This window comes from Zingiber officinale, chromosome 10B (genome assembly GCF_018446385.1).
Source record: "Zingiber officinale cultivar Zhangliang chromosome 10B, Zo_v1.1, whole genome shotgun sequence".
In the NCBI taxonomy this organism is placed as follows: Eukaryota; Viridiplantae; Streptophyta; class Magnoliopsida; order Zingiberales; family Zingiberaceae; genus Zingiber; species Zingiber officinale.
The window spans coordinates 13,784,019-13,856,107 of record NC_056005.1 but is presented as its reverse complement, the minus strand read 5'-3'; the positions used below and the strand labels follow the sequence as shown (position 1 = coordinate 13,856,107).

Below are 72,089 nucleotides of genomic sequence, written 5' to 3'. Positions count from 1 at the left end.
GGCAGGCTTTCCCTCAGGATCTGAGCCGAGAAGGGTACCTTGTCATCCGGATCTTCAGGCAGATCTCTGGCAGGGATTATAGATTTTCCCTTTCCTGAATCCCAAGGTGGATGTAGAGAGCTTTCCGCCACCGATGCCAGCGGCTCCTCTTTCTTCGGACTATGCTCACGAGGTCCGGCTCGATGATAGTTGCGGCGAGGCTCTCGGAAAGAGGTACGGGGGGGGGGGTTCTTCCTGCTGCTTCCTCTTCGAGCCCCTATCGGAGGCAGGAGCTGGTTCTTTGGACGCTTCAGGTGCTAGGCGAGGCCGTGAAACTGTTCCTTGCTTTTCAGAGGCGGCTTGCTTTCTGACCTCCTTGAAGAGCTCGTACTCCCCCGCGGTCATGGTCACGTTGATCCTCCTGCTAGAGCTTCGACCAGAGTCCTCCATCTTCACGCTCCGGATCAGGCTGTTGTGCTTCCCACAGACGACGCCAAATTTGATCCCGTCCGAAGGCTGAGTCGGACGGAGGCTGGTCGTGGTGGCCTGGTCGTTGATGGAAAGTCGTGGGCGATTCGACTCCCACGGGCGGCTGACGATGCTGCAGGACCCTGCACACACTCAGACGATCTCCCTCCCTCACATTAGAGACCAGAACCCAGGGAAAAAGTCCCCGGATCAGGCCCTCCGACGCTCAAGTCAGGTCCTTTTTCCCCAGAAAAAACAGAGAGACTCAAAATGAAAAGTTGTGGAAAAAATGACGAGAGAGCGCGTACCCGCGCACGAGGAATCTCCTCCTTTTTATGCACCCGCCTTGCTTCCAGAACCTGCCATCCTGTCAGAAAACGTTAGACGCTGGGCTTTGTCGTATATCCCCGACACCTGTCGTGCTGCTATTGGTCGTGAAGACATCTTCTTGTTTAGGAACCTCCGCCTTTACACAGGGGTTTTGTCTTGTAGTGAAGGACATCTGTCAGGCTGCCATTGGTTATGAGAGCATCTTTTCGCTTAGGAACCTCCGCCTCCGCACATGTCCCTGGTATGCAATGATTACCCTTGACGGACAGTTGTGATCCTCTGACTCCTGCCAGTCGGGCTGACTCCGACCAGCTCTGCTGCTTCCGACCTATGAGTCGTGACTTGCACTTCCGGGCCTTCGAATCGCAGGCCTATAAATCGGGCTGCCTCTACCCAGCTCTGCCGCTCCTGACCCATGAGTACTTGCTGGCCCTCGACCATAAGCCCGTAGATCGGGCTGTCTTTGCATAGCTCTGACGCTTCCGATCTATGATTTGTGACTTGCGCTTCCGGGCCTTCGAATCGCAGGCCTGTAAATCGGGCTGCCTCTACCCAGCTCTGTCGCTCCTGACCCATGAGTACTTGCTGGCCCTCGACCATAAGCCCGTAGATCGGGCTGTCTTTGCACAGCTCTGACGCTTCCGATCTATGATTTGTGACTTGCGCTTCCGGGCCTAAGAATCGCAAGCTTGTAAATCGGGCTGCCTCTACCCAGCTCAGCCGCTCCCGACCTATACCTGGTGTTCCGCCTGTCGTCTCCCCTTGTCTTTCAACTACTTTGCCTCCTTGATCAACAAGTCTACCTGGCCTCTGACTACCCCACATGCTTGCCTCTGACTGCCTAATCAGCCTGACCATTGACTGCTGAATCACCCTGACTATTGACCGCCACGTTCTCTTGACTTTTGACCGCTATATGGTCTTGACCTTTCTAACCCTTTCCTCTTGGGCCCCTCCATTGCCAACCGTATCAATCACTCATAGACTCTCCACGGCGCAAGTAGGAAAGGAGTTCTATGATGGAAACTTGACCATGTGGCAAAAATTTTAAAAATAAAGATGGAAACTTGACAATGGCACTTTGGAGAAGTGGTTACATGTTGATGTTGGACCAATTCCACTAACTTGGGATATCAAAATGAAAATTGCCATTGGAACAAAAAAAGGGTTTGTACTTCCGTTCTTTGTTCATTTAACCATAGAGTTAAAAGAACTGATTCTGGTTATTTAATTAAAGAAACTAAATCCACTAGCTTTTTAACGTGCAAGTTGTCCAAATTCTAAGCTTTTTTATGGTCTTCCTATTATGGTTATTGAATTGTAGCATACCATACTTGCATGAAGGGTTGGAGCCTAAAGTTGTGCACCAAGATATCAAATAAAGTAAATTCTTCTAAACAAGCAATGGTATCCGAAAGTGCCAAACTTTTGATTGGTGAAGGTCTTGAGCTCTGGTTCAAGCTATGTAATAACCCGAGTAATGGGAACATTTGGGTAAGTTATATCCATTGACACTTTAAAGTTCAAACATGCATGTTTCTCTTATTTCTAATCCTCAATTTGCTGTTACCTCAAGTAAACATATCTCATATTATCTCATATCTACACACACCTCAAGTAAAAATACAATTACTGCTTTTTTTTTTTAAAATACTATTAAACTTATCTTGGTCTGGAATAAATAAGCTTATCTCAATGAATTGCTTAACTTTATACTTTCAAATGAACCAATGGTTCCCTTTTTATGTTTTCAAGTTTGCCAATAGCAATTATGCTTGTAAAACAAGTCAACAACCATTCAAGTACTAAACAACTTGTATTTTCAAAAATTCGTGCTAGTTTTCAAGTTGTCAATCTATAACTGAGTCTGAATATCTAACTGAACTCATGCATACTCAACAAGGACACAGGTCGGCAAGAGAGGAGGCTTTAAGTTCACGCATGTCAGCCAAGGTGACACCACGAGCTAATTCTGAAAGGTTAATGTGGTGACCATCTGATGGGGAGCTCTGTAATCAACTTGCTTTAGTTAGTTTTTGATTTTACCTAATTGTTTTCTTTTGTTTCAAATTGTGTTGATAGAGGAACATAGTTTTGTCAGGTTTTTTGTTTGTGAATAAATGTTGCATTAACTTTGAATGTAAAAGACTTATCATTAATATTTCATTTGTAAAATTGACTCAATGTCATTTACTGTCATTTTGATTTTACCTAATCCCATAATGTCATTTACTGTCTTTACCTGCCTCTATGTGCTAGTTTTTTTTTTTCTTTTTTTTTTGAAGCCTTTGCAGTCAATTGTGTTTGCAAATATGACTATGGCTTAACTTATATATCAGGAAGTTACTTCCTAGTGTTGGAGCTTTTTGTGAGACAAGCTTGTTAAACAACAAATTTTATAGTGAATGGATCATTACTTGCTGGCTTTAGTAGGAACACTCCATGTTATTAAAAAAGTACCAATTGTAATATTCTGGTATTGGAGTCTGACTAAAAGATATACATGCTCAAATTTGGTGATTCTATGAATGAAACCTCTCTATTCCCGAACAAAGGATGAACTTGAACTTTGGAAGGTGATTGCTTCTAAGGATTTTATGACAGCAGAGCTTGTAAGCTGCCAAGTTCTTGATCTTTGCCAATTCATAGAGTTATTTTAGACTAAATGCAATCTTTTGTCTGATCTTCATAACAGGACATCTGGAGTTTTGTCAAAAGAAGGCATGATTTTCTACAATCCACAATGGGATCACGTTTGAAACCTGATGGATCTTATACTGATCAAGTAATTACAACTTTTTTTTCCTTATTCTAGTAGCATTGGCGTTTGATTCAAAGGTAGCTGCATTACAATGTAAGTGTAAACCTCTAATTGATAAATATTGTGACAAAAGGTGAATACGCTCGTCTCCAGCGTTCCCGTCAATCCGTCCCAGGACCAACACAGAGGAGGTAAACCACGGGCAGCTACTAGCCTTTGGAATACTGACTAACACATAAGGGAAGTATTTACCTCGATTTTATAGAGATTCAAACCCCAGATCTCATTGTGACAACGATATATACAAACATGTTGCTTGTGAAACATGTCTCCATGGGTGTTGAATTAATTAGAGGGTGACATATTTACTATCGGCACATATTTTAGGAGAAAAATTTCTCTTATCATTTATCTCATAATTTATCTTTCTTCATATAATTTAGGGATAATACGTTAGAGATGTTTAAAATGAGCATAATTACTTTTGTGGAACATCAATTCCTTTGAACTAACAAAGGCGAGATACTTCTAACGATTCTGTGTCTTTGTTTTGGAAGCAAACGATAGCTCATCAAGATCTCAAGGATTTTATTTTGTGAAAATAATTTTTTTTTTTGCATATGTTTTTTTAACTCTAGATTTATTTTCTGTGAGAAAAAAAACTTGTATATCAGATAAAAAGATGATTATAATTGTGGAATCCAAAAGTAAATAGCAACATTGATATTCATGTTTTTGGAAGGGACTAGAGAGTGGTGTTAACCAGTGTTAATAGGCTATTGGTGAAAACTTCAAAAGGTGAATTAGACAAATTAAATATATCAAAGAATTATGGGCAAAAATTAAACAGCCACCCAAGTTAACCGAAATATGAGATTGACAATTTTTTCTTTAAAAAAAAAGTCAAATGTACGCCCTTTAAAAAACCGAGCACCCTAATTTCTATAATATCCCTACATTCGGTGTCTAACTTTTGCAATACTTAGAACTTATCAACTAGTTTCTACAATAGCTAGAAATTAGCTGATAACTATTATATTTTATAAAATTATATGTTAGTTTTTTACATGTTCGATTATTATTAAATTATGTTCATTTGAATGTAATAAGCGTCGTAGAGTGTTCATCGTTTGGTTTTTTAATTGAAATATTATTTTAATCAAAGTATTATTTAGAAAATTAAAATAGTATAAAATCATCATTGTAGAAGTTAAATGTTAACTTCTACGATAGGTAAAAGCTAATTACTAGCAATCTAATTTCTGCACAGTTAAATGATTAGATAATGTATTATAAAAGTTAGTTACTAGTTTTTATATATTATAAGAGTTGGATGTTAATTTTTATAATTATAAAAAGTTAGTTGTTAATTTTTACATAGCTAAATAATCAAATAATGTAAGGGTATTTTATGTAAGTCACTTTAAAAAGGATGCTCACTTGACTTTAATAAAAACAATTAAAATTAGGTGTTGATATGAAGAAAACATAAATGATGGGTGTCTATTTAATTTTTACCCAAAATTATACTTAGAGTTGTCAAACGGGTCAATCCGTAGTGGGACAGGTCGGCCCGTGGCGAGCTGATCATTTGACGGGGCAAGGCGTGGCGGGCCAATCCGCCAACTTGGCGGGTTGGGAAATTTCCAACCCAACCCATTCTAAAGCGGGTTACGGGTTTGGCGGACCAACCCGCGGGCCCATCAAAATTTTTTAAAAAAATTAAAAAATATTTCATATTTTCAATATTTTACTTCAAAAAATTTTCTGCAATTAAATGTATACATAAACATATATTTTAAATATAAATGAACACAAACGAGTACTTATGTTGGATGAAAAGTACTATTTTTATTTCAAAATTATAACAAAAAAAGATAATAAATTGGCCCAAAACTTAATTTACATGTATTTTTCAACCCGCGGGCCGACCCGCGCGGATCGCGGGCCTAGGCGGGTCAGCCCACGATGGACTTGGGTTGATAAAATTCCAACCTAACCTGTTTAAATTGTTTGACGGGGCGGGTCAACCCGACGGGTCCAATCCAAATTGACGCTCTAATTATACTCATGTTTTAAATTTTCATAAAAGACCTTTAAAGTTTAAAATTTTATTAGAGCAATCTAACCATTTGTTTGGCAAAACAATGAGACGGGCGGTCGCAATTATACGATTGAAATGGAAAAAAATAAATTATGATGTAATGTTGGAGGTGGGAAAGAAAATATTCTTGGGAAGAAGAATGATTATTTTGATGTTTTTCATATTTCTTTTTTAGCCCTTTCTTATTTTACCGTGAAAAAATGGAATTAACTAAAAAAATACTAATAATAAGTTGTTGAAGATTCTTTGAGCTAGGGTTTTGACATGTTCCGTCGTACCCCTAACGACTGAGTTTCTACTGCCTTCGACGACGATGCTGCTCCACCCGACCATCCGCCGCCATGCTCTTCTTCCCTTGCCCCAACTCCGCATTTTCTTCGCCACCTCCACGTCCTCCCCTTGTCATGCGGCAGCACCTCTTCTCGCGATCCTCACTTCATGGTCAAGTACCTCTTGAACTCGTGCGGTTTCTCCGAGGAGGAGGCGTCGAAGGCCTCCAAGCACCTCGCGCATCTCCGATCGACCGAGAATCCCGACGCTGTTCTTGCTTTCTTCAGATCTCAGGGCATTGATGGCGCTAATCTCAGGAAGATGATATCCAGCAGACCAACATTCCTCTGCTGTAATGTGGAATCAAACCTCACCCCGAAGTTTCAATTTTTACGCGACCTGGGGTCGTCACAATCCGACCTCGTTCATGTTATCGTGAGGCACCCCGTCGTGTCCTTCAACGTCCAGCGTACTCTTCTCCTCAAATTGAATGTATGGGAAAATCTCTTTGGATCAAGGGAGCTGCTCCTCAAGAATGTTAGGAAGTGGAGTTGGTTTTTGTGATCAAAAAACGACCATGTTTCTTAAATGTTTCCACAGATATCTTACGGATAAAGATGGAATTTTTGATCAAGGACATTGCTCAACGGCCGAGGTTTTTAGTATTCAGTTTGAAGAAGAGGATGATACCTCGGTTTCAGGTCATGAAGATACTAAAATCAGAAGGGTTGTGGACTTCAAACGACATGCTACTTATGTTTTTTATAATATCGGATCTAAAATTTCTGAACAAATTCATTCTCCCTTACAAAAATGAATTCCCTGAACTTCTTGAGATCTCTCGCTGTAGCTGAATGATGGTTGGATAATTGGAACTGCAAAAGAGAACAAGGATGTTGAACCAATCTTGTAGTTTTCTTATGTGTTTGTTATTCCTAAAAGTGTTCATCTAGACAGTAAAATGCCAAGTTTTCTAAAATTGCATCATATATCCTGATTGAGTTATAGAAAGGATGGGGAGTGTTATGCTCCCTGACTCGCGTCCATGATGTATTTCGATGACAGAGATGACTCGGGGCGCCTCAAATGATTCCAGGCGCCCCATCTTGTCTCGGTCGCGGAAATGCGGTGTGGATGATGAGTTGGGGAGCAGATCAACCCCTAAGAAAGGATTATCTTAGAAAATTGAGGATTGCACTCTGTGCAAATTATTCCAGCAACTGAAGGAACAGTAAATATTCATATTTTTTATTGATAAAAGTTGAATTTTGTTTTTCCTGAGATAGGTATGTTGTGGTATGTGACCAATTGCCAAGATGACCGAGGCACTGTTCTCTGTACATGTAGGGCATGAAATTTTTCACAAGCTTTTCTCATTAAAAACAAGCTAGCTTTATGGAAGGCGTTTCTTGTCCGTAGAAGGTAGGATTCCTAGGTTCAAATCTTTCAAATAGGACATGTAGAAAATGCTAAAATTGTAGATCTGATTTCTAACTCTGTATATGTTATTCATATTTTTTTGATTATGTGGTATGAAGTGATTCTGATCTATTTTGTTGTACTGCTGTGTCGGTTGCTCAAATAAATTTCTAGTTCGTTTAGTATAGAAAATTTTCCGTTATTGTTTCCATTTGGACAGAATTTTCTACAAACTGCTTAGTAGTCAAATTGGCCTGGTGCAATGGAGATCAGTCTCAGAAACCTGTGAATTTTCCAAATTATTTCCTAATTGTTATGTAGATGTCAATGCCTAATTGTTATGTAGATGTGAAAGAGATGCCAGAGAGGATTTTTATTGAGATGATATATCTTGAAAATATGAACTAGTAGGAATAAATGATTAATAAATACCTCACCCAAAATATGTAGAACACCAAAGTGTTGATTTTAAAATTGGCTGCAATCTGATTCATTATTTGGATCACTCTGCAGATTTGTTTCAACAACTATCCTTCTTAAATATGTTATCCTTTCTCATTTAGTTGCATTCAAGGTGAAATAATTGAACCAGGCATAGCCGGCGGTTCAATTTTTTTTTTTTTTAATTTTATATTATTTTTCATTTATTTTTAAAATTTTAATATATATGGTATATTTTTATTGATAGAAATTTGTTAAAAATAATGATATTGGAGAGATTTGAACCTAAATCTATTGGTGAAAGCCAAACGGTCTTATCCATATGACTTATAGTATATTAATATAGTCAATTATATTTTTAAATAACTATTTTTTGTTTTTTCATAAAAAGAAGAGTAAATAATAATAATTTATAAATTATTAATAAATTAAGAGAATTTTATTAGTCAATTTATAAAATTTTAATTTTTAAAATATAATAATAATTTTGAACTATGATAAATTATGTACGAATCATGAACTGTCGGTTCTGAATAGTAGTCAGGTCCAATTGAATGTTGATCGTGATTCAGCCTTTTTATAATTTTGATTGAGAGTAAGTTCACAAACTTCAACACAATTTAATGTAGAAGATCTAGACAAAATTCTATTGCATTGGTTTGTTATTCAATCGATGAGATCTTAGAGAATGATGATGGAGAATCCAGATGATATCTCAATCTACATCCTTGCAACATTCCGTAGAATTTACTACTGGATGCTAAAACGGTTTACTTGGGTTGGAAGGTTGTAATTATTAGTGATGAATAATTGAAGAATGATTAGATGCGATGATGACAAAGGCTGAAACAAAAATCATAGTCGACTATTCCTGCAAGTTCGTTTTTCTAAAAATCAGTTTATGACTACTTTAAAAGAACGTAGTATTTGGTATTTAGGAATCAGACAGTTGGAATATATAGCTTCTTTGATCAATGATCAGAAAATGGACAATTCTTCTTTATCATGCTTGCTTCTTTATTTGAAGGAACTATAGTTTACCGACCAACAAACAGATCAGACTGAGAATGCACATCAAACTTTATCATTTGTTCCTGCACGCTACTTGAAAGCAAACAAAAAAGCAAGAGCGTGGCTCTTGACTACACCATCTGCACGAACTATTGTTTTTAGAATATTCTCGTGATTGAACTTTTCGCTGGGAAATGGACAGACACTCGATCCACCTGCAGTTAAATTCATTTCGGCAATCAACATAACGGAGACAAAGCATGCCAATGGTTCGACAACGATCAGTACGGGAAAAAGGAAAATGTTTGAGTGAGCCTCGATGATATTGTGTTAGAAACCAGAAAAATAAAACTCCCTCTCGTTACGGAGATTCTTCGATTTCTCTCTTTGTATGGTTAGAAATATGGATTGAAAACAAGAGGGGAAGGAGACTTACGGATTTTTAGTCTCACACGACAAGTTTCATGATTTTAGTATTAGTTTATATTGTTTCACATGTATATATAATGTGAACAAATATATCAGGAGAAATTGTTTCTCACGCGTGAATGCGCGGGGTACAAATTTAGAGTATGATTTACGTGCGTCAAATGTCGAACCAGTCAAGATAAAATAACAACAAAGCATTAATCATTGGTAATGCCGATTTTGTAATCTCCCAAAATAATAGTAATTGTCAACCATTGAGGGTCGACGGTACGGAGATCATGGTCTTGAGCAGGAGAATGACGTAGAAGCAAAAGACATAGCAAAGAAGAAAATCTCCATCCACCTTTGTTTCCTAAATCTCCATTGTGTATTTTCACATCGGAGAATGATAAATTTATTTTAAGGAAACTATTTGAAAGTAGGTCTCAACATCTTTTTTTCTGTACTCGGGAGTCGATAATCTATACTCGGGCATACAAGGTAATCTAGTTTTTCTAACCAACTTAGTCATCCCAAGCAACTCTTCTTTTTCTATTTGACAATCTAAGATTATCAACTCAGTTCAATCCAACGGATAAATTTAAATTTTTTTTATTATAAATTTAGATTTTTTTTCTTACTACAAAATTATCCAACAGTAGAAAGTATTGTTAGACTCCTGACTTAATGTTGCTCCGAAAGAGTTTAGGACTTCTATTTCTTGTTTTGTAAGAGAATTTTTCATTCTTCTTTTTATCTGTTTAACTTGCTGAAAGTCTCTCTTTAGTTAGTATTAAGTATTTAAGTTTTGGGTCACTAATTCTGCTATCACTGATTCAGTTTTATAAAAATTTGTCATCAATTACCAAGATAAATCGATGAAGCACACGTGAAGACTCATTCTGACCATCAATATTCTCGAATTAGCTATCTATTTTAAAAAAAATCTTTCATGATACACCACAATTATATCTCAAATTTTAGATGCTTAATCAAGGACTTAACCATAGCAACTGTCGGTTTCAAGTGTTTCACTTTAAATAGATCCTAAACTAAATAATTGTTACTCTTTGCCATATTCTACTCGTGCATTAAGGCGTGTTCCTTTGGGATGAGCTTAAGATGGTGGCTGGTTACTTAGGCAAGTGCTTTCTCATGGCTATGCCGATGTTTCTAAATCTTAGCATATTTTTTTCGATAATTCAGTGTCGAAATTTCACTACCGAATAAATTCAAAGTACAATTTATAATATACCTTCAAAATTCGTCAATCTGAATGAACCTCAATACTATTTCATTGAACGAAGTTTTAATTTGAATAAAAATTTTAATTTTAAATTAGTAATTAAGTTTTAATTAGATTTATTCAATTTACGTCTAGTTAAAATTTAATTTAGATTTAATTAAGTCTAGTTGAAGTGTAATTTAAGTTTAAGAAGCTTCAATTTAAGTTTAGTTAAGGTATAAGTTTAGTTAGATTGAATTAACTTAATTTAAGTTTATTTTTAGTTAAGTTTATAAATTTTAATTAAGTTTTAGGTTTAAATTAATTAGGTGTAAAAAAAACTTAGTTTATAAATAATCATCTAAAATAATGTCCTTAAATGAATGTCTAACTTTTTCTGATCGGAATGATATAAGGTGAACAAATTATTAGCCACATGTGGTTGATTTTTGTAAAAAAAAAAAAAAAAAAACTCCTTTTTAGTTCATGTTGATGTATTATATCTACATCTCAAACTTGGTCCAATTTAAATCTATTTTGAAAATTTAAATTGAGATCAAAACTATGTCATAATTTTGGTATAACAAGATCTAATTCATACGTTTATGTGTACTAACTATGTTTTACATGTATTCTTTGTTAATTTACATATATTCTTTGTTAATTTTGGACTAACATGTCTCGCAGGAGTTAAAGCAAAAATAAGTCTTGGATGAACAGTATTCGAGGCGTTTCAACTGAATAGAGGATGCCCTGGATGGATGGAGGTGCTGTAAGGAACTAGAGCGCAAAACACGTAAAAAGCGTAGTGGAAAAACTAGTTCCTTTCCAGCTGAAGATCCATGCGTAGGAAAATCATATACTAATTTTTATAAAAGGGAGTTATCTTAGTTGCGTAAACACGAACTCCAAACTGCAAGGATCTCAACACGATCAAGTGTTCGCGCCTCTTTTAGTATCCACACAAATAAGCCTTCCATTTGTCTTACGAGCTCACGAAGTGGAGAAGAAAATCAACCAAAGTTGTGCTAGTAACCCTAATGGAGGTTTCGACCAAATGAAGAGAGGAGGGAAGAAGAAGAGCAAGAACACAAAATCTCATCATGAAAATGAATCAAAACCCCTTTTGTACTCATTCATGAAATTGTCTTAATGTCAATTGTCTTGATTGACATTAATATTTGTCTTCATCCAATGCATGATCATTTCAAAATTGATCACCTTTTGCTCTTCATCTAATACATGATCAATTTTAAATTGAACACTTCAATCTCTTCCTTGATGAATTCAAATTCATTAGGTCACTCAATGAGTCTAACTCATTAATCATCATAAATCTGAATTGACTCAATGAGTCTAATTCAAATTAGACTCAATCCAATAGTTGAATCCAATTGAGTTTAACTAATGAGTCTAATTCAAATTAGATTTAATCTAATGATCCATCATATGAACTCATCTCCAAATCAACTTCTTCTTTGTGTGTGACCCAATAGGTTCACGTAACGTTGACAATATCTCTAAAACTATTTTAGATACATAAACAATGAGTGACATCTAGTAAGCTATCATTGCTACTCAAGTGTGTTGAGATTCAACCTAACCTTTCCGTTTCTATTATCTTATATAACTCAATTCTTCTATCCTTGATATCTAGATTAATCAATGAAGCATAGACCGTGTCATCCTCTTATCAATCTTTGTGTTTCTTGATCTTTAAGTAGACATAATCAAATAAGCTCAATATCGTATGTTGACTCATTTGAGAATGGTTATGCTTTCTTATGTCCTACTAATCAAGGGATCCATAGATATCGCTTCCGTCATATGGAAGAGATATATCTCATCTACGTCACTCACATCCCTCCACATAACTTATTATATACCCAGTGATCAACTTTATAACTCACCTTGTTACAAGTGATGTTTGTCGATATCAAAGTACACAACTCTTTATGTAGAGAACTGTAGTGACTTCAGGTCTAAGGACTATTTGTACTAATAGTCACTGTGAGAATGTTTATGACACTCATATAGCGATCTATGAAACATCTCATGGCGGGTCATTCAGTACATATTCTCTAATATATATTTATTTGTCAATATGATATCTCATATCCATGACTTGTGAGATTAAGTGATTCGTTGACCTACATGTTAGTCTCAATGTATTAATATTATCCTTGTATATTAATACTTAACTAGAAGCAGTTAAGAGCAACATTCTATATATACACAATATTCCATTATCAATTCAATCAATTAATATGTTATAAACTAAAGTCTTCTACTCTAGAACATTATTATACTTATTCATTCAGCACTGAACTGAAGTAAATATAATAACTAACTTTGCATTTTATTAATAAGTGAAATATGATACAAAAAGTGCTCTTATCAATCATCTCATAATTGGTACTAGCGTTAATACTAACAGGTGTCTTCGCACAGATAAACTTCGCGGATGAAATTTCAGTCATTAGAGGGGCCTTGGGTTGATTGGAGGTGCCTCGAATGGGATTCAAGGTGCTTTCAAGTGGATAAACAACCAAGTTCATGGAGAGGATCAACTCAAATGGAGGTGCCCTGAAAACATTAGAAGCTCCTCCAATACTCTTTAAAAGGAGGATTTGACCAGTACATTCAACACTGTTAGAATTTTTCGGGCCACGAAAACCGCTTTTCGCGTCGCGGAAACCCCGAAACACCCTAGCCAAGGATCTCGTGCAAAGAAAAATCCGATTCGAAAAATTTCACGTATTTATATCATGCTTAATACCCGAATATGTTAGATCTACTCCTAGATCTATAGTTTAAAGAAAAACTACCTTTGATGCGTGCCCTTCGCTTATCCCGCTCGATTAAGGTTGAAGTTGGATCTAGAGGGCACAAAGTAGAGCCCCTCTATATGTGTCCACACAAGCAATTAGGTGGAGAAGATGACCGAAACAAGGTGTGCTAGCACCTATGTGGTTTTCGGCCAAGAAGAGGAGGAAGAGAGGGAGAAGTTGCCGAGAGCACCAAGGAAGAAGAAGAATCAAAAATTGAATTCAAAAATTCAATCAATCCACCATATCATGTGGCCGGCCACATAAATGTCATTAAGTGGGCAATTAATGCTCTTAATTGCCCCTTAATGTGGCCGGCCACTCATGGGTAACCTCCCATGAGGTGGCAAGCATGAGGTGGCATGGTGATGTGTAGCATCCCCATTGGTTCTCCCATGCCACCTCATCAAATGTGGTGGCATCCAAGTCAAGTCAATATTGACTTTCAACCTTCCTAATTTGGCCAAAGTCAAACATGACCAAATTAACTCCCTTAATTGATTTATCCAACATTTGGATCATACTTGAGTCTAACTCATAGTCAAGTCAAACTTGTGGATTTAGGTCAAGTCAAACTTGCCTTTTATAGACTTTCCATATTTAGCCAAGTCAAACTTGACTTCATCTTTCCTCTTGGTTCATCATATGAACTAGTCTCCATCTATTGCTCTATGTGTGTGACCCTATAGGTTCTTGTCAACGTTGGCAATGTCCCTAAATCCAATTAGGGACATAAGCAATGAGAGGTATCTAGCAACACATCATTGCTACCCAAGTTACAAGAATGTTGAGATCCAACATCACCAATATGACTAATAATTGTGACTCTCACAATATGTGACATTGTCCTTCTATCCTTGATATCTAGATTGATCTTATATGAGGCATAGACCGTGTCATCCTCCAATCAATCTAAGTGTCTTGAACTCCAAGTAGACTCACTATAATCAAATAAGCACAATATCACATATTGCCTTATTTGGGCATGGCCATGCACTTAGTGATCTCACTCTATCAAGACTATGATATCACTCCTGTAATATAGGAGGGATAGATCCCATCTACATCACTCACATCCCTCCGCATAATTTGTTACATACCCAGTAATCGCCTTTATAGTCCACCCAGTTACGGGTGACGTTTGACGAAACCAAAGTACATAACTCCTTATGTAGGGAACCATGGTGACTTCAGGTCTAAGGACTAAAGTCATACTAATAGTCACTTGAGAAAGTATATGACACTCATATAACGATCCATGATACTTTCTCATGGCGGGTCATTCAGTATACATTCTCCAATGTATACCCATGTGTCAACTTGATATCTCATATCCATGACTTGTGAGATCAAGTCATCATGTTGACCTACATGCTAGTCTCAATGCATTAACATTGTCCTTCTATGTTAATACTTGACTAGGAATAATTAAGTGTAGTGTTCTCTATATCATCTCACTATCGATTTAACTAATCGATTGATATAGATATGAACCTACTACCCTAGGACATTATTATACTTATTTATATAGCACAAATACACACAAGTATAATAATCACAATGCCTTTATTTATATATCAGAAATATATGTACAAGAATATGATACAAAGAGTCCAAAAAGTAACCATCACATGATTGGCTCTAGGGCTCTCACTAATAATCTCCCACTAGCACTAGTGCCAATGTAGTATCTAATACCCAATGACCTAGTGTGACCATCATGCTTAGTCCGTGCCAAAGCCTTGGTCAAGGGATCCGCGACGTTAGCCTCTGTGGGTACTCTAATCTTCACATCTCCTCGATCGATGATCTCGAATGAGATGGAAGCGCCGTAGTATATGCTTTGTCCGCTGGTGTGAGCGAGGTTCCTTAGCTGCGCAATAGCTCCATTGTTGTCGCAGTAGAGCTCTACGGGATCGATATGCTAGGAACCACCCCAAGCTCAGAAATGAACTTGCGGATCCAAACGCCTCCTTTGCTGATGCGGCAATATACTCAACCTCCGTTGTAGAATCTGCAATGTGTCCTGCTTCGAACTCTTCCAGCTCACAGCTCCACCATTCAAGCAGAACACGAACCCTGACTGCGATCTGTAATCATCCTGGTCAGTTTGGAAGCTAGCATCAGTGTAACCCTTTACAACTAGATGCTCATCACCTCCAAATATCAAGAAATAATCCTTAGTCCTTCTCAAGTACTTAAGGATATTCTTGACCGTAATCCAGTGATGCTCACCTGGATCTGACTGGTATCTGCTCGTCATGCTCAAAGCATACGAGACATCAGGACGAGTACATAACATGGCGTACATGATAGATCTTATGGCCGAGGCATAGGGGATCTTATCCATGCGGTCCCTCTCCTCTCTAGAAGAGGGACTTTGAGTCTTCGAAAGACTCACACCATGTGACATCGGCAGATTTCCCTTCTTGGAATTCTGCATGGCAAATCGAAGTAATACCGTGTCAATGTATGTATTCTGACTTAGGCCAAGCAATCTCTTAGATCTATCTCTATAGATCTTAATGCCTAGAATGCAGGCTGCTTCACCTAAGTCCTTCATTGAGAAACAATTCCCTAGCCAAGTCTTCACAGACTGTAGCGAGGAAATGTCGTTCCCAATGAGAAGTATGTCATCCACATACAATACGAGGAAGACAACTGTGCTCCCACTAACCCTCTTGTAGACAGGTTCATCTTCGTTCTTGATGAAACCAAACTGCTTGATTGCATCATCGAATCAAGATTCCAGCCCGAGAGGCTTGCTTCGCACATAAATGGCCCTATGCAGCCTTGCATACCGCTAGTATCGTGGATCTACAAAACCCTCAGTGTGTCATGTACACATCCTCGAGGAGGTTTCCATTCGTAAACTGTCTTGACATCCATCCGCCAATCTCATAATCATGGTAGGTGCAATAGCAAGCATAATCCGAATGGACTTAAACATCGCTATTGGAGAGAAGGTTTCATCATAGTCAATACCATGAATCGCTTGAAACCTTTAGCTACCGATCTACCTTTATAGGTATGAGTAAGTCCGTCCATGTTAGTCTTTCTCTTAAAGACCCACTTACACCCAATAGGTTTGACCCTTTCAGGTGGATCAACCAAGGTCCAAACTTGGTTGGTGTACATGGAATCCATTTCAGATCTCATGGCTTCTAGCCATGACTCAGAATCTGGGCTCATCACAGCTTCCTGATAGGTGGTAGGCTCATTCTCAATGAGCATAACGTCATCCTGGTCAGGCAAGAGAAATGAGTATCTCTCAGGCTGACGATGTACCCTATCAGACCTGCGAAGAGGTAGGTCTACATGAACAGGTTGTTGTTCCACAACTTCTTGTGCAACAATCTTATCATCCACAACTCTTTGTGGTTCCTGTTCAGTATCCATCAATGGCTCAGTGTTTTGGTCGTTGTCTTGAACTTCTTCAAGATCAAACGAACTTCCACTAGCCTTTCTAGAAACAAAGTCCCTTTCTAGAAAGACCCCAGTCTTAGCAACAAACACTTTGTGCTGACTAGGAATGTAGAAGTAATATCCCTTAGTTTCCTTGGGATATCCTATAAAATAACACTTATCAGATTTGGGTCCCAGTTTGTCTGAGACTTGACGTCTAACGTAAGCCTCACAACCCCAAACCCTCATGAAAGACATCTTGGGACTCCTCCCAGTCCATATCGTATATGGTGTCTTCATGACCGCCTTTGATGGAACACGGTTAAGTGTGAACGCTGCGTGTCCAGAGCATATCCCCAAAAGGATATAGGAAGATCTGCGTGACTCATCATAGATCGTACCATATCTAATAAGGTACGATTCCTCCTTTCAGATACACCATTCCACTGTGGTGTTCCAGGAGGAGTGAGTTGGGATAGAATCCCACACTCTGCTAGATAGTCACTAAACTCATGGCTTAAGTATTCTCCACCTCGATCTGATCGAAGTATCTTAATACTTTTGCCGAGCTGGTTTTGTACTTCATTTCTGAATTCCTTGAACTTTTCAAAGGATTCGGACTTATGTGTCATCAAGTACACATAACCATATCTACTGAAGTCGTCAGTAAATGTGATAAAGTACCTATAACCACCCCGAGCAGCGATATTGAAAGGGCCACATACATCACTATGTATGAGTCCTAGCAAGTCTGTCGCTCTCTCGCTATGTCCACTAAAGGGAGTCTTGGTCATCTTGCCTAGAAGGCATGACTCACATGTCTCATATGATTCAAAATCAAATGAGTCCAGCAAACCATCCTTATGGAGCTGGGACAAGCGACTCTCGTTTATGTGGCCTAGGCGGCAATGCCAGAGATAGGTTGGGTTCAACTCATTTGATCTCAACCTCTTGGTACTCACGTTATAGATAGGGCTCTCTAAATCTAGAATATAGAGGCCATTCATCAGATGTGCACTACAATAGAACATATCTTTCAAATAAACAGAACAACATTTGTCCTTTATTATGAATGAAAAACCTTTATTATCTAAACAGGAAACTGAAATAATATTCTTTGTTAGTGCAGGGACATAACAACAATTATCTAGTTCCAATACAAGCCCAGCGGGCAGAGATAGAAAATATGTTCCTACAGCAACAGCAGCAACCCTTGCTCCATTGCCTACTCGTAGGTCCACCTCGCCCTTTGCCAATGCCCTGCTACTTCTCAGTGCCTGCACATTAGTACAAATGTGAGATGCACATCCAGTATCTAATACCCATGATGTAGAAATAGAAAGGTTGACTTCTATAACATTTATACCTGAAGTAGAAGCCTCGCTTCTTTTCTTCTTAAGATCCTCCAGGTAGATCTTGCAGTTCCTCTTCCAGTGCCCTGTCTGACCACAGTGGAAGCAGGTAGCATCCTTTTGCACCCCGCCCTTGGGTTTGAGTGCTGAAGAGCTGGCTTTGCCCTTGGTCTGGGTCTTACCCTTACCCTTGGGCTTCCACTTGCCCTTACCCTTGCCCTTCTGTACCATCAGGACGGTACTGGTCTTGGTAGTGGTGAGATTGGGCTCAGCAGTTCTCAACATATTGAGCATCTCGGGCAGTGGTTTGTCTAATTCGTTCATGTTATAGTTCATGACGAATTGACGGTAACTTGCCGGCAACGATTGCAGGATCAAGTCAGTGGCCAGCTCTTGGCCCAATGGGAACCCCAACCTCTCTAGGTTCTCGACGTACCCAATCATCTTGAGTACGTGAGTTCCTACAGGGGTTCCCTCTTTCATCTTACATGAAAAGAGGGCCTGAGTCACTTCAAACCTCTCATGCCTGGCTTGCCCTTGATATAATTGCTTAAGATGGCCAATCATATCAAAGGCATTCATGTTCTCGTGTTGCTTCTGAAGCTCAGAGGACATGCAGCATAGCATTAGGCACGACACGTCTAACGCATCGTCTTGATGCTTCTGATGAGCATCCTTAATGCTACGAGCGGCAGAGGCTGGTGGTGCTTCAGGAACTGCTTGCTCCAGAACATACAGCTTACGTTCCTGCATGAGGACTATCCTCAGGTTCCTGTACCAGTCCAGGAAGTTAGCTCCTGTGAGCTTGTCCTTCTCAAGGACAGATCGTAGGGAGAGAGTGTTCGTGTTTGGTGACATGGCAATCTACAACATATTAAACATGCAGAGAATCAATATCATATTCTATCATCTAATTAGGCCTTTAATTAAATGATGCTCCCACTGAATTTTGTGGGACAAGATCCACATCATACTACATCTTGAGTCAGCTTTGGCTGAATCGCCCAAGACCTAGTATGATCGGTAGGTAGCTAATTACCAATTACATCTCCATGCAACTCTTGTTTATAGGATCAAGATTTAACTTTTACAAATAATCTTGAGTTAGCTTTGGCTAAATCGCCCAAGATTATTTATAAACGTGATCTTGTCCTACCTTTCCAACTATTGGAATACGCCTATAGCTTCACTCGATCCAATTGAGCTTTGCTAGCTACTCAATCTAATTGAGCTCAATCTAACCCGAGCGTGATAGGCGGGACTAAGGTTGTCCCTCCGCATCCTACCAAGATTAAATGCGTTGCTCTGCTTTGGCAGATACGACAATCGCATATGATCGAGGTAGTGATGGGTATCATGGCCCGGTAGGCGTTTACGAGTTGATTTCGATTTAGATCTAATCTAATCGACGATGTGCATCATATTTAGGCGTAAATTAAATCTAATTTAAATCCTAAATGTGTATTGTGCACATCAAGATGTGGTTCCCACATCACATGTGCATCACATACACTCATGCATATTCTATTCTACACAAACATGCATCACATACACATAAGCAAAAATAAAATATATACATTCAAATTATGTGATTGGTCATGGCCCTACTAGGATCCTCTCTAGCCAAAGAGAAGATCCAATGGTCATCCTAGGGTCTAGGTGGCAGCTTCTCCAAGCTCCTCCTTCCGATCCCCATGTGTTGCCGGCATGCTCCCGCGAGTCCGTCTTCTCCGGAATTTCGTCATCTTCAAATTTTGTACATTACAAAATTTATACTCGAGTTACATTCGAGTCTTAAAACTAATTTTTACAGAAATAAAATAATGGAAAAAGGCAACACGCAGGTCGCATCCACAATACAGCACACACAACACATGACGGCACGCAGGCCGTATTATGAATTACACGCATAATTTTTCATAAAAATTCTGGGACTTGGGCCATGACCAACACATACTGTACATAATTCAGAATTGTGTATTTTTTTTTTATTTAAAATTTTTCTACTGATTTTTCTGAATTTTTGAGTCCCTTCTCCACGGCGGTCCCGCTAAGCGGGTTTCGGGCATAATCGCGGGACAAGGCCCCTTGCGGGGTTAGGGGCAGCGCCCCTATTCGCGAAATAACCTTCGCGAGTGTCCTCTTGCGATTATACAGCGCCCTTACCCGCTGTCCCAAAATCTATTTGGGTGAAACTTGCCGTTTCGGAGAAATTTTTCTCGGTGACAAAAGTGTACAAGTGCTTCGCACTCGTTCTTTCGCCTCTACGAGAAAAATACCCAAAAATTCCTAAAATTTAGAAAAATCACAGAAACTTAAAAGCATCTAAATTTTGTATCTAATACAGAAAAAATAAATAAATACGTGCTTCGCACGATGGCTCTGATACCACTGTTAGAATTTTTCGGGCCACGAAAACCGCTTTTCGCGTCGCGGAAACCCCGAAACACCCTAGCCAAGGATCTCGTGCAAAGAAAAATCCGATTCGAAAAATTTCACGTATTTATATCATGCTTAATACCCGAATATGTTAGATCTACTCCTAGATCTATAGTTTAAAGAAAAACTACCTTTGATGCGTGCCCTTCGCTTATCCCGCTCGACTAAGGTTGAAGTTGGATCTAGAGGGCACAAAGTAGAGCCCCTCTATATGTGTCCACACAAGCAATTAGGTGGAGAAGATGACCGAAACAAGGTGTGCTAGCACCTATGTGGTTTTCGGCCAAGAAGAGGAGGAAGAGAGGGAGAGGTTGCCGAGAGCACCAAGGAAGAAGAAGAATAAAAAAAATTGAATTCAAAATTCAATCAATCCACCATATCATGTGGCCGGCCACATAAATGTCATTAAGTGGGCAATTAATGCTCTTAATTGCCCCCTTAATGTGGCCGGCCACTCATGGGTAACCTCCCATGAGGTGGCAAGCATGAGGTGGCATGGTGATGTGTAGCATCCCCATTGGTTCTCCCATGCCACCTCATCAAATGTGGTGGCATCCAAGTCAAGTCAATATTGACTTTCAACCTTCCTAATTTGGCCAAAGTCAAACATGACCAAATTAACTCCCTTAATTGATTTATCCAACATTTGGATCATACTTGAGTCTAACTCATAGTCAAGTCAAACTTGTGGATTTAGGTCAAGTCAAACTTGCCTTTTATAGACTTTCCATATTTAGCCAAGTCAAACTTGACTTCATCTTTCCTCTTGGTTCATCATATGAACTAGTCTCCATCTATTGCTCTATGTGTGTGACCCTATAGGTTCTTGTCAACGTTGGCAATGTCCCTAAATCCAATTAGGGACATAAGCAATGAGAGGTATCTAGCAACACATCATTGCTACCCAAGTTACAAGAATGTTGAGATCCAACATCACCAATATGACTAATAATTGTGACTCTCACAATATGTGACATTGTCCTTCTATCCTTGATATCTAGATTGATCTTATATGAGGCATAGACCGTGTCATCCTCCAATCAATCTAAGTGTCTTGAACTCCAAGTAGACTCACTATAATCAAATAAGCACAATATCACATATTGCCTTATTTGGGCATGGCCATGCACTTAGTGATCTCACTCTATCAAGACTATGATATCACTCCTGTAATATAGGAGGATAGATCCCATCTACATCACTCACATCCCTCCGCATAATTTGTTACATACCCAGTAATCGCCTTTATAGTCCACCCAGTTACGGGTGACGTTTGACGAAACCAAAGTACATAACTCCTTATGTAGGGAACCATGGTGACTTCAGGTCTAAGGACTAAAGTCATACTAATAGTCACTTGAGAAAGTATATGACACTCATATAACGATCCATGATACTTTCTCATGGCGGGTCATTCAGTATACATTCTCCAATGTATACCCATGTGTCAACTTGATATCTCATATCCATGACTTGTGAGATCAAGTCATCATGTTGACCTACATGCTAGTCTCAATGCATTAACATTGTCCTTCTATGTTAATACTTGACTAGGAATAATTAAGTGTAGTGTTCTCTATATCATCTCACTATCGATTTAACTAATCGATTGATATAGATATGAACCTACTACCCTAGGACATTATTATACTTATTTATATAGCACAAATACACACAAGTATAATAATCACAATGCCTTTATTTATATATCAGAAATATATGTACAAGAATATGATACAAAGAGTCCAAAAAGTAACCATCACATGATTGGCTCTAGGGCTCTCACTAACAAACACAACTTTTGTACGAGCTTCTTCAATCATTCTGCTGCACCATCCTCTTGCTACTCTTATGCTACGACTCTACTATATCCAATCATTGCAGTCAGAGCGACACTAACCTCGAGCTACAATATTCAATTTACTAAAGTGTTGGTAACAATTTAAAGTTATTTTTATTGCATTAGGAAGTGTAATTTGTTACATTTTTCTTCTTTTTTGTAACTGAGATTTGATTATTTAGTAGATTGCCCATCGGATATGTCCCGAAAGGGCGTCGGCCTTGGAGTAGGAGTCATTGAAGACTCTGAACCAAGTAAAATTAATTATGATACCAATTATAGGATCGACGAAAAGTGCTAGAGGGGGTGAATAACACTCATCATTTTTTTCATAGTTTTCAAAAATACATAGCAGAATAAAATAAAGACAAACACAAAAAGATAAGTTTCTTTTTACTTGGTTCACAACCCAACGACTGATAATCTAAGACCCATGATCGTTGATCCCTTCAATGGATAATCCACTGTCAATTCATCATTTACAAAAAATTAGAACCGGTAGCAAGTTTTTACCATCCTTATAAAACACGTACAAAAAAGATAAATGCAATAATAAAATTATTGTTAGTATTAGCGCTTAGTGCCAATTATGAGATGATTGACAAGGAAACTTTTGTATCATATTTATTAATAAAAGGTAAATTTTATAGTTATTATATTTACTTCATATCTTTGTCAGATGAATAAGTATAATAAAATCCTATGATAATAGGTTCTAGTTTACAACATATGAATTGTTCAAATTGATAGTGGGAGACTGTAAATATATATAGACACTACTCTTAACTATTCCTACTTAAACATTAATATACAAGGACAATATTAATATTTTAAGACTAGCATGTAAGTCAATTGATGACTTAATCTCACAAGTCATGAATATAAGTTATTAAGTTGACATATGTGTATATATTAGAGAATATGTATTGAATTGACTAGCCATGAGAATGTTTCATGGATCGTTATATGAGTGTCATAAACATTCTCATAGTAATTATTTGTATGAATAGTCTTTAGATCTGAAGTTATTACTACTCCCTACATAAGGAGTTGTGTACTTTGGTATCGGCAAATCTCACCTGTAATAAGGTGAACTATAAAGTCGATCTCTATATATGCAATAAATTATGCGGAGGGATGTGAGTGATGTAGATAAAATCTATTCCTTCCATTTGACGGAAATGATATCTGTGGGTCCCTTGATTAAGTAGGACTATTAAAATCCATGTTATGCTCAAATGAATTAATATGAGATAATGAGCTCATTTAGTTAAGTGAGCTAATTTGGATTAGACTCATTGAGTTAGATTCAAATGAATCCAACCATTAAATTGTTGGATTGAGTCTAATCTGAATTAGATTCATTGGATTGGACTCAACCACTAAAGAGAATTAATGTCCATTAATATAAGTTAATGGATCATTAATCAAAAGAAAACCAAAAGGCAAAAGACCTTTTGTATTCCTGGGATAAGTACAAAAAGCTTCTTGGAATTCATTTTTGTGTGATGAATTCTTCTTCCTCCTCTTCATCTTGTCTTGGTCGAACCTCCTTTGTTGCAAGCACAACATAGTTGGTGCTGCCCCCACGGGCTGGATCAGCTGGTTAGGTGCCTGCAGCTTGCCACTGAAGTCGTTGGGTCGAAGGTCGCTAGTTGCACTCGGGGATAAAACCCTGGTCTGCTGCGCCAAAAATTCCTTCGACCCCCAGTCACCTATCCTGCCCAGCATTAACCGTGATTTACTCCCTCTGGAATCTTGTAGGGCCGGGGCCAGGGGGCCGCTAGGGTGGCGGTTCCACCTTTTTGCCACAACATAGTTGGTGCTTCTCTGAATACTAAGTTCATGCGATGAACGAAGGCCTTGTTCATGTGGATACCGTAGAGGTTCGGACGTTCTGATCACGCTGAGGTCTACATCCGAATCAAAGTTACTATCGGGAGTACCGTTCATGGAACAAAGGTAACTATTTTATTTGATACAATAGCAAGAACGAATATACCGTATTCATAAGGATCTTTGGAGGGATCATTTTCTGCTGCTTTTATGTATTATTTTATGCATAAGATCCCTATAATTATATCGACACGAAGACAAGATCCATAGCAGAGTGTCGATGTAGGAGCAACATTTCGGTATCATAGTCAAATTTTAGAGCAGCGCGAAGATCGTTTGAGTGTAGAATGATGAGTGAATTATGTGATTGCTTTGGTTAAACTTATATAAGGTATCTGGGGTGCCTCGTATCGACCCAGGGCACCTTCAATGAAGCTTATTCGATTAACTTGATAATTTTCTAGTTTCAAGGCACCCTAGATGTTCCGGGATACTTCCAAGAATCTGAGGCACCTCCAACCATCCGAGACGCCTCCAGTCATCCTGGGGTGCCTCTAATCTACTGTTCGACACAACAATATTCCGAAAGTCATACCTTTAGACTCGGAACTCAGAATCAAGATCTGTCGATGGTTATGCGTACAGAATTTGAACATCTATATATGTCTCTAAAACATAGAGTTAGCACACAAGCATATAAAATAGATATAAAAAGTTTTGACTTATGGATTTTGTTGAAACCCTATGCCGAATCGACGTCTACTATTCCCTTCAAGAGAACTCGTCCTCGCTTCTCTCTCGAGAGATTACTTGTTTACTAAACATCCAGTCCTTCAGATCTGTTTGGACTTTTGCTCAGCATCCGATCTTAACCTTTAGGACTTCCTGCTAGACGTTTAGTACCTGACCCGCCTAGACTTCTTCGACCCGCCTAGACTTCTGCTTAGTGTCTGCACCCCAAGGGCTTTCCACCTAGTGTCCTTGACTCCTAGAATTTCTACCTGATGCCCTCAATCTGCCAACACTTCTGCCCAGTCCACTCAACTAGGACTTCTTGCCCAATCCACTTGACCAAAACTTCTTGTATAATTCATTCGACCAGGACTTCTTTGCCTAGCCTCAACTAAAACTTTCCTACACACTAAGGTAAGCTCATCAGATAAAAATTAACCTTAACTTTGAATCTTTGGCAACATCAAAACTATGTTCAATTTTTAGTACTCTCAGAACCAGTAATCTCCCCTTTTTTTATTATTATAACTAATTCAAAGTTAAGTAATTATAAAGCATATATAAAACAAATAAACTAAATAGAAGAAATATTCCCTCTTAACTTAATTTCTCCTCCTAAAATTAATGTCTTAGGAACCTTAACTTTTAATATTATTCTTTCTCCTTTTGACATGCATCGAAACTAACTTGGAGTGAGAAACATACAAAAAAAAATGTTTATGCAATTAGAAGTGTGTGGAACTATTTTTAAATAATACTTAGAATTTTAAATACATAGAATAGTTAAATATATATATTATTTTTTATAATAAAACATTTTGAAGTTTAACTGCTAAGTTTTTTACATGAACTTCTAAAAATAAAAAATAAGTGAAGTTATGAATTTTCTCAAAAAGAAATTGTTAAATTATTTTAAAATTCGAAAACTAGAGTTTCAAGAAAATTTTTGAATATATTAGAATTTAAAAAGCACTAGAGTGTAAATCGAGGATCACTAAATCGGTCGTATAAAAATTTTCTATTAACTATCAGGGTAAATCAAGAAAGTATATATGGAGACCCATCCTAATTGCAAATATTCTTGGATTCGCTATATAATGAAAGAAAAATCTTCTATAATATACTATAATTGAATTTCGATTTCAGATACCTAATTTATCATTGAAGGACTTAACCACAGCACTCCGTCGGAACAAGTGTTTCACTTTAAATAGATCCCAAACTAAATAATTGTACTCTTTACCATATTCTACTCATGTATTAATTAAGAAGGTGTGTTAGTGTTCCTTTGGGATGAACTTAAGATGGTGGCTGGTTACTTAAGCAAGTGCTTTCTCATGGCTACGTCGTTGTTTCTAAACCTTAGCATTACTTTTTTTGATAATTCAGTGTCAAAATTTCAGTACTTTATTCAAAATACAATTTATATACCTTCAAAAATTGTCATTTCATTGAACGAAGATTTGTTCAATTTCAAAGTGCATTATGTTGTTTAACGATGCTTTAAGTGATGTTTTTTAAATATTTAGTATGAATTTGTTTTAATAGGCCGTTGACTTAATAATATTAAATTGATAAGTCATTATTATAAGTATTTTTTATTATCCTTAATGAAAATTTTTCATAAGTCAAATAGGTACTATTAAAATTAATCGATATAAATTTAAGATATATAGTGAGTGGTACGATTTTTTTTATTTCTTCTTCTACTTATTGAATCAGTGCATATGGAAAAAATTAAAAATAATAATAATTTGACTATTTGCTTCTTGGCCTGTTATATTTCAGGTTGTCAATGCATGCATTACTAAGACATGCATTACTAAGACATGCATTATATTTCAGGCCTTCCCTCTACTAACCGGCTCTTCTCCATTATTTTAGCATAAGAAATATATAGGTTAAAGCTTAAACGGACATCTTGTTTTTCTTTCAAATCCTAAATAAAAAATTAAAAAATATATTCCACTTGATTTTTTTTTAATAAAAGACGCACATGTCCTTTAAAATAACACAATTATTCTTGAGTACTATCAATCTCTTGGAGATGAGATCCTCTGTTTCAAAAATGATGTCTTTATGTCCCAGCGTCGATGGGACGACTATGATATTTTCATGTACACTGCATCCTTGAAATATGATTTAGTTCGTTCAATCGGCGCTGGGACATGAGGACACATCATTTTCGGGACAGAGGATCTCATCTCAATCTCTTATCTAAATTCTAAACTAATCAGGGCGTTATGGCAGCTTTAGATTTATAGCTGTTATAATAAGAAAAAAATAAGACTAAAATTGTTTAAACCAGGGGCGGAGCTAGGCCCCTTATAACAGGTGGGGCAATGAATGCCATTATTGATTATGAAGTTGGTGAACTTTTGATCCTCAATGATTTGATACAGAGGATCAAAATTCAAAAGTCCTAGTTCAACAAAAACAATAACAGTATAACACAAATTACACAATTGTTCAAGCAGAGTAGATTAGTAGAGCAGAAAAATAGATAACTTTCGTCCTGTACAATAAGGAGACAATCACAAAACACAGAAGTCAGTGAAGATTTCTATTTTCTAGTGACGACACTTATCAAGGAGAAGAATGCAAGAGGAAAATAGATGATTTGTATACAAAAAGATGAAGCATTATTCACCAGGTCATAGTACAATTCTGCAACTTAATTGATTAAGCAACTAAACCCACATGAAAAAATGTGTTATTTTACTGCAATGTGATTTGTGAGTTAACTAGTAAATTAGTAATGTAACTTATGTAAAGTCAATAATATTTAATCAACCAAAACTAGTAAATAATAAGAGAAATCATGGAATGGATATGGATTCCAACTTGCAAGCAGTAATAAGTGAAATTGGGGAAGATACCAGTTGTCCTCGAAGTCTTGAATCCGACGGACAAAGCAGTGGAAATTAGGGAAATCTGGGAATGATGTCCATTGTCCAACACAGGTCATAGGGTGGATGGTGGAGGTAAGCACAGTAGCGTGACTAGCGTCGTCGAATCCAACGAGTGGCGGCGAGGACAACTTGACAAGGCGGAGGGAAGCCGGCTGTCGACACCGTAAAAGAGAGCCTCGTCGAGTCGTCGATGAGGTTCTGCTTGGAGTCTGGAGAAGCTATGCTGCTATGGACTATGAAGGCGGCGGAGGAGGAAAAGGAGAGCGGAGAAAAATGAAAATCTCAGACTCAGAGTCGTCGTCGCACAGGGAGAGGGCAGCCGTCGCGCAGGGAGAGGGCAGCGACAGCGAGGAAGGAATTTCAGGACGAGCCCTAGTTTTATTTTTTTTTTTACTGGGGCAATTACTGGGGCAAAATTGTAATTTTATAATATCTATGGGCATTTGTACAAAATATTGAGGTGGGGCAGTTGCCCCACCAATCATCAACGTGGCTCCGCCCCTGGTTTAAACCCTCTTAAAAGGATTGAAATTATATTTTTTTTAATTTGAAATCTGGCTATTACGGGTTCTATCATATAATCAGCTGTAGATAAACAATCTTCAATTTGATATATTGTGTGTCTTGTTATTTAACTCAAGTCAGAAGTTATAATCTCTCAAAGTTTAGGATTTAATATTTACGTTGAAACAACTACGAAATCATAGTTGCTACGGCTTTTTACCAAAAGAAGCGACCACGTTTCTTTATTTATCCAAAAGAGCACCCTAGTTTTAAAACTACTAAAAAAACACCAAAAATAGTATTTTTCCCTTCCTACCCCTCCCGCCAACCTCCTATATCCCCTCTCTCTCGCTATTTTCCAATGCATCCCTTCTCTCTAGGATTAAAAAGGATTTGATATGTTCTCATATCAGGCCCATCATATCGTTGGGCTTGATATGTTCCTATATCAAACCCACCGTTAGACCTAATATGATCACATATCAAGCATACTCTAAGCATGATATGGTCCGATATCAGGCCCAGCTTGGGCCTGATATTTTTCATATTAGGCCCAACCTGGGCCTGATATTTTCCATATTAGGCTCACACTAAGCCTAATATTTTCCCATATCATGCATGTTGAGTCTGATATGGAAAATATCAGGTACACGCTAAGCCTGATATGGACCAATATCGAACAACGTAGGTCTAATATTTTCCCATATCAGACTCATGCATTGAAAAATAGCATGGGATTTAAGAGGTTGGCAGGAGAGGCAAGAAGGGAATAACACTATTTTTTGTGCTCTTTTTGGTAGTTTTGAAACTAGGTGCTTCTTTTGATAAATAAGAAAACGTGATCGCTCCTTTTGGTAAAAAGTCATAGTTGTTATAACTGTGTAATAGTTATGAAACCGTAGCTACTACAACATATAAATTTTGAGATGTCATACTTTTTTACTCAGGTTGAACACGGGATATACAATATATTAATTCGAAGCTCATTCAGAAATCTACAAGTAGTTATAAGGTAAAACTTGTGACAATCTAGTTTCAAACTCAAAAAATATCGTTCAAGGCTCTGAACAATTTTAGTCTTAAAATTTTTTTAACAAAAGTCAAAAGGGCACCCCTTTTGTACTAATCATCAAAGGGGCATCCTATGTTGATTTTTTATTAAAATGGCATCTCACCCCCTGCAAAATGATACAATTATCTTTCAGTATCATTTTTATCATTATCCTGCTTATTCCGGCCTAAATTGGGTATGTTGTATTAGCTACGAAATCGTATCTATTACACAGTTATAATAGCTATGATTGCTTAACTACTACAATTGAGCTGTCATACAGTCGTAGCAAATACAATTTAGTAACTATTATGGTTTTGTAGTTGTTATAACATGAAAAAAATTAAAACTAAAAATATTCAGAGCCTCCAAAAAGGATTTAAATGATATTTTTTAAGATTGAAACCTGTCCATTACGGGTTCCATTTCGTAACTAGTTGTAGATCTCTAAATGAGTTTCGATTTAATATATTATGTGTCCTGTGATTAAACCCGAGTCAAAAGTTATGGCCTATCAAAATTTAGGATTTAACATTCATGTTATAGCAACTATGAAACCGTAGCTACTATAAATATATGATAGTTTAATTATATTTCATAGCTGCTACAACATGAATGTTAAATCCTAAATTTGAGAGACCATAACTTTTGACTTAGGCTGAACCATATAACGCACAATATATCAAATTGAAACTCATTCAAAGATCTATAACTAGCTATGAGATGGAAATCGTAACAACTAGATTTTAGGTTCAAAAATATCGTTTAAACCCTTTTCAGAGGCTCTGAACAATTTTAATCTTAAAACAATCATATTATAATAACTTTGGAACTATAACTACTACAACTATGTGACAGCTCAGTTATAGCAGCTATGAAGTTGTAGCTACTATACCTATGTTGATTTTTTTATTAAAATGGCATCTCACCCCCTGTAAAATGATACAACTATCTTTCAGTATCATTTTTATCATTATCCTGCTTATTCCTACCTAAATTGGGCATATTGTATTAGCTACGAAATCGTATATGTTACACAGTTGTAATAGCTATGATTTCATAACTACTACAACTGAGCTGTCACATAGTCATAGCAACTATAATTTAGTAACTACTATAGTTTTGTAGTTGCTATAACATAAAAAAATATTAAAAACTAAAAATATTCAAAACTAAAAATATTCAAAGCCTCCAAAAAGGATTTAAATGATGTTTTTTAAGATTGAAACCTGACCATTATGGGTTCTACCTCATAACTAATTGTAGATCTCTAAATAAGCTTCGATTTGATATATTATTTATCTTGTGATTCAACTCGAGTCAAAAGTTATGACCTCTCAAAATTTAGGGTTTAACATTCATGTTATAGCAACTATGAAATCGTAGCTACTATAAATACATTATTGGTGTAATATCCCTGGGTGGTATAATATCCCCGGGTCAAGGTTGACCAAGTTGACTAAGCTTGAGTTGACTCAAGCTTGAGTCTTGATGTTGAGTTTCGATGTTTGATAATATATGGAGATTGCAAGTGCAATTGTCCGATTGGGGAGATTGTGTCGTGCAATTCTCCTCTGGTCAATATTTGACCAGTTTGATGTAAAGAAAAGTTAAGTAGATCAAGACTGATCGGATACTTGACTAGGAAAGTCCTAACTAGAGTTTAGGAAAAGGTAAGTCCAACAGGAAGGTTGGCAAACGTGAAAATCCAAATGGACCAGTATTAACCAGACACTTAGTGGTGAAAGTCCTGGTGAGTGAAACTAGGCAGGTGAAAGTCTCGGTGAGTGAAGTCGTGCAGTGGGAAAATCCTGATGAGTGAAGCCAGGTGAAAATCCTAGTGAGTGAAGCTAGGTAAAAGTCCTGATGAATGAAGCCAGGTAGATGGAAAAACCTGGTGAGTGAAGCCAGGCATGTGGAAATCCAGGTGGGTCAAGGTTGACCGAAAACTTGGTGTTGGGAAATCCAAGTAGGTCAAAGAAGTGACCGGATACTTGGCACAAGGAAACCCAGATGGGTCAAGGGTGACCGGACATTTGGTGAAAGGAAGTCCAAGTGTGTCATGGATTACCGGTCACTTGACACGAGGAAAAAAATCCAAGTGGGTCAAAGGATTGACTGGACACTTAGTGAAGAAGTCCCAGCAAGTCAAGGTTGACCAGATGCTAGGCATGATGAGTTCCAACATGTCACAGTTGATCGAATATGGGATTTGGGAACCCTTGAGCTTAAGTTAAGCAAGTCAAGGGTGGTCAATCGATCAGTCGATCGATTGAACCAAAGCTTAATCGATCAGCTAATCAATTGAGAGAGTGATGAGATAAACATCAACCCAATCCATCGGCCGATCGATTGGGAACCTGAATCGCGAGCATAGTAGCATCCCCAATTGATCAGCCGATCAATTGGGCATCGCCAATCGATCAGGCAATCGATTGGGGCTGGAAATCTCGCGCGACGTGATGCGAGGATGGCTGAATCAATCAAGCGATCGATTCAAGCCTTTTCCAGCGAAGCACAGAGGCACTCTGAATCGATCAGTTGATCGATTTAAGCCTCCCCAATCGATTGGGATATGACCGTTGCAAAGGAAGCGCACAGTTTAAAGCCATGGTGAGCCTTCTTCCTTCGCACCTCTCCACTTCATCTTCTCACGATTCTCTCAGGTGATCTTGCTAGTTCTTGAAACTTCTTGGAGCAAAGTGTTGATGCACTTCCAAGGTCAAAAGGTGTTCCACACAAGAAGAAGAAGCTAGCTAGGGTTTTATTTGTATAAATCTTGTAAGATTTTCTTTGTATTCGCTTCTTCTTTTCTTCTTGTTGTACTGAGAGTTTGTACAAGGCTTCTCCGCCTTCGGTAGTTATCGAGAAGGAGTATTTTTCATAGTGGAGAGTGTGTCGTGTGTGAATCCTTAAATTAGTCACCTCTTCTTGATATGGATACCAAGTAAATCCTTTGTGTTAACGTTGTGAGTGTTGCTTCGAGTTCTATCCGCTGCATATAATCTTATGAAGCAAGCAAACGAAGTGCGACAAGCTATTCCCCCCCCCCCCCCCCCCCCCTTCTAGCTACGAATCGACCCTAACATACATGACAGTTCAATTGTATTCCATAGCTGCTACAACATGAATATTAAATCCTAAATTTGAGAGATAATAACTTTTGACTTAGGTTGAACCATATAATGCATAATATATCAAATTGAAGTTCGTTCAGAGATCTACAACTAGCTATGAGATAGAACTCGTAACAGCCAAATTTTAGGTTCAAAAATATCAATTAAATCCTTTTCAGAGGCTCTAAACAATTTTAATCTTAAAAAAACATATTATAGCAACTTTGGAACTATAACTACTATAACTATGTGACAGCTCAGTTGTAGCAGCTATGAAGTCGTAACTACTATAACTGTGTGACAACTCAGTTGTAACAACTATAAAGTCGTAGCTACTACAATTGTATGACAACTCAATTGTAATAGCTATGAGATCGTAACAATTACAACTAACTATTACAACTATGTAGCAATCACAAGTTCGTAGCTATTATAATACCCCGATTTAGATAAGGAAGAAATATGAGAGAGATAATAATGATAATAAGCTACTGCTATGTAGTGGAGGGTAGTTGGGTAATTGTATATGGAGGTGGGACACCCTTTTGATAAAAAAACAACATAGGATATTGATACGAGTTATGGTAAGTGAGTCCTTCAGGTAACGTGGAAGTCAAAGTCAAGAGGATGAGGTGGCACCCAAACTTGGTCGAGTATAAAGCTCTTAGCATACGCTCGGATGAGAAAGACCGACCAGACCAGAGATGTTTAGCCTTATTTAGTCTATAACGTATGATCAGCCAGGCAATGGCTGACCGAATATAAGGCTCTCTACATAGGCTCGAATGGGAAAGACCGGTCGGGCCCAAAGATGCTTAGCCTTATCTAGTCTATAATGTATGATCGATCGGGTGATGACCGACTAAATACAAGACTCTCTGCATAGGCCCGGACGGGAAAGACCGGTCGGGCCCAAAGATGCTTAGCCTTATCAAGTCTACATCATACAAAGGGCCACATAAAGGCCGACCGACCAAGGGACTCTGTGCATGCGCCCGGACGGACATAAGTCTTGCCGGGACAAAAGGCATCCAGCCTTGTAAATTCTTTAATATATGAATGGCTGAAGGGAGACCGGTCAAAATGTAGGGCTCTCTATGTACGCCCAGCCGAGAAAGGTCGACCTAGCTTAAAGACGCTTAACTTGGTCAGGTTCCTAAGATATGAGCGGTTAGATAAGGACCGATTAAACGTAAGATTCTTTGTGAACACTCGGTCGAGCATAGCCCGGGCGGGCCCAGAGATACATAATCTTCTATAGTTCTTGATACGCATTTGACTGGGTAAAGGCTAGACGAACGTAAGATTCTCTGTGAGCACCCGGTCGAGTATAGCCCGGACGGGCCTAGAGATCTTAATCTTATGTAGTTCTTGATACGCGTTCGACCGAGTAAAGGCTGAACGAACATAAGATTCTCTGTAAACATCTGGTTGGGCATAGCCCGAGCGAGCCCAGAGATACTTAATCTTCTATAGTTCTTGATACGTATTCGACGGAGTAAAGATTGAATGAACCTAAGATTCTTTGTGAACACCAGGCCGGGCATAGGTCGGACAAGCCCAGAGAGACTTAACCTTTTATAGTTCTTGATACGCGTTCGACCGGATAAAGGCTGAATGAACCTAAGATTCTTTGTGAACACCCGGCCGGGCATAGCCCGGACGGGCCCAGAGATACTTAACCATATATAGTTCTCGATACACGTTCGACCGTGCAAAGGCTGAACGAATGTAAGATTCTCTGTGAACACCCAGTCGGGCATAGCTCGGGTGGGCCTAGAGATACTTAACTTCATAAGATTCTTAACATACAAACAGTCGGATGAAGCCCAATTGAATATAAAGCTTCCTATGTGTGCTCAATCGAGCAAAACCCATACGAGCTTAAGGGTACTCAATCCTATAAAACTCTCAACATATGACCGACTTAACGACCGACCAAGATATATTCAACAAAAGGTATGCTCAATATACGACCAACTTAATAATCAGCCAGAATATATTCAACAGAAGGTATTCTCAACATACGGCTGGCTTAACGATCGGTCAGGATATATTCCCAGTAGAAGGTATGCTCAATGTACGACTGGCCTAATAAGCGGTCGGAATATATATTCAATAGAAGGTATTTTTAATATACGACATGCTTAATGACCGGTCGGGATATATTCAACAGAACGTATTTTCAATATACAATCGACTTAATGACTGGTCAAAATACATTTATCAGACAAGTAGTCGACAACCTTATGACAGTCTAGCGAACTTGTCGGAAAATATTCTCTCGAAGCTTTTTCAGTTACAGCAATATATCCCTTTGAATATTTTATCAAGGGTCCAAGTTATAAACGACAAAGGAGTTATATCTGGGGTAGAAAAAAGATTCCTCGAAAGATTATTACACGATGTCTAGGTTGTACTTCTCTCATCTTCTAATAAACTCTAATAAACCGGGGGCCACCTCACGATCGCGGAGGTTATGTGAGGTGGTATAAAAAAGGAAATCCTCTCCGCTTGCGAGGTACGCAAATACAAGCATTTGTATCTGAAACCCTATTTTCCTGCATTTTTTGTTACTGTTCTTCTTCACTTTCCAAGAGAGGAGATTGACTTGAGCGTCGAAGGGTCTAGCCAGGGATTTCCACCCCGGACTTATGTCACTAACGCTTTATTGGCTTGTCTAACTGTGCGCAGAATCGTTGAGGAGTTCTCTTCAAATCTAAAGAAGTTTATTATTCATTGAGCAATCATCAATCGGAGCCAGAAAACCGTCTCATCACCTTTAGATAGGATCAGATATCATCTTGATGATTCGAAAAAAAGATGTGCTCTTTTGACTTTTGCTAAAAAAATAGTATTATAGCATCTACGTTTTCGTAGCTACTATAACGCATCCAACCACCAATTTAGTATTTAGGTAGAAGATGAACCGTACTAAAGGTTAGTTGTATCATTTTACACGGGATTAGATATCCTTTTTGATAAAAAAAATTCAAAATGGACGGATGATTATAAAAAAAAAAGGCACCCTGTTTAAGTTTTGCCCAAATACGTCTCAATATTTGATATGTGATTTTCATATTCGTCTATTTGAACTATTTATTTGTCATATGTACCTTCTTTTTTGTCTTTTTGAAATAACATTTTTTTTGGCAATGAAAATTATGATTGTCTAATGTTAAATCACATTGAACTAACTAATCCAATAAATAAATTTGAAATGTCAAGTGAGTCGTTTTTTATTAGTAGATGATTAAATTAAATATTAGAACCATTCAATTGAATGAAGCCTTGAATTTATAGTCTTTCTATTACATTTCCTCATCTGATTTTTATTGTGTCAATCATAATGCCATTGTGAATTATTCTTGACACATTATATGCACACTCAAAAAAAAAACCACTATTTTCAAAACATAAATCACTAAAACGATACAAACAATTAGATGAGACATGGAAGTTATTGATCATCCAATCTGGTCCAACATAGTGCCACCAAAATGCCAAATGAGTCAACAGTACCAATTTTGTAGACAAGCTAATGTGACAAATTTTGCAATGAATTGAGACATCTATGCTTTGATTTCACTAGGAAATTACAAAAATATTCTTTACCGATACCTCTCAAAGTTATTAAGCTTCCAACCAAACTCTTAATAAAAAGGGTTGGATCAATCACTTTGCCTCTATCTTCTTTAGAATCTTCCATGCTTGTCTGAGGTTGTATCTCTTCTTTATGTCTTTCAAGAAATCCTTTTGGTTCACTTGATGAAATTTTATCTTCAAACAAGTTAAATTGATACTTCATCATTCTGTTCTAACACGAGCCTCACTACAGGAATAAGTTGAAATGGTCGTCGAACAGCTAGGCAATTCCAACTGCACGCAAAGGAGTTCAAACTTACAGTAGAGTAACTGGAGCTTTTATCCCACAGTTCAGCGCGGTAAAAGAGAAAAGAGAGGAAAAGAAGAAGAAAGCAGCAGAATTAAACTCGAAACTTAGGAAGAAGGCACAGTGATGCGTCAGGTGGCCCCCCACTGTCTTCACTCTCAGAATCTTTCCCTCTGTTTGCAGCATTAATTGGACTGAACTTTAACTGAATCCTTACCTCCTTAGCTTTCCTCCCCTTCTCTCTCTCTCTCTCTCTTCCTCCAACCTGCAGTTTTGGTTCTTTTGACCACCCTTTCAGAGTTCCAAATCATATGTAGCAGCTTCATCTAATGCCTCCTATCTCTCACTCTAATTTCCTTTCCCTCTTTCTTTTCTTCCTGTATTTTACTCCCCAACAAACAGGTTTGGAAGGCATGCATCCATTGACCATTGCCTCCTTTACACTTCTCCCAAGCACACTGTTTCACTGTTCCTCCTCTCAATACTTGTTAGGCCATTATTTGAACTCATCCGCTTGATTTGAGAGCAGAATTCAGGCAGGGAACGTCAGCTTATCTAGTGTAGACAGCAGTGTCAGTGTGGTATTTGTCAGCAGTTCTTTTAATTGCGAAGGTTTAATTCAGTAATTAATAAAATTAATTGTCTAATTTAAAACTTAATTATACTTTTTCTTTCCACCTCAGTAACCTGCAAACTCACAAAGTTCAGCAGGAACACCAGAAACTTTCCTTCTCTTTTTAAGTACCAGTCCTCTTGGCTTTATATCCTTCCCCTGTCTTAGTGCAGCCTCTTCGTCTCTGCCCCGCTCATGAAGGCCACTGGATTCCTCTGCCGGTCGCAAGCCTCGACGGCGGTTTGCATCCCTGGCGATCCGCTGTCGATGATAGTGCCATGTCGACCGGAACAGGCACTCATCGACTTGAAGTATTCCCGCCTTGTCGACTCCCGGAGACTCAACTCCGGTGACCGGAATCGAGCAGTCACCCTCCCGATGGTCACAAAGAAGCAAAGGTCCGACTTGCCGCCATGGCCCACAGCTGTTTCTGCTGCCGCTGCTACTACTACTACAGCCAATGAACATATCTTCCAAGTGAGTAGTAAATAAAATTTGAACTTTTAGCTACAAATTCAGGGTTTTTCTTGTAATTTAAACTTTGCCTGCAATTATTCCTCTCTTTTTTTTCAACTTTCCTTCTTGTTTCTACTGTCCAATTAACTTGTACGTTGAAGGTGGTGGTCATGAGAGTTTCAATCCATTGTCAAGGATGCGCAGGAAAAGTGAGGAAACATATCTCTAAAATGGAAGGTAATGCTAAAGGACTTGCCTCCATTGCCATGTTGATATAAATCTCATTAAATCACTGCTGAATTTATTTTCCTTCAAAAAAAATCTGACAAACGATAAATCTGATAGGTGTGACATCCTTCAGCATAGATCTGGAATCCAAGAGAGTAACAGTGATGGGGCATGTGTCCCCTGTTGGGGTCCTGGAGAGCATATCAAAGGTGAAAAAGGCTGAGTTCTGGCCATGCTCATGAATTCAACTCGACATGGTTTTTCAGCATCACACAGTTTCAAAAGTGCAAGAGCTTTTGAGCATCATAAGACAGATCATGCTTTTCTTCCGGGTGGCAGAGTCTCCTTTATGTTGTAATATAAGTATTCTTATCAGAACCAGTCTTTAACTATCAGTCCAAGGTTTTTTAACCCCTCTCATTGCCTGTATATTACTATTCTGAACCTGTTTCCTTTCTTCGTTTTCATGTATTTTATCTGCTCGTGAGAAGCAAAAAAAATACATTTAAAAAAAACACTAGTCAGGCTTGTGCTAGCTTAAAATTATAAAGTTGTGGAAGGAGGACCACTGTCTTGCACTCTTGCTTGAGGACCACTTCGCCATAAACTAGAAGATGACAGATCCAGATCAAACAACAGGACTCGGATCAAGAGCCGGCAAATAAGTAAGCAGTCAGCAGCTTCTCTTGTGCATGTTAAAAGGTGATGATCGCCATATTGCTGAAGGGGTTATCCTAGGAACAAAGCATGAAGAGGAGGTATTCAGTGTTAGGAGATGTTGTAGGGGAGTGCTGGTTTGGGGGCACCTCAACCTGTGGCATGATGGCGTGTGACAGCCTTTTGAGTTGGGTGGGGTTGAAGGCATGGGAGCGTGGGCTGAGCACAGTTGTTGCTAGCTTGGGACAGTAGCAATGATCCTCCACTCATGGGTCGTGGCAGTGGCAACTGGCCACTGAACTTTTTGGACACCGACTCTGTGGATTGCTGGTCCTCTGAACTCTGATGCATCCAGGAACAAAGAGCCACCTCTGCCAACTTTAGAAAACAGGATCCGATGAGGCTAAGCCAGTTAAATAAAAAAATGAAAAGTTAAGCCACTTTTGAATAGTGGAAACACAATTTTTATCATCCTTAATTTCTTTGCTTCTGATTTCCTTGATTAAACATGGTCCGAGTAAATAAGGTCGTAGCCGATTTAAGAGATAACTTTCGTAGTCCTCTTATTCTTTTATTTCTTTCCATTTATCTACAAATAAACAGCTTTGTAGAAAGCATTATGGGGATTACAGAATTTTCTCGGTGTGACGAGCTGCTTACGAGTCGGGTTCCTCTCGCTTCATGGGCAAGTTTGGTGTCTCATGATCATTTGAAGAAACACAACTGTCATTCTGAGAGCTGAGAAATCGAGCTACCACAGCGTCACTTACAAAGTCGAAATTGAGTCTGCCATTGATCCTCCTACGATTGCTGCTGGATTAAAAGAGGGTGAGCATCCGGGACTAATAAGTAGGAATTCACCACAAGTTTGGTTCGATTCAATACCCGTTTAGGCAGTTATTGATGTCAAGTAAGTCGCTGGAGGGGCTCCGATATGCACGAGTGCTCTCGCCGATGCAAGCATAGTAACTCCTGGAACTTGGAGAAAGCAGAGCATCCATCTGTTGAAACAGCGTGTTATATTACACATGTTCATTCTGCAAAAGGCATGAATGCAGTTTCTCTACCACCATCTGATACACACTAGATTAAATCTCAATCGTTGAGGAATCTATAACAATTTCTGTGAAGCCCTTGCATAGAAAGACGCCAATGTTTTTCTATACCGGCGTTTTGTCTCAAAATTAAACCTGAAGTCTTTAAAGCAGTCTACCGTTAAAATACTTTTGGATAAGTCATTGCATAGTATGTACAAGGCCAAACGGACTCACCTTTGTCTGTCTCATGGGGGAAACATAGACATTATGAGCAGCAGAAACCTTCTTTGGAGACATATCAGGAAGACTTGGGAATTGGCACAATTTGGGTGAATTAGGAGTTTGACCTATAGGTACAAGAAAAATGCAAGAAACAGATTCAGCAGTGGGAAGAAAGAATTCATCCTCCATCCAAAAGAGGGACAAACAACAACCAATATAGTGGCATACCATCAGTGTGATTCTTCTCTTCTGCAGTAACTCCATTAGTTTGAATTTCCACTAACAAGGGCTTTACAGATGGAACAAATATTTGATTGTAGAAGGTAATAATATCTACATGCTCCTGGACCATTCTCTGTTTACATAAATAGCAGGAAATTAGAAACTAAAAGAAGAAATCAAATCAGATGGACTAGCAATCGTATATTACCCCATTCCTATTAGCTGATGGTAGAGCAACAAAAATGCTTTTAAAAACTTGAGGTTTACACTGAGGTTGTTTTTGGTAGCAGTCAATTATACTCATAAAGGTCAGACCGATATGGCAAACCTGTATGAAGAAAATTAACCTATGAACTCAAACTGACAGACCCCTTTATTTCCTGGAAATAAAAATTGTAAAGTCAGAACAAGTCACTTTGGAGGAATTGGCATACCTTAACAACTCCATACAAGCTACATAAAATAATTTGATCGATATGACGGTTAAAAAAAAGAGCTGTCCTGTGAGCAAGGATTTGTTGGAACAGGCAGAAGACATGCTCCAAAATTTGCTGAGGCAGCTCTATCTTCTCACACAAGCTTTTGATCCTTATAGCAGCTAGTTTTAAAATCTATGGGTATGAAAAGTTACAAAACAAACGCAAAAGGAAGACAAGAAAAGACAATTTCCAAAGTAACTTTACCTTGTTGAAGAAAACTTTAATTCCTGTTTCAGCATATATTTCCCCTCCAGCAGGGTTAGACTGTGAAGGACTACAAATAAGAACCAAAAATAAATGCTGTCACTAGATGCAAACACAACTAGAGCATCAATCAGACAAAATACGTGCAAACCTTGCAAATTTGGACTGGAGTGACGGTGACTTAAATTTGAAACAACTAAAGCTCAATATATGTTTCTTGCCAGTTGGTGTAGAACCACACTGCGGCAGTAAACTTTTGCTTTCGGTACATAGTCTCTTTGGGGATCTAGGTTCCCCCCTGTTATCTGCAATGGTATGTATATAAGAAAACAACACATTAGTAGTTTAGCACAGAAAAAATATATATATCAAACTCGTCATATTAGCATTCTATTATAGCTACATAGCTAGCAAGCCTTGTTGACTAATGAATTGAAATGTTGGGCAAGTTTAAAAAACTTATCTCATTTGAAGGAATCAAAAGAAAGAAAATTTAGCGGTGATGAAAGAAATAATTTTAGTTACTGGTGACATTCAGCGGACTAAAACATTCATGAAGCAGAACACAAATAATTCGAATGGTTTTGCTCAACTTCAACTGTTTTTGCCTAAATGCCTTCTCTTTCACTAGGAGTCGAATGCCAATTTCCTGATTGACAACATATAATAGAAGGGTGGTCAAAGCTGGTGATTTCTTTTTCTTGAATCTTCTCTACATTTTCTCAGAACTAGTCGACACAAATGAAGAGCCCAAACTCTACATGGTTTAGAGCCCAGAATGATAATAATTTTATATATTTCAAAATAGAAATACAAGTAACAAGTTTGAAATCCACTATATTTTAGCGACTAAAATGCACATAATCTTATATATTTCAAAAAAAAGAAATCTAAGTTAAATAGAATAAGGGGCAATGACATATAATGTTTTCCAAATTGGATGAAAAGTGAAAAAAAAATCCTCAAAAGAAACAAATTCACTAGCACAGGTAACATTTAATGCACATTTGTTTCGGATGAATCTAATGTGATTCTGAGCATAGACTGCCAAGCTTACTGATGAGAAATAACTTCATAAACAACAAACAACAAGCCCAACAATTTGGAGTTGGCTATATGAATCTATCTGCTGCAAAATCTTATTTTTTTTAGGAGCATATCACTAGTACAAAATTATGGGCCGCCATCTGAATAGGAAAGATACCTGGAAAAGCATCTATCTTCTGTGAAACCTTAGGTAGCATGCATCCATTTGAAATATCTTGATGCATTGCAATTGCATCCAGAGATGGCATTGGCTCAGCTAATAGTCCCAGGCTGTTTATTTCACCAGCAAGGGCTGGCCTTGCAAGGATCAAAGAATTGTACAGTCACGAACCTCTTTCCCATGCCATGCTTTCCAGAAGCCGTTCTTCTAAAGAATTAAGATGTCTCTTCAACTCTCTTGGCAAAGTTTCTTCGTATCTAATGAAAGTCTCAATCACCTTACTCATATCAAAAGCTGTTAATCCAGTTCTATCCAATACGGCTGGGAACATCAAAATGACTGTCTTATGTGTAGCTAGAACTAGTTCAGCAGCACAAGCAAGCAGGCAGCGATGAAAACGTTCGTTGGATAACAATGGTGTAAGATTATTGTGATTCAACAACCGTGATTCTGCTAGAGATATTTCTTTCAAAACTTTATAGTATAATTTAAGAGCTTCCATTTTCCTCTCATGTGCCCATGCTATGTCTTCAGACAGGTTTGCACCCTGGAAACTCCCAGAAATTGAACATTCTCCAAAAGGACTTGGAAAAATTGTCTCCAGTATAATGTTTGCCCTGTGGGTCACAATGTTCATGATATCTAGATTGCAAGATGAAAAAAAACACTGAAGCTCTGCCGAGGGTTCTGAAGGAAGAGGGGAAATGATATCTCGTAGCCACCTTGCTGTTGTCATGGCAGTGCTCACTGGTGTAAGAGTCATCTTGGAGTTATGAACAAGCGAACCATTTAAAGATGTTGGGGAATTTGGAGCCAAGTGGCATGCTATCGTCTTTGAAGGTGAGGCATTGCACTGCAAATTTACATGCAGTTAAATACTCAAAGAAACTCAATGTAGCAATAGAGTTACACATGAAACCTTAGACTAACATACCTCAGTGTTGTATAAGCTAGTTGTACCTCCAGCGCTTTCAGAACTAAGTATATTAACTTCAGTATTTATGAAAATGCGCTCATCCAATTCTCCTCTTATGCTCAATGACTCGTCATAAACTTTCTCCAAAATTTCCAAACTCAAATTTAATGACTCTCTCTCCAATAAATCTTCAAAATATGTCAATCCATCTGTTGAGTTATGGTTCAAAAGCAATTAGATTACGTCTATTAAATGATGAGGTGATAAAGCAAATAAGAATACAAGTCAAAGACAGCAGTAGCAAACTTCTTACCTGTATCAATGTTGTCTAAACTTTCTGATTCGAATCCTGAAGCAGAGTAAGGTTTCTTTTTTAAAACATCCACTATCAAAGAATGAATTTTTTCCATTGTCCTCTTCAGTTCATCTTCCGAGGTATGATAAATTTCAGATAATGAAGCAAGAAGATTCACTTTTTTGTGGGATTGCTTAACTGTAGAAGATGAATGTTATCAATGATGCTAGAAGCCTGTCTAAACAAGAAAAAAAATTTGATATGATACAAAAGAAACATTACATAATATGGAGGTTTCTTGGACACAGAACTTCCTGAATTTTGGAGGAATGTGGAGAATGAGTATTGCCTGTCATATCAAAGTGCAATTTTTAATCAATTCTAACATGAATAATCCAAATGTCTAAACAACATATGTAACCATGGAACAAGAACAAATTCAAATTTCCATCTAAACATTTAAAAAAAGCTAAAGAAGAAACTGACCAACACAGAAACCAGCTCATTTTTGCACGTCACAACATTTTTACAGTGGCTCAATAATTGTGGACGAAGTGCTAAGAAAAGCATCCACCCAAAACGGTAAAAATCTAGGACAGTTTCAGAACTTCCATAATCTGTAGAATCTCGATCTTTGTTCATCATGTTATTCATAGAAAATAATTCCTGGAACCCTTTCTTATAGAACCTGTGTCCAAGCAAAGTTCATAAGATAATACTATCATGAATATTAGGTGAACTGTTGCATTAAATTAAGTCAAATAAGTAAGCTACTAATCATCAAAAAGATAAATATATAAATAAATATTGCAAATGTTGAAAAAAAATGGGAAAGAAGCATTTTAGAGATACAGAACCGCTCATGCTGCCTATAATGCATACATTGGCCAGGTTCAACACCATATGCAATACGTAATAGGAATGTTGATTGTTGAATATAAATATATAAAAGCTTTCCACACATACACACCCTTTCTGCATTTGAAATGAAATCCCTAAAGAAATATGTTAATTGATACGGGATGTTAAACATGGACCCCGGGGTGATGTGGTGGTCAAGGTCAAGGTGACATGGCGGTCAAAATCAAGGAGAGGTGACAGCCAACGTGTCACTCCTGACAGGACCTTTGCTCCTCACCCAACGCTTAGGCCCTCAATCCAAGGACGACCGGTCCGAGAACCGGCCGAACCCAATGGACCTAGTATTTCACTCCTGCCAAGACACCTAGTGTATATCCGAGCATCCATGAGCCGCTCGGGTTTATGAGAGGACCGGCTTACCACAAGGCCAACCGGGAATATATTTGGCCAGGACCCGAGAACCTAGCCTTCCACTCTCAAGGTACGATTCAGTATATACCTAGTCGACCCAAAAGTCGGTCGGGTTTATGGGCCTTCACTGCTCATGCACCCGTCCTCTCTCATATAAGTGACCAGTTATAATATTGATCAAATTTATATGGTACAACGTCCTTATCTTAGAGTAAATATACAAGGCAAATCTCAGAAGGAACCTGACCGAACTTCTAGAGCTCAGGTTATCACTTCAGGAACAAGCCTCCGAGTGCAAAGACGATCGGCTTAAGGCACCAGTCGAGTCTCTCGAGGCTTGGTTTCCCATCCTTTAGAAGCGAGTATCCCAGCATCTGGCCGATCGGTCATAGACTCGGTCGAACCTATGGGACTTGGCCCTCTGTTACTTCATAATAAGATCTCCAGCATCACACGACATATAGCCAGGCTGCTGGAACATTTTAACAGGACTCAATACCTTGCTTATGTATCGGTCTGCCAATACAATGTTCAACCAGTCGGCTAAATGTCCGACCAAGATATATTCAAGGGACAACCTTATCAGAGAATCACAACAAACGGTCAGAGTGTAACAACCATTTGTCATAGAATATTCTTTCATCGCAACAAATGCATTCAATGGAACCTTCTTCGAAGGTGACTACACCGGCCATCAGCCGACACAATATGACAGCATATTCTTGTAACCGCCTCATCAATGGCATAAGTACAAAAGGGGTGCACATATGGGTAACGGAAGTGACTGTACCTCTCTGAGGCTATACGTCTTCCCTCACTTGACAACCTCTTACTCGACGTTGTCTACCACCTCTCATAACCTCAGCAATCATGAGTGGCATATAAAGGAGGTTATGAGAGGTGGTATATAAAGAAGGTTTTCTCCGTTGGGAAGTTATGCGAGGTAATATACTTTACATACTGCACGCATCTACTGCTCATCTTTCTAATTTCCACTTGGTCATTCCACTGACTTGAGCGTCGGATGGTCTACACCAGGACCCCCACCCTGGTTTTGGCGTCGTTTGTCTACCCTCTGCACATGGAAAAAGAAGCAGCTCCCTTTTCTGCTAGTTCATAGCCTTTTCCTATCATCTTTGTCAGCTCAAAGTTTTCGCACAGTCAACATCACAGTCACCTACCCAGCGCGCCATCTCTCCCGCGTTCAGGATCACTAATCATAGTTATAATCAAGTATAAACATTGTTCATGCCACACAACACATTTTTAATGTATAAAATTGACCATTGGGTTGTCAATCATGTGTACGCATATTTATAAAACAAAAGGTAAATAGAAAAGGAAATAAACTACTAGGGCATGATGGCCTGATTCAGTTTTAATAATTTCTTCTGTTTTTTCTCTTGCAAGCTTGCTCAAACCACCATCTGAATGGAAACGTGTAGTCCAACTTAAGATGAAGCCTTTAGGTCACAAATAGTGCTGTGTATCATGTTAGTTCATTATTTTTTCTTGAAGGCTTGCTCAAACCACCATCTGAAAAGAAACGATGTGATTGAACTTAGGCTGAAGCCTTTAGTGCAACAAAACAGTGAAATGTATCAAATCAAACTAAAACAAGGTATCAGATCAAGCTTTATCTAAGTCCCACAAAGTTAACTCTGTTACAAACACTACATGAGCCAGAAATTATGTTCACTGATAAGACTGACAAGACCCACATTGCCAGAAAAGAAAAAGTATCAGGTTGCTTACTTGCTCATGTCAATTAATTGTAAAACATTCTCCTGCAATTCCTTCACCTAAGCATCAGTATCAGAAAAGGAATCAGGGATAATAATGGTAAAGTTTTCAAAAAAGAATGAGGACCCCCAAATGCATACCTTAAGCCTCTTCTCCCAATCTGAGCCATATAACTCACAAAAAATATGGCCCGCCTTGAGAGAAAGAAGCGGAAACTCATTGAAGAAATCCACAATTCTATAGTTGAGACCATGAATCAATGCTATGCCATCAGAAAACAAATGTTTCTAAGACGATCATGAAAGGCTTACTTCAATTTACAAGCACTTAAGATCCAACACAGACTAGCCCTCTCCTTTTTCTGGCCTTCCTTTACCTCGCCCTCGATTAATCTTGGCACACTGAAAAGAACAAATGCTGACCAGTATCTTCCCATCTCCTCCGGCTGAAAATTTCAAATTTTTAGGAGAAGCCAAATCAAATTGAGGTAAAAACACGAGAGAGACAGGAGGCGAATTACTGATCTAGTCCCCAGTGACGTTGAGCTGACAAAAAACAAATTTTTACCCTTTCTGAATACATCCATGGCGTCTCTCTTCACATACTCCCCAAGGGCCAACTCCTTTAGCTCAACCACAATCAATTTAGATAAGCACACACAAAATACGCAATAATTGAATCACATACAATTCAAGTCAGCTCAAACCTGGCACAGATCCGCAAACCGAACGATGACTCCATCCGTCTCCTGCGGATCTGAAGAAGAAACCGGCAACGCGGGTTCCTCCATGCGCGCGGCACCGACGCCGGGGCTCATCGGTTCAAATTTTTCGGTAACCCAAACCCTAAAAGACCGATCATGGACTGCTAAAGTGGGTGGGCAGGCGTCGCGGTAGCAATAAGACGGATCCAAGCAGGGGGGGGACGATAGATCGCGTGAGATTCCTGACTAGCGGACAGTCCAAATCCTTAACCGACGGGCGGAGGCAAATCCGGAAGTGTGATAGACGCGAGGACAGTACCGAATAATCAATACTTCGCTGGCTTCCGTTCTCTCTCGAGCTCGGCTTCTCTGGTCCCTCGTCCTCGAATCTTTATCTATCGCTTTAACCTCGCTCTTGATTACCCTCTTTCCTTTTTCCCCCCTCCTCTCTCCTTTTTCTCTCTCCCTCGTGCGTTTTCGGATTCTTTTATATTTTATGTTTTTTCCTTCCTTGTTGGAGGATGAAGATTAAGATGCCTTAACTTAATAGTCCCCGCTTTAGCGCGGGAAGATAGCTTCCGAGGCAGCTTCCAATGAAAACCATCCACGTGGACAATTGGAGTTCCGTTACCGCCACCTCCCAAGTGTTAAAGGGAGCAAGCGCAAGCGGGGCCCGGCTCAGGTCCACGACGGATCAGCTTATAAACCAAGCTCCCTTGCTGCCTCTCCATCGGTCATGGCGTCACCATCATCAGAGGACCCCGATCTTCGGAGCTGAACTCCGGAAAGTTGCCTCCGCTCGTCCAAGCCGACGCAGCGATCACCCGCATTTCTAGGTTGAAGATGCATCCTTTCACCGTGAGCTTAGTGTTGGCAGGGATACTCCCCATCAGGAAAACTCTCAAGTCGAAACTCCGGTAGCTCCTCCACCATGCGCCGGTGCAGTAGGTTCCAGATGCTGTGACGCGCCTCGTAACTCGCCGGAGGAGTGGCACCACGCCCACATGACGAAACCAAACCCTCTTGAACGCTCTTCATCCTTGTCAAACACGATGTATACGCTCTTAGCACCGGACCAAAAGAGCTGGAATGCTCCCTAAGCTAAGTTGCCGATGAAGATCTTCACTTCCACGCTCCAGCTTCGGCGACATGCACGAAGCCCCCACCATAGCTCCTTCTATCTCCACCCGTGTGTTTTAGTAGTGCTTATATCGTTCCCTGAGGATATCATGTTTTTATAACTACAGTCGCTTCTTGCAGATTTGCGATCAATTCAGTTTGTATCATCTTATTCAGATGATACCGGACAAGCACACGCTCGCTGATTACTTCTTTGAAATTGGTACTTTCATTGAAGCGAGCATAAAATTGTAAGATAAATATCAGAATGCAATGACAGAAGAATTACTGAATTGGGGTTCTCTGCAACTAGGAGTGAACTTTGTTCTTCCTAACGAAACTTGCCTTCGATCCGCCTTCCCTAATGCTTCCAACCATGCCGGCGACCTTAGATCCTGCACAAACTTGGTTAATTAGTGGATCTTGTTGAGCTTGATTTTGTCTTGTTGAGTTCAACAGCCCGTGGGGCAGAGCAATCCAGTATCCATCTGAGATTTTGTTCCTCGGTCCTAAAGCCCTTGAGTTTCCTGTGAAGTTTTTGTCTATCAATTTGTTCTTTTCGTTTGTTAGAGCACTTCTATCTTCACCTTTATCAGCTACCCAAGCATTGCTCCGGTTATAGCTACTGTTAATATCGAGTTCGGTGGAATGCGAATCACTAACTTCTGATTCAGTTCCATTGTTATGTTCTCGGCCGTCTTCTTCATCAATATCGCTTCTATTGGTGATTCTGTGGCAATCGTTTTCCTTATAATTTGCAACATCAGTTTGCACACTTGCAAGTTTCTCCTTCCCTTTGGCTGCAAGAAATGCTTCAGGCTCATATCTCAATCGATTTGCAGCTGAATTTTTCTGCTCAAATTGGCATTTTGCTTCAGATAACTTCATATGAACTTTTTCTTCACGCCATTCAGCTGCAGGCTGAAGCATTTCCTTCTCCCCCAACTCTAGTGCCTCGGCAGACTCTTTCTTCAGTTTTTCTACGTGATTCTTATCCTCAACGACCCGCTTTAATATTTCGTAACTCGTTTCAAATATTTCTTTTGTTTTCCGCTCATTCTTGAGTTCTTGAACTGTTTTTGCTAGTAAGGTCTTCGTTTGCATTAATTCAACTTCGAGCCTCTTGTTCATCCGCTCAGCTCTTCTCAACTTCTTTTCTAGCTCAAGCTCGTCAATCACGGATTTGAGTGGAGTTCTTACTCTTTCCTGTTCTTTGTGCCTCCTTGTTGCGTGCTCTTTCAAGAGATATCTGATTTCATCGTTAGCAGAATTCTTTTCAAGGACAAACTGATCCACCCGGACGAGGGCCTGGTCTAGCTTACAAGAAACCGCTGTAGCGAGAGAAACTACTGGTGATAGCTGCTTGTCGATTCCACCAAAACGTATCAACATCTTGAGCAGCTTTTTCGATGACACCAAAAAACTTCGCAGGTCCTTCAAACACTTCTTGCTTCCTGAAACAATTCCTGGGAAACATCTTTGAAGCTGCACGAGTGATGGATCGAAAGTTAATGGTCTTAACAAATTTATCTCTATTCGTTAAACTTTTCATATTTGAAATTTATGCACTTGAGATTAAAAAAAATGATTCTTGTAGAAACAGTAGCTACTTGTGAAACCAACTGTAGCTACTTGTGAAGTACTACTAGATTGTAGGGCGATTGTTATTGAACTGAAGAGAATATTATATGACTTTGATCTTCACAAAATTCTCAAAAGTAAGAACATGGTTGCTTGCATCCGTTCCTAAGTTCACATAGTGCTATTAATCGCTTAGCTATCACTCAAAGGATCATAATCTATTAATCAAAACAACCACATGAACTTAAAATTTCAACGAACTGATACTAAGTAGCTTACCTCCATGGGGTTTGCCTCACTTGCCTCATTGCATATTCTATTGTAATTCCTCGATCCATGATCACCTACCTACAACACGACCATAAATTGAAGTTAGGAAAAATAAAAGAGAGGAAAAATAAACAAGGAACCATATGCTTACTTCTGTGATTGGGCTACGTGAAGGGTTGAACTTTGATTGGTGATTTCTTATCTCCATATTAGAAGGGAAGTCCCTTTCACGTTGGTTCTTGTCAGTTATTGGTGAAGAAATGAAACTCAATGCATGAAAAGCATTTGCTAGTTTCCGAGCTGACACTGTCACTTGAGTATCCCTGGCAGTACCTTCCAATGACCGATACCAAGATGTTTCAGTAATGACTTGTGTAAGACGTGAAGGTCTATTGTTCACTCTCCACGAGGAAACTGGAGTAGTTGATCTTCTCCTCTTTGCCACCAGAACTGGTCGTTTAATGCGGTAGTTCCTCAACATAGAAGTTGACGAAGAACATGATGGCCTGTACCTTGGCATTCTGCAATTGGTTTCTTTCTATTCCTCTGAAGAAAATGAATAAATAAAACTCACAAAAATTCAAATTTTCCTTCTTTTAATGGTTACCGTTTCAAGGAGATCAAAATCTAGAAAACCGTTTTTTTTCTGAAGGAAGGTTGAAACTTGCAGAGATATCGCAAAATACTCGAAAGAAAGATGTCTGTATCTGAGACGGATAAACCCCACAGGAGAATGGTTACACTAATAATTCATGGATGGATAAAACTCAGATAAAAGCCTACAGGAGAGGGGTAGGGAGAAAAAAAAAACTCAGATTTGAAATAAGCAGACCTGCAAATGCCTTAAAGAGAACGTTGGCAGAACCTTCTTCGTAAAAGTTTTGATTCGTCTCGAGCAGAGGAATCGAAGAACTAAAGATGCGAGAACAAATCGAAAGGAACGAGAGGAGAAACAAACCGACTTTGATCAATAGGATGCGTCGATTCCTTGATATGCCCGGTGAACCGTTAAAGATTGAATCTTTGGAACGGCACTGGCGATCCGATATTCCTCGAATTCTTTTCTTTCAGTTTCTTCCCCGGAACGCGTCGCCGGTCGTCCTTTAGTTTCCTTCTCCGGCAGCAGAGCGGCGGCGGACGATGATTTATCACAGAACGACCGGAGAACCGTTATAACACGGTCTCCGCCCTATAATAATGCCAGTCAACTCCTTGATTTAATCGAGTCGTTTTCAGAAGAAAATAATAATAATAATTATTATTATTATAAAACTATTCCCGCCGGGAAGAAGAAGAAGGAGGAAACAGAGGAGAAACAGAAAATTCCAATGCTGGTGCCTTTTTATTCTTCAAAATCATCAAATAAATCGTTTTTTTAATTTTAATTATTGTTAAACGTCGGCGTCGGTCCATCATCTTAAATATTTCTATTAACCCTTTTTTGTCTTGATTTATTCTCTCACTAATTGGAATTAAATTTAGATTTAAAGTCAACGAGTATCTTTAAAATCGATTTATCGTTATAATATTGCAAATTAAATAACTTCCAAAAAAAATCTCAAAGCAGGGACAAAAAATAAAAATCAAATTACTGCCCATCATTTACATTCTCAGATGAGCGTTTCATTTCTTATTAAAGTCGAATGAACATTTCTTTATAATCCTTTAAATTATAAAGAAACTAGTAACTTTATCTTCTCTGGCTTCTACAATTATAGAAATTAATTGTTATCTTTCTACCAATTTTATATCGTTTTGATTTAATTTCTGAATAATAATATAATTAAAATAATATTTCAATGAGCAAATTAACTCTATATATTTATTAGATTTCAAATGAGCATAATATAATCATGATCAAATAGATAGAAACTAATATATAACTATTACAATGTGTAACAGCTACCGACTAACTTCTACATATTGTAAAAACTAGTCAATACTCTATACGCTATAGAAGTTAACCAGTAGTTTCTACAATAACATTAAATCTAACGATATTTTTAATATAAGGGATGCTCAATTTTTTGTTAGAAGAGCTCATTTGACTTAAACAAATAAAAGACGTCAATACCCCAAAAAAAAAAAAAACTTGTGGTGTTTCTTAGTTCTTACGGAAACTCTAGTTTTCACATTATAAACTTAAATCTATTATGTTCAGAAAGATGGAGAGATCAAAGTTTAAGTAAACAACAAAATAAACAGCTATATAAATCAAACTCTAGTTTTCACATCATAAATCAAAATGCTTATTACATTGTATGTACATCTAACATTTCCTGAGGAGGCATAGAGCAGTTCCTCTACTAAGTTTAACTTTATCCTTCTTAAAAAAGGGGGAAGGAAAAACTTCACGGGTCCAGAAGAAACTTTGTTCTGTGATGTGGAGAACTTGCACCAAAAGCAAGCTTCTTAAAAGAAAAGCAGATCCTATATCTTCACAAAAGCTTGGTGATTAAGGTCTAGTGAATGCCAATGAGCCTCAACTGATCAAAATCAAGGAACAGAGAACAATTCAACATCCATTCTTTAGTCAGCAATCACAAAAAGAAACCAAAAAGACTATTGAAATCCGACTTTGCTCACCAGATTGTTCCGAGGCTCCTCCCAGTAGAATCCCTGAACAAGAATAGGCAAAATGTTGCAGCCTATGAGAATATACACCATGAGTGCATGCTTCCCCAGCCATTCCATAGCGAGGGTTGGCCTCCTGTAGCCAAACACATCAACCTGCAGGCATCAAGAACAGTGGGGTCTCAGAATTTGATCTCTTTTTTGATAAAGATAGAAATGTTGGGATATGGAAGAAAGGGAGTTTCTTTCTAACCAACACATATGTTGCAGTGAACAGCATGCCTGCAGCCCCAGCAGTGATGCAAGTGTAACTTACTGTGTATAGAGACTTGTTGATTTGCATTCCTATGATTCGAATAAAAGGTTCGATTACAAAGTTGGAAGTTTAAGTCTCAACGTAATCAAAATGACGTCAAAAACATAAAGATGAATATCAGTCTATACCAGTGGCTTCCATGATACAGGCCAATGCAATCAGAAACAATGAAGGAATAACCCAATGGATGATTCTATCATAGTGATGCTGCAACAATAGTCAGGGTGTCACACTGTGAACTCACATGTGTTCTTGATATGATCAGATTTAACAAGTAGTACCTTCATTTGTATAATTACGTGCCCAAATTGCAACCCAATCAAGCAAGTAACAATTGCCATGACAGAGCTGTATCATTGAATTAGTACCATTATAAGTTCCCCAAAAATGAGTGTGGAAAGTGGGCACTAATGACAATTAGGGAAGTGCATGCAACTGCTGACCTGAGTAGTCCTTCAGGATCAAAAGGAGCTTGGCACCATGAAGGAGCATCAAAAGGAAGGGGGCCACTTGCAGGCGAATCAATGCTGCATTGCTGAAGAAAGATCATGGAATTAGATGTGATCAAATAAAAGGGAAGAAAAAAGGATTTCTTCATGACACATGAGTGATGTAGGTGAATAAAACCTTGGTTCTTTCGTAAACAGGGCGACGATGAAGATGTTGGATGCCGAGGATTTTGCGATCAATCATTCCCACAGCATTGCATGCAGGCCCTATGTCACCCCTCACCCCACACTTCACCTGGGTTTGAGGAAAGTGGATACTAGAATGTGAAAAACAGATCTTGGAAATCTTTATACAAGGAATATAACAAAGTGATTCTTACAACGAAGGATTTGGTTGTGGAACCTTCAGAAGGTATCTCATATTGCCAATCAGGAACATGTAATCCATATAATAGAACCGTGTAAATGGAAGCAAGAATCAAGCACAGCAACCTATGCCAAAAGAAGTTGGATGTAAATGAAAATTGCCTGGTCAAAAAAGAATCTCTTCTAGTTTTATTTTAATAATTAAGCACATTCTGTAATCACTAAAGCATCTCAAGTTTATGAAACAAAAACTGCTTATTTATTGATTTGTGATAGGATCATGCACTAAAATTGTTGTTTGAAAATGTTGCAGTTTTTAGCATACACTTACAATTGAAGTTTGCCAGGCCTAGATACTGAACTTTCAGAATTGATATTATCATCACTTTTGAGCCAGATTTCACACATAGCAGCAAACAAATAGGCTACTGCAATTCTCTGCAATAAAGATCACTCTAATTGATCAAATCAACTTATACGTTCACATAATGCTGTTTTCGCAAAAAAAAAATGTATAACATTTACATATTATGACCTTTTGAACATAGCTTTTAAAAGCCCCAAACCATTACCTCATATCACATTTTGAATGTTAATTTAGTTCATAATGTGGGCTTTTCTAAGGAAAAGATAGCACATGTCTATTTGGTGTGGACAATGAAATTGAAGCATTAGAAAAATACATATTTTGTTCTAAGCATTATAAAGCTTAATGAGTTCATAGCCAAAAAGGAATTAAATTTAGCAATGGTGGATATCCTACCTGTAGTACTCCCATCCATCTGATTTTTGATATGTCCACTCCATAAGTTAAATTGTGAAGACCATGAAAATATCCACCTACACTCAATGCAATAACATCATATGAACAATCCAAATATATGAATAATGTATTTAGGCATGCAAAATGAAAGAGTTGTATACCTTGGACAAAAAGACCTACAAAAAACATCTTTGAGGCTCTGAGTATCGCCTTCTTGGTTGCGACAACTTTGTTTGGGACTCTCTGAACAAAAATTTGAAAGTAGATAGCATGTTTTTGTATTAAAAAAAACTGACTTTGATTCTTTAACACACAGTAATTACTAAGCAAACTTATTTTTCAGTTTACAGAAATTGATGCTTCAAACCGAAGGATTAGGAATTTTGTGAAACTGCATGGCTTACCTTATACGCGAGGGAAAGTGCAACTCCCACTATAAACAAGAAAAATGGCATGACAAAATCAGCAAGTGCAATGCCATTCCAAGGAGAATGATCGACGGCCGGAAGAAATCCTCCAGAATAATCTACAAATATCATGAGCTGCATAAAGAGATTTGTTGGTCATTACTGTCATTAAACAAATTTATGCATATGGTATGACGGAACAGAGAAGAATGATATCTGATGATAAGAATGATTTAGTCAAAATTAGAGTAAATTTATATAATACAGATGAGAACACTGACTTTATGTATGTTTTTTGATAATTTGGTAAGAAATGTTTATAGTGAGCGAAGGGAAGATGATCTGAGTGCAAGTGTGTGCAGTATTTCAGAAAATTCAGAATTGGCTTAAAAATCCCCCTAATTGAGATTAAAAAAAACTAAATTATTTGTTAAAACACAAAGCTTCCTTCCTTTGATGGAAAAATAGGCCATGTTTGGGGTAGTTTAGCAGCAGTCTTATTTTCACAAGTCTGCAAATGAAGAAGGAACATTTGACCCTGTGGCAATCGAGCAGAGGCAGTAGACCTACACTATTGAAATTACTCAAAGGGTTTAGATAGAAAAAAAAGATATGCAACGAGCAAATGGTACAAAAAGTGAAGGGCATCCTAAGCATCATTATCAATCGACACTGCAAGTCCTCAAGAAATAAAATCAGAAAGTTATACAAGACAAAATGTTAGGACTGTCAGATTATGTGTTTCTTACTGGAGGTGAGTGTGCCATGAAGCAAGGGACAGCCATAGCTGATAATTTTGGTAAAATGTGACATCATACTGAAGATGAAGATTCCTCATTTAATATTGTATCTTTAGTGACATAAGTATGATTCAGAATAATAATAGTTGATGAATTAAAGTACATTTATGGCTATTCAAATTAAAATATTTATCTGCTCTGATTACTGTGCTCTCTCTAAACTACAATTTCCCTTTGTCTCCCCATCGTACTCTGTCTTTTTTACTCCGTTTTTATTTGGAGGAAAGAAAATAAATGCGTTATGTTCTTCCAAATTCAACTTATTTTATTTCTATCCGAATAACCAAAAATGCAATTCTAGTACTCTAAACAGTGTATCACAATAAATCCGCGAATCAGTCGGCAATTCTAATTTATTTTTCTTCAAAACATTTAAAAAAAAAACTTTTTGTTCAGTATCCTGACTAGAATGAAAAAATAGCAGATAAAGGAACAAAGAATAAACAAGGCGAGGCAATAAAAAGAGAATATAATTTTATCGATCAAATCAAATCCATAGGATTCGATTGAATGACAAGTTTATTAAATTTATTAAAAAATGAATATCAAAAATAGCAAATCTCAGAAAATTGTCTTCCCCTACGATTTCCAAAATGTAGGCACAGCTGTGATAACTCCAAAAATGATCACAAGTTTTAAGTATCTTACTTAATAAATCAGTAATGGAAGGAAGAAAAAGAAACAGGGGAGCCCGAAAAGGAAACAATGTGGATCTGGAGGTGTGTTTACCGCGACGGTGAGCCCCCGGAATACGTCGAGCGAGACGAGGCGGTTCCTCGTGGCGAAGGCGGATGCGGAAGGTTTATCCTTCTTCTGCGAGGCGTCGCGACCGGCCTCTAGGTCCTCCAGCGCCTGAGAAGCGGCGGCGGCGGCGTTTTCTTCTCCCTTAATGAGTTCATAGGCCTCCATCTCGCTCGATTGGTGTCTTTCTTCCCACTGTAAACGTAAGAAGAGGAGAAGAGGAAGAAGCGAGGGACAAATCTCTCTCTCTTTCTCTCTCTTCTACTTGCGTTACAGATGGAACGGTGTATTTGAAGCGCCGTGTCTTCTGCTATTTATAAGGAAAGGAAGAAGAAGCTTTACACGAGTAAAAAAAATATATAAATATTTATTAGATATAATCAAATTACTAAACGCTTTACCAAATCAGCCGTAAAATTAGAACCTCTGATTTTTAAATAAAAATTAAAAATTAAAAATTAAAAATCCTTTTAAAATAAAGATGGTTGTTAATTAATCTCCATTGGAATTATTCTTTCGAAGTACGTACATTTAAACATAAAGTTAAATTATGAGTGAGCATGTGAACAATACTACTAAAATGATAAAGTGCTGAAAATAATAATAATAAAATAAATAAAACACACGCTAAAAATATAATATAGTATGCAATAGGAGATCCAACTTGCATCCGATTCATCTCCCTCAATTTTACTATTTAGAGTAAATATTATAATAAAGTGTCAAAGGTTTTAATGATGTATATTCTTAAGTCGGGCACCATCTAGTTAGTTAGGTATATTTTTAATAGAAATTGAACTCTTAAAGATTCAATTAGTTAAAGATAAAATAGGTTTGGATTCTATATTCATTTTAATAAATGATTGTTAATGAATAAATTTTGCATATATACTTAAATCAAATTTTTACATCTATTAAAATATTTTATAAATATGGTGTATTTTTTTTATTTTTTTACAATTTACGGAATAGTAAATTTATTATTTTCTAATATATTTAGTATACTTAAATAAAATATGAATTATGTTTGTAATGACAATCGACCAAGTCTGCCTTTCCCAACTTAAGAGACGGGCGATTATTTTTATTTATTTTAGCTGTCATTATATATTTAATATGTTGATTAATTATGGGTTGATCTGATTCATTCTTATGAAAATTTCTACTGATAATTATAAAAAATTAGAAAGTGTTGATGAAAGATGGTCCATCAACTTAATATTTTTAAATTAATCATCCATTAAAAATAATTATCTATTAATTTAGTTAGATTCTATCCTTAAATATCTAAAATATCAAGAAGACATCATGGAGGCATGCTCGAATATGTTAAATTTTGACTTGCCCACAGTGATCTTGTTAATTTATTTTTATATCAACACGGGAGAGATAAATCATGAATGATTATTAATCATTAGTACAGATGCCAAAGTATAGATGGAGGCATGCTTGAATATGTTAAATTTCGACTTGAATCTCATATAAGAGACGCATCCTGTCAATATCAGCCTATGCCCCAGCTAGAGCAATTGGTCCTACTTTAGAACATATGTTATCATCTTATTGCAACTTCGTAGGTGTTTATAAAGCTGAAGATGTGTTTGCTTTAAAAAAACATTCACTAATTTTTTTTTAATATTTTTATTTGTCGAATAAATATTTAAATTAGATTTTGATCCATGTCTCAAAGGTTGATATATATATATACTCGCTTATGTGGATATCTAGGGTATCTTAATTGAATCTAAGCATCTAGATTGAGGTCCAACTGCTTGGAGTCAAATAAATTTTTTTTTTAAATTTTTTTATAATATATTATATGTATTTAGAGTTTAAAATTTTAGAATTTAGAAATCGAATTATAATAGATATGAGCAAATAAGATTTTTCGTCTGGAATTCAGACTTTAGGTTATAGTGTTTTAAAATAAAAATTTTAGATACTCACTGATATATTATATGCATTTAACATTTAAGATTTTAAAATTTAGAGATTAAATTATACTGATTTAAGTCGATAAAATTTTTCTTCTAGAATTTATGCTTCCTTTTTAGATAATATTGTTATTTTTAGGAGTATTATTTTGTTTTTTATAAAAGAACCGTTAGTATTGAAAATAAAATAAAATGAAATCTGGGTCCCTGAAACCATGTATATAATGTGTTATCCTGCACACTCCAGTCGATGGGTAACTCATGGATAACTCTCTATGAATCTGGACGTTCGAACCACACTCAGTTATCCAGATTCACATAGAGTCATCGATAATCATCCTCCGACCGGGTATATAGGGTAACACCGTGCTCTATACATATATGAAAAATACGTATACAATTTGTAAATTTTTAACACTTATAACTCGTAATTATTTTCCTATAAATATATTTATTGTAGAAAAATATCACATATACTAAGGTGACATTTACTTTAGCGTCATCATGCATCAAATTTTGACCCTATAATTTCGTCCCAGGGATAAAATATCACATATACTAATATTTTACGAAAGTAGTTGGTTTAAAAAATTAAAATACAAAAATACAATGGCGAATAAAACTAAGGCAATATTATTATAATTATTTAATACGTACTTTTAGGTGTCACCTCACCAGAATCATCAACATCATCAGCAGCTAGAAATATTTAGATTATCGTTAACTACACATTTATAATATATGATTATTTAGAATTATGACATTTTTTATTTAATGATTTTATCTGAAGATGGAAAGGTGAAAAATTATGGATACGGTAGCTTCATTGATCGACGGTAGATTTCGTTCCGCTCTATAAAACAAATAATATCAGTGCTAAGCAATGGAAGAAGTCTTCGGCGTTGACCCTCTACTGTAGAAGAAGTGGAGCAACAGTAGAACTAGCATCAAATAGTAATAACGCGTACCTCCATCGATGATGGACCCCCCTTTATATTGAGTCCTGGTAGGCAACGTGCATGCTTCTCGAGGTGTAGGTGCATTCTCCAATACATCCTATGAAAGGACCTATCAGGAAAGTAACTCTAATATCATACCTTAACAAGGCATCCATATCTCTGACAAGACAGTAAACACTTCCGTTGTATGATCCACATGTCAACCATGTTTCATGTCATCGACACTATCTCTTAAAAGGATGTCGAGAGATACTATAGTGGTTTCGTTACTTGGTCGAGCGGGATAGTCACTCGGCCGGGACTCTGCTCCCTCCTTGACCAAGTCCCGTTGCTTGGCCAAGCGAAGTAGCCCCTCAGTCAAGACCCCTCCACTTTGTCGACCTTAGTTGATCTTCCGTGCGGTAACTGTGTAGTAACAGGTCCTCCTCCGTTTTGACAAGTTATCCTATCTCCTTTGGCGTTCTGCTGCTTTGTATTGAACGTCAGTTGTCTTATGTATCATCCTGATCTGGACGGGTGGTCCGCTCTGACATGTCTCCCGTCGGTTAAGCCTTGACTGTCTTAACCGTCCGTCGCAATTGTCCTCCATTCGACCCTTTGACACCTAGGAGTTGACCCCCTTGACTTTGACCTCCACCTTGGCAGTTGGCCTCTCTCTATCGTCGCATCACAAACCTCCCCCTCAAGTCTAGTTGAAAAAGACTATAAATCCGACTGACTAGACCAGTAGTCTTTGGCAGCTTCCACAGTTTCGTCGTTCGGCTTTATATTGCCAGGCTAAGCCCGCAACTGTTGCTCGGACCACGTCTTTCAAAGCAAATTATGCCTCGGTCGTTCAGTCGTGTGCTAATCCTTTATCTGTACCTAGTCAAGACGGTGAACGACAACACTTAGTGAATTTTCTTCTTTCCTTGCGCCTCCATGGCTGAATGTCTTGATATCATCCAGATTTCTTGAAGCCCGTGCAAATCTTCGATTATTATAGCCAAGCACATGGTTATACCTTTTAATTAAGCTTCATTAATGACTCCTGGTGATTGAACACCATGTGCCCCCCTTTCTACCACCGCACGTTTAACGTGGCAGACAGATATTCATTGGCAATGTGACATATGCATTTTTAAATTCGACGGCTGGATCTTCTCCTAGTTTGCCGCAACCTTGGATCGGACCGCTCAAGTCGATCGGCCGCAAGGCTTATAAACCCGCGTGCATCGCCATCTTCTTCCATCCTCACACTTCCATCTTCAAGCTTTCTCCACGACAACTCGCTGCTTCTTCTTCTCCGACAATCTTTCTCGTAAGCTCCTTTACTTTTTCTCATTTGAATATGTTCATTGTTCTTCCTCGCCTCTGTTTTCAATGGCCAGTTCCTCAAAACCTCCTATCCCTATCCTTGGGCTCTGGTATACTTCCATCAATTCCAGGTTCAACAGGGACGATATTGAAAGTCTGAAATCCATCTATGAGTTTCCATCTGACTACGAAGTTGTCATTCCTTCCGCGTACGATTGGTCGCACACCCCTCCACCAGGTTTTTGTGTTTCTTTAAGAATCAGTTCACCATCGGTCTGTAGTTCCCTGTCCACCCTTTCTTCTTCACAGTTTGTAAAATATTTTCGTATTTCTCTTAATCAATTAGTGTCGAACTCCTTTCGACTATTCACTACAACAAAAATAACTTTTCGCAGCTTGCTATTAACAGCGCATATTAAAAGCACGCCGTTAATAGTATTATTAACGGCGTGCATATTGATGCGCGCTATTAATAGTATAAACTTAAAGAAGGAAAAAAATTACGTCTAGATATTAACAGCGCACATTAAAAGTATGTCGTTAATACTATAAATATTTAATAACAATAACGGCATGCAAAAATAAGCACGCTGCGAATACTTTTTAAAATTATTAACGGCATGCAGCATGCTGCGATTAGTTTAAAAAATAATAATAATAATAAATTATTATTTACAACCATGATTAAAAGGAATATGTTTTGACCCAGCATGTTTTGACCAAATTTAATTTTTTTTAAATTATAGTTTAAAAGATAGTTATCTTTAAAAAAAATAAATTAAACAAAAATATGTAAATAATAAAAAAATACATCCAACCCCAAAAGTCGATCAATAATAAACATGGTTAAAAAAAATAAGAAAAGAAAAATTTAAAGTAAGTAATTAAATAAAAATGTAATAAGTAAAAAAACACAATTAAAATAAAAAAAAAATGCTAGGTTAAAAACATAAACCGGATCAAAGCCGCCGAAGCCATCGCCGCTTCCTCTCCCAGTACAGGAAAATTGATCTATTGTGATATTATCTTAATGACACTTATTTCTAAGTGTCATAATAAATAACTTATAATGACATTTATTTAAAAATAATACAAAAATAAAATAAAATATCATGTTAGATCCTTTATCTTGACATTTCTAATAAATGTCATTATTAATCCATTAATAATTAGTTTAATCTATTAATAATTAGCCTTAGCAAAAATCCAAACCCTCGTCCGCACTTGTCACACCCTCCGCACTTTTCCCTATGGCGCCGAAAAACTTCTCACGCTGCACGCTGTAAGATATCGAAAAATTTAAATAATAAGGTTATTTGAGAAATAACTTTATAAAATTTTTCCAGAATTTTTAGAAACTTTCTGGAAATTTTTCGGAGCTCGTACGACGGGGTTTAAGGGGACAAATTGACGGCGCGGATAATGCCGATTTGAGATACTCATTTAAATGAGGAAATATTTTATTTATATAATCCTTTTTCCTTATTTTCTTTCCCAATTTCCCAAACGCCGAACCTTTCTTCCCCAACCCCTCGCGACCCGACTTCCCTCTCTTCTCTGTTCTCTCTCGCGGACGATCGACGCCGATGGAGCAAGGCTTCAGCTCCGGCGATCTTTTCTCTGCCGGAATCGACCCTTAAGCTCAGATCCAGCCGAAACCCTTCTCCTTCTCAGTCCGATCTCTCTCTTCTCTCACGCGGAAGATCCGACGCACCCGACGCCGACAGAGGGCAACTGCTTTCCGACGATCTGGGCCTCTTAGTGTCGCCTGAGGACCATCGCCGGATTCTTGAAGGTGCTGACGCTGTCCAAGCTCTTCCGATGGAGCGATCCCTTCCTCGGCCGGTTCTTACGCGTGAGCGACGATGGCTAGGTGGCTAGGGCACGGTGGAGGGCTTGGTTTTGGTTGTTTCCGACCGATTGCCCCTTCGTTTCCTCCTTCTTGAGCTGTTCACATAACGATCCATGGCTCCTCAAAGTGGATCGGATTGGGCGATACCTTCTGGAGACAACCGATTGAGGTAAGCTTAGGTCTTCTTCTCTGTTACCGATCTTCTTCTTCTTTTCGGTTGAATTAGGTTACAGATTTGGAGATGTTGGTATCAGGGAGGTGTTCTTGAGCTGCCGGGAAGAGGCTAGAAGGATGGTTATGAGATTCTGATCTGATCTCTTCTGTGGTGATCATTGATTCCAGCTGACGTTGTTCAAGCAACACTCCTTCCAGAGTTCTTCTTTGGTTCCTAATTAAGATCAGAAATATGTGATTTGAGGTAAGGTGTAGGAATTAGGGTTAATTGGATTACTAGATCAGCTAGTATGATTGGTATATCATTAGTTGATACATGTTGTAATTAGTTGTTGATTGTGTGTAGATTTATTTAGTTTAGAATTAATCTAATGGATAAGAGTTCATCTCCTCTTAGGTTTGTGTATATCCTAATTCTCCCATGTTTCTACTTCTTTTTCTAACAATTAGGATAAGAGTTCTATGATAGAGTTCTAGGTTTTCCATACTTTATTTATTTATTTTTTTTAATATCTTTTTTGTTTTGTTCTATGATAGAGTTCTAGGTTTAGTATGTATATTATCTTGATGGCATATTAAACATTTTCTTTCAACTTAGGTTCCTGCAATCTCTATGATTCATTTGCAATCTAGTTTATTAAACTATCTCTCTTATAACAATAGCAAATCTGTTTGGCACAGGCCAAAGAATAATCATATTTATATACTGTTATCCATAAAAAAAATTAACTTTGTGGCAATTACATGATGGAAGGACATAATACCAAGGAAAAACTTTGTCAGTTACCTCTACCTATTAAAATATAATGATAGGTTTTTTCAAGTTTTGTAATTACAAGTTTTGTAAAACTTGTGTGAATAATACATGATATTTATTTGTTTAAAATATAATGATGTAGGAATCAATTTTTTATATGTGATTTTCTTTCTTGGTAATCAAAAAGTTAACTTGCATGTTTGATTGTTTTGGAGATTTTTTGTCTTAATGAGTGATTCACCTTTGTTTAGAACCCTCCCAAGCTGGCTACTCCTCTATTTGATACTAAAATGGCAGAGGACCCTAAGATGACATACATAGACCTAGATAATCTTCAAATTGTGTTTTGAACGAAGAGGTATTTACTTGTATTCGCAAGCATGTTATATATAAGTCTGCCACTAGATTCATGTCTTTAATGTACTGTTGAATTGATAGCACTAATTCTTTTCCGCACAGTAGTGTTTGGTCTTGAATTGTGATGGCGTCTGAGTGTTGGCTTGCTCTCTGTTGGCTTGCTACATATCTAGAAAGCTCCATGATTTGTGCTAAGGTAGTTCTTCTCAACGAGCATATCTGAGATGGAACTTCCATGCTACTTGCTTTTCCGAGTTTGATTTGCTGCTACAAGATCGGAAAGATATTATGTAATTGTTGTTCCTTCTGGTCGAACAATTTCACTTTTCCGTCTTAGTTTCTTGTATGTTCTTTGTTAAATAATTACGTGGATTTAATTCTTATCGGTAACAGCTGAAATGTATCCAATTTGGATTTTCCAGCTCAAAATATCAGTAGATTTGTTGCGGTAGTGCCTTAACAGGATTTGAGACTTCTCCATTCAGGTAGGTTATGCTCGTTTGACTCACATTATGGTAATTATTTTTAATTTTGTATATATGTATCTTTTGAATTGTGTCGTAATGATTTTGTATATATTTCTATATTTAAGGAAAAGACAAGTCTGGTAGATACAAAAATTACAAGATTGCAAGTTTGGATTGAAGGTCACAAGAAAAAAAATGGGGAGCCTAGTACTCAAGCTGTTGGAGAGAAAATAGTAAGCATGTCCACTCATTTTAGATTCCTTTAGTATTTTATTTCACTGATCTTGTTTTTCATAAGAATTTATACTTAAGATCTCTATTTATACAGCCTAAAATGTTTTTTTTGTACCTCCTTGTACATGTGTTCAAGCTGTTTTTTACTTGTGAGTTGGTACATGTGTTCAATTTCAGGTGGACCTAATTCGACCAAATGATGAAATGCAGTTTCTCGATGATGCAATAGGAAGCACGGTCGCATGATTATCTAATTTATAGTATTGTGTGATTGATACATATTATACTAATTTGTTTGGATTGTAAGTTGAATTGTTGTTATGTAATTGCTAGTTTGTTAGAGATTTCATATATTGTTTTAGATGTTTTGAGTTTTTGTGGTATAATGAAAAGCTATGACTTTTATTAATTCTGTATGGATTTGATTTGTACTAAATTTGTCGTAAAATTTTAATTTATTATTTTTGTCAATTTTTTTTAATATAGTTAAGACCATTAACAGCATACGTTTGCGCGCTGTCGATAGTATTTTTCACAGCGCGCAACGTACGCCGCGGATACTATTATTCGCGGCGTGCTTTCCGCGCTGCGGAAAATACTATCCGCAGCGCGCAAAGCACGCCGTGGATAATAGTATCCGCGGCGTGCGTTGCGCGCTGCGAAAAATACTATCCGCAGCGCGCAAAGCACGCCGCGGATAATAGTATCCGCGGCGTGCTTTGCGCGCTGCGGAAAATACTATTCGCAGCGCGCAAAAGCACGCCGTGAATAATTTATGACTTTCAACAGCTTTTAACTGTGCAGCGCGCAATGCGCGTTGCGAAAAGTGAATTTGCGTGCTGCGAAAAGCCATTTTTGTTGTAGTGATTGTGCGGGGTCGTAGTTTTATTCCGCTTGCATGACATTCCTTTGACTCCTCGGCTCTTCCATTACTTCTATTACCCAAAACTATCCGAGCCGAGGATCTTTTTGTTCCAACCCCGAGTGGGCTTGTTTTTCTTTGATAAAATGTCGTCCTTCAATAAGCATTAGAGGGACCACTACTTCTTCATTCGCTTTCCCGAGCGGCCAGATTTTTCGACTAGCTGGTAGTTAGAAGTGACAAACTCACCACTGCTCAAGAAGTACAAAAGCCGATCGGACTATCTCCAAGCAGCCTCAAGCTTGTCCGGTCAAAAGTACCACATCCATAAGTTGTTGCTAGAGGGCGTCTTCTATGTGTTATGCTTGAGTCCGATCCACACAAAGCTTCCGTCCAGCTTAGGTATACTCTTTCTTTCCCCAATCTTTGAATCTAACTAATTTTTCCTCCTCTTTTGCAGCTTGAATCATGTTGCGAGCACGTCTGACCGACAAGTGCAAGCTCACGGATACAGAGATCAACGCTGTGGTCGTGGCCGAGTTGGAGAGTCGTGGCCTACAGCCAGTCGACTCTCACTTGGATTCACTCAGAGAAGTCGAGGGGATGCAAGCACCGACCAGCTGTGGGAGAAACCCAACCGCGCCGAGTGATACAGCGGCTGACACAGCGGACCTTCCTCCAGAACGACTGTCAATGCTTCCGATCGCGATGGCTTCGGAGTCAGCTACTTCCGGTGAACTGCTGTGACATCGCAAGAGACACCAAGCGGAAGGGCCCTCCCGATTTACAACTTCTACCTTGCACACCAGTCATCTCCTGATCCTCCTCTGAGCGGGGTGAAACTTTTATTCCTCCTCTCGAGTAGGGAGTCGCAGAGCTCCGTGCTTCCAGATCATCCAATCGGACACCCTCGTTGTCTATGCTACCTCAGAGGACAATTTACGCGTCGTCGGTCGCCTTCATACCACCATCTTTGCCGACGGCCCAAGTGTCCTAGATCCGACTAGTTCCGACTTCTCTGTCTTTAGGAAGGGCGCCTTCAAACACCTTTGGCCCGAGCAGCTAGAGGCAAATAACGACGATTATCCATTTGCTGACCGACGAGTATTGTAGTGCAGACGACCCGACGTCCCTCACCCCCGATCACCAGATAAGGATCCAAGGGTCGCTCACACAGATATGGACCGATACTCGGGCCCGTGCGACCGTCATCTCTCCTAGGGAGCTCGCCAACAGTCACATCCATATGCCCACTAGGGTATGTGTACTGTTTTTGCATTTACTTTTTATCCGTTCAGCATTTTACAATTTTCTTGTTGCTGCAGTTCTGGATGGAGAGTCTGGCCATGTGTCACATACTCGCCTATTTGGAGTACGAAGTCCAGGAGCTATGTGCTCCAAGCGGCCAATCATCTGCTTCACAAGCACACTTGTAGCAGATGAGCGCCGAAGTGACCCAATTAAAGGCCGACATGCTGAGGAGCTCTGAGTTGCTGGAGGCAGAAAAGGGCAAGAGTGTCGTGCAGGCAACGCAGCTAGCGAGGCTCAACAAGCAGGCCACCTCCTTCGAAGCGAAGATCCACTCGAACCAGGAAGCTTCGAGCTATCAAGGATTTGGAAATCAAGATCAAGGAGTTTCGGGCGTTGGCTCAGAGACTGAAGGAGGCGGAGACCTCCCTGAATGCCGAACGGGAGAGTCGATCGGTTGAGCGCTCCACCGCGAAGACCCAGCTTGCTGCAAAGGATGAGGAGATGGCCAAGTTGAAGGCGGACCTGGAAGCATCCCGAGTGGCCCTCGAGGTTTATCAAGGTGCTGAGTCTAGCCAATTCGAGCTCATGAAACAATATTACCTCCGCTCAAACGCCTTCAATGACTAGCTCACCGACCGGGCGCTCCGTCTTTTCAACCTTGCCATCGATGGGACGCTCGACCAGCTGAAGGGCGGCGGCTATATCCCAACATCTTTGACAAACAAGGTCATCAGCCAGGACAAGATGACCGAGTCGCTGCCCGACGATGTACTAGATTACCTCGAGTGAACCCACTCCTATGAATCTTGTCTAATTTCATATTACTCCTTAGAATTTTTTGTCTCATTTTGTATTGCTCCTTAGAATTTTTCTAAGTGTTAATGGAAGATCGCTTGTTCGGCGTGCTTTTCCTTTTATGCATTGATCTCCACTCTGCTTCAAGTAGGACTACGAACCACTATCGTTTTTGCGAAAAATTTCTTAAGTGTGGCTCCATGGACTACCGATTAACGACGTTATATTTGTCGATCATCTTTATTTGTAGTAGGCTTAGCTTTAAAGCAGTCGATCAGTCATTTTTTATTGTAACCTCGGGTTTAAAGTGGTCACTCGACTGTTGACAAAGATCGGGGTTTAACATCGCCACTCGACAATTGAAATGCATAGACACGAGTTTAAGATCGCCGCTCAACCATTGATGAAAACAAGGGTTTAAGGTCGCCGCTCAACCATTAATGAAGACGAGGGTTTAAAGTCATCGTTCGACCGTCGATGAAGATGAGGGTTTAAGGTCATCGCTCGACCGCTAACGTAGACGAGGGTTTAAGGTCGGCGCTCGACAGACTAGGGTTTATAGTCGTCACTTGACTTTTAACTTAGCCCATTGGCTCAAGAGTATGGAACACTCGTGATTTTATTCATATTTATCCTGCATCCAGAAGCCATACATGCACTTATACAGGTACATTTATATTTATTCACGCACCTCTCACTCGACCCTATAGGGTTGGAGATGATTCGCATTCCACGGCCGCTCGAGCTGTCTTCTGTCTTCGTCCTCTAAATAGTAGTCTCCCGAGCGAAGCTTTTGCACGATCTTGTAGGGTACCACCCATAGGGCTTCGAGTTTGGTGACATCACCGACCGACTTTATTCTCTTCCACACCAGATCGTCGACTTGGAAGGACCTCGAGATCACCCTCCAGTTGTAGTTCTGCTTCATCCACTGCCGGTACACCACCAATAGAATAGGAACCTTATCTAGCGCCTCGTCCACCAAATCAAGTTCCATAAGCCTTCGCTCGGCGTTCCCCTCATCATAGAGTTTCACCCGATCGGATTCTACTCCGACTTCCACCGGGACTAATGCTTCACCGTTATACACTAGATGAAATGGTGTTACACTAGTCACCTCCTTTGGAGTCATGCGAAGGACCCACAAGACGTTGGGGAGCTCATCGACCCAGCTGTCTCCTGTGTGGTCGAGCCGAGCCTGTAAACCTTTGAGAATCTCCCAATTAGTGACTTTTGCTTGGCCATTGCTCTGGGGGTATGCCACTGAGATGAAGGCTTGCTGAATACCATAGCCTTCATACCACTCCCTGAGCCTCTAACTGGCAAACTACCTCCCGCCGTCTAAGATGAGCCGGCGGGGGATACTGAACCGATACAAGGTGTTCTACCAGACAAATTTGATAACTATCTGCTTAGTTATCTTTGCTAACGGCTCGGCTTCCACCCATTTTAAAAAAGAATCTACAGCGACAAGCAGAAATGTTCGTTAAGCGGTTGCCATTGGAAACAGTCCAACAATGTGTATGCCCTATTGGACGATGGGCAAGACACCACGGACGTCTTCATCTCCTTGGTCAGTCAGTGCTGGATATTATGATATTTTTGGCGCGACAAGCAAGTGGCCACTACCTGAGCAGTGTCTTCCTGAAGCATGGGCCAAAAATATTCAGCCAGAAGGATCTTCTGGGCTAGTGATTGGCTGCCCGGATGACTTCTGCAGGAGCCTTGATGTATTTCTTGGAGGATGTACTCTGTGTCTTCTGATCCAACACATTTGAGTAGTGGCCTCGAGAAAGCCCGCTTATAAAGCTGGTCCCCGATCAACGTAAATTGTCCATCCCTCATTTTCAATAGATGAACTGCTTCTTAATCGAACGGTGTGCTTCCTGATCAGAGGAATTCAATCAATAGTGCCCTCCAGTCACTTGGGAAGGAGACTCCCTCCATCCGATCAATGTACACCACTAGTGAGACTTGCTCGATTGAGTGATTTATCACAACCGGAGATAATGAACTAGCTAACTTAGCCAGTTTGTCTGTTGTCTGGTTGTCTGAGTAGGGGATCTTCTATATAATGACTTCTTGGAAATTTGCCTTCAGCTTCTCGAAGGCTTCTGCATATAGCTTGAGTCAGAAGCTACTTATTTCGAAAGTCCCCAATAGCTGTTGAGCGACAAACTGAGAGTCCGAGTTGATGAGAATTTTTGTAGCTCTAACGTGCCGAGCTACCTGTAGGCTGGCTATCAAGGCTTCATATTCAGCTTCGTTATTCGTCGCCCATAATCTAGCCGAATGAACATCTGCATCCGGTCTTCCCGGAGTGAAATCAATAGAATGTCAATCTCGCTGCCTTGCCGAGTGGATGAGTCGTCGACATATATCTTCCAAGTTGCATCTGGCTTGGTGTTTTGGACCTCTGTGACAAAATCGACACCAATGCCTTGTCGTACTCCGCGTACTCGATGGATGACAGGTAGATCCAAAAAGGCTCGCCAGTACTCGGCTTGGCCAATACAAGCAAGGAGTTGAGGTACTTCTTAAGCTCTTCCAGTGCCTTATCACACTCCGCGTCCCATTGGAATTTCGTCGCTTAGAGCAGCACCTTTAAGAATGGATGGCTTCGGTCGGATGACTTAGAGATGAACCTTGACAGCGTTGTGATTCGTCTGATCAGCCGTTGGTCCTCCTTCAAGTTGCGAGGCAGGGGTATATCCTGTAGCGCCTTCACCTTGCTCAGATTCGCCTCGATGTCCTGTTCGATGACAATGTATCCGATGAAGCGGTCACTCTTCGCGCCAAACAGACATTTGCTCAGGTTCAGCTTTATCCCATATACCCTTAAGGTTCGGCATGTTTCCTCAATATCTGCACAAAGATTAGTAGCTTGGATGGATTTTATTAATATGTCATCGACATATACCTCCATGTTTCATCCGATCTGCCGACGGAACACTTTTTCATCAACCTCTGGTAGGTGGCGCCGGCGTTCTTCAATCCGAACGGCATTACGTTGTAGCAGTACGTTTCGTCGGCCGTGATGAAGCTGGCCTTCTCCTGATCCTTCCGGGCGATCAACACTTGGTGGTATCCTTGATACGCATCGATCATGTAGATCAGTTTGCAGCCTACCGTAGAGTCCACCATCTGATCGATCCTTGGCAACGGGTAAATATCCTTCGTGCACGCCTTATTCAAGTCGCGAAAGTCGATGCAGACACTCCACTTGTTGTCTGGTTAGGAGACTAACACGACATTAGTGAGCCAGCTCAGGAATTGGACTTCCCGGATGTATTCGACCTCCAGTAATTTTTTGATCTCCACCTGGATGATCAGGTTCAGCTCCGCATTGAAGTCCCTCTTTTTCTGCTTCACGAGCCTAGCATCCAGTCGAACATGAAGCTCGTGTTGAGCCATGCTCGGCGAAATCCCAAAGAGCTCATGTGTCGACTAGGCGAACACGTCGTGATTTTGTCTGAGGCAGGTGACTAACTCTTCTTTCTTCTCGCTCTCCAGGTCAACGACGACAAAGGTAGTTGTTGTTGGATCGCGGTGGCCGACTAGAAGGGGGGTTGAATAGCCCTGTAAAAATTAAAACACAACCCTTCTCAAACTTTCAACAGAACACTTGCATAAAATAAAAACAATAAATTAAAACAAAAATGAAGAGGCACAAGATGTTTACTTGGTTACAACCGGGGAGGTTGTTAATCCAAGGAAAGTGTCGCACTAGTATCTCCTTCAGGCGGAGAAGCCTCTTACAGTAGTGACATACGAGAAATAGAAGCTCAACTCTAAAAGAAAGCGTACAAGTGTTGGAATGCTAATGCTTGAGATGATTTGAAGCTTCTGGACCAAGGCTGTATTTATAGCCTTGATCGGGGCGCCTGGAAGGTGTCCAGGCGCTTGGGAGGGGATAAAATTTTATCCCCTATGCACCAGATTGCGTTTGACGCGGTCCTGGTCAAAATCCAACTCCGAGTGCCTAGAATGGCTCCGGGCGTCCGGACAGTCCAAGCACCCAAAATGGATCCGGGCGCCCGAACCACTAAAGTCAACTAAGTTGACTTTTGGTCTAGACCCTCTGCTCCGGTGCTGCTCGGCTCGGTCCGGGTCTTCCTCTCCGGCTCCGCTCACTTGGGTGATTTTAGCCAACCGAAATAAGGCTCTCCCGAACCCAATTTCAGCCTTCTCGAGCAACCTTCCTCTCCGGTTTCTCGTCCCTCGGAAACATCGTGCGCCTCCTTCTCGTCCGCCCGCGTACTTTTCCGCAGCGCCTCGTACCTCAGACGCACTGAGCCCGTCAACTCCCTCCCGTGTCGTCCTTCTCGCTAGCTGCGTCTTTTGCTCGACTCCTTGTGCTCCTAGGCTCCTGCACACTTAGACACAAGGTTAAAAACACAACAGAACCTGACTTAATTTGTTGATCACATCAAAATAACCTTGGGGTTTGAACAATCTCTCCATTTTTGATGTGAGCAACCCAAGTTAAGCTAGGGTAAATAGACATAAAAAGAAATAACTAATATTGCAATAAAGTGCAAAAAGATAGAGAAATTTAGAGAAATTTTGGTCTACCTCCCCCTAGACTTATACTTTTTCTTCTCCCCGTTTGATCACATAAAAAAAATGGGGTTTCAAGACAAAATCTAAAGGTTAAGACTTAGAAAGTTTTGAAAATTATTTCAATGATTTTACTTTAAAAATTTACAATAATTTCCAACAATGTTTCTAAGTTTCTTAAAAAAATTCTAAGTTAAACAAAATTCTAAGTTAGATAATTTGCAAAAGAAATAATTTTGATAGAATTTTTCTAACTTAAATCTTTGAAAATTTTCTAAGTAAAACTCTAGTTAAGAAAATTTTATGAGTAAAAAGAAATTTAAGCAACAATTTCTAATTTTCAGAAGAAATTTTAACTTAGGCAAAAATAATTTTTCTAAGTATAAAAAATATTTTTAAAATATTTCCAAAAAAATATTTGAAAAAAACTTTTTAAAGCATTATTAAATTTTAATCTTAATGTTTTATCATAAAATTAATTAAATATTTTATTTCAATATTTTGACTTCCAGGCAGTGGCAAGGCACTAGACCTTCTTGGTTATTGGAGCAACAACCACTTTCTTAGACAAAGCCTTATAAAGAAATTTAATGTCAAATTTTCTCGCTGAAAGCTCTAAATCTAATTA

General features: G+C 38.7%; 3 protein-coding genes and 1 pseudogene across 3 annotated transcripts; 1 reads left to right on the top strand and 3 right to left on the bottom strand.

Annotated features, from left to right (window-relative positions):
* The first annotated feature begins 36,811 nt into the window (after nucleotides 1–36,811).
* LOC122028736 (protein SODIUM POTASSIUM ROOT DEFECTIVE 1-like) lies at nucleotides 36,812–38,015 on the top strand. The gene is made up of 3 exons (XM_042587599.1): nucleotides 36,812–37,413; nucleotides 37,554–37,629; nucleotides 37,738–38,015. The coding sequence occupies exons 1-3, from the start codon at nucleotides 37,132–37,134 to the stop codon at nucleotides 37,860–37,862; spliced, it is 483 nt and encodes a 160-aa protein (XP_042443533.1). The 5' UTR covers nucleotides 36,812–37,131; the 3' UTR covers nucleotides 37,863–38,015.
* Nucleotides 38,016–38,739: 724 nt separating this feature from the next.
* LOC122028735 lies at nucleotides 38,740–47,051 on the bottom strand (annotated as a pseudogene).
* A 954-nt stretch (nucleotides 47,052–48,005) lies between these two features.
* Nucleotides 48,006–50,067, bottom strand: LOC122028954. The gene is made up of 3 exons (XM_042587925.1): nucleotides 49,699–50,067; nucleotides 49,557–49,625; nucleotides 48,006–49,181 (listed from the first exon to the last, which is right to left on the bottom strand). The coding sequence occupies exons 1-3, from the start codon at nucleotides 50,065–50,067 to the stop codon at nucleotides 48,006–48,008; spliced, it is 1,614 nt and encodes a 537-aa protein (XP_042443859.1).
* Nucleotides 50,068–51,787: 1,720 nt separating this feature from the next.
* Nucleotides 51,788–56,234, bottom strand: LOC122030074 (heparan-alpha-glucosaminide N-acetyltransferase-like). Its single transcript, XM_042589223.1, has 13 exons — nucleotides 55,952–56,234; nucleotides 54,420–54,557; nucleotides 54,177–54,258; nucleotides 54,016–54,092; nucleotides 53,584–53,690; nucleotides 53,267–53,378; nucleotides 53,065–53,181; nucleotides 52,881–52,972; nucleotides 52,719–52,785; nucleotides 52,566–52,644; nucleotides 52,375–52,466; nucleotides 52,134–52,277; nucleotides 51,788–52,033 (listed from the first exon to the last, which is right to left on the bottom strand). Exons 1-13 carry the CDS (start codon nucleotides 56,129–56,131, stop codon nucleotides 52,010–52,012), a joined length of 1,311 nt encoding a protein of 436 aa, XP_042445157.1. The 5' UTR covers nucleotides 56,132–56,234; the 3' UTR covers nucleotides 51,788–52,009.
* Between the last annotated feature and the right edge of the window lie 15,855 nt (nucleotides 56,235–72,089).

Bases quoted from the DNA above. Each gene is read 5' to 3' on its own strand.
- LOC122028736 (XM_042587599.1), top strand. From the start codon at position 37,132: ATGAAGGCCACTGGATTCCTCTGCCGGTCGCAAGCCTCGACGGCGGTT. The intron at 37,414-37,553 runs GTGAGTAGTAAA...TGTACGTTGAAG, and splicing joins CCAATGAACATATCTTCCAA to GTGGTGGTCATGAGAGTTTC. The intron at 37,630-37,737 runs GTAATGCTAAAG...TAAATCTGATAG, and splicing joins ACATATCTCTAAAATGGAAG to GTGTGACATCCTTCAGCATA.
- LOC122028954 (XM_042587925.1), bottom strand. From the start codon at position 50,067: ATGCCAAGGTACAGGCCATCATGTTCTTCGTCAACTTCTATGTTGAGG. The intron at 49,626-49,698 runs GTAAGCATATGG...GTCGTGTTGTAG, and splicing joins CACGTAGCCCAATCACAGAA to GTAGGTGATCATGGATCGAG. The intron at 49,182-49,556 runs GTAAGCTACTTA...TCACTCGTGCAG, and splicing joins GTGAGGCAAACCCCATGGAG to CTTCAAAGATGTTTCCCAGG.
- LOC122030074 (XM_042589223.1), bottom strand. From the start codon at position 56,131: ATGGAGGCCTATGAACTCATTAAGGGAGAAGAAAACGCCGCCGCCGCC. The intron at 54,093-54,176 runs GTATACAACTCT...CATTGAGTGTAG, and splicing joins TGTAGGTCTTTTTGTCCAAG to GTGGATATTTTCATGGTCTT. The intron at 52,786-52,880 runs GTCAGCAGTTGC...TCAATGATACAG, and splicing joins GATCCTGAAGGACTACTCAG to CTCTGTCATGGCAATTGTTA.